Source organism: Telopea speciosissima, chromosome 1 (genome assembly GCF_018873765.1).
Source record: "Telopea speciosissima isolate NSW1024214 ecotype Mountain lineage chromosome 1, Tspe_v1, whole genome shotgun sequence".
In the NCBI taxonomy this organism is placed as follows: domain Eukaryota; kingdom Viridiplantae; phylum Streptophyta; class Magnoliopsida; order Proteales; family Proteaceae; genus Telopea; species Telopea speciosissima.
The window spans coordinates 45,505,059-45,577,147 of record NC_057916.1 but is presented as its reverse complement, the minus strand read 5'-3'; the positions used below and the strand labels follow the sequence as shown (position 1 = coordinate 45,577,147).

Sequence of the window (72,089 nt, the reverse complement as noted above, 5' to 3'; positions counted from 1 at the left end):
TCAGGGGTTGTGCCGGGTATGTGGCACACACAGTGTCGAACTAAAAATCGACTAGCTGAGAGTCTAGATCTTTGCTAGCCTCTACATTGGCAAGCATGCTTATCACCTCAGGATCGGCTAAGATGGTGACAACCTTATCGTTGACTATGAATTTGAGCTTCTGGTGGAGAGAGGATGGCACTGCCCCTGCTGCATGGAGCCATGGCCTTCCAAGGAGCATGTTGAAAGATGAAGGGATGTCAATGATTTGGAACTTGGTCGAGACCATGGTGATCTTGGTGTTTAAAATCCCAATGACATTCCTTCGGGTGTTGTAATAAGCTCTCACTCCTTGTGTTGAGGGCTATAGCTTTGATGGGTCAATCCCTATGTGCTCGATGGTTCGTAATGGGTAGACGTTCAAGGCTGAACTATTGTCCACTAGGACTTGAGGGATACGACTTCCGTTGCAATCGATGGTGATATAGAGTGACTTTGTATGGTTTGGTCCTTCAGGTGGAAGATACTTGTCTGAAAACATGACAGTTTTGACCACATAGAGGGCTCCTACTATATTGGCTAGCTAGGCTGGCTCTGTCTCAATTAGCACATGTACGCTAGCCAACGCTTTTAAGGCTACCTCTCTATAGGTTTGAGAACCGGTTAACAAACCCGAGATTGAGATGTTAACTTGAGTTTTCTTAAGTTGTTTCAGATCCTCATTTTTGGTTCTAAGGTAGCATGGTTCTGGTTCTAGTTCTGGCTCCTGGCCAACTCGACTGGGTTGTCAACATTGAGCCGGGCCGGTTTAAAATTCATTCCATTTCTTGTGTTTACATTATTACACTCATCATCAGATGAGGAAATAGAGCTTTGAATCAAACTGAGTTAGAAGGTGGTCATGGTTCTTGATCGGACTCATCCGATTCCCCATCACTTATGATGTTCATGTTGATTTTGGGTTTATCGGTAGTCACAATGAGTTCTTGAAGTTTGTCGCATAGTGCCCATACCATAGCTTTGATTGTTTGGGTTTCCTCGTCTAATTCTTTGAGGTGGTCAAAGGTCTCATCTTCATGGCAAGGAAAAGGCAAACTAGTTTGTCTTCTATAACTCATATCCAGTTCGTCAGGCAAGTGTTGACGGATATATTCATTGGACCCTTGAACTAGTTTATTGATGGCCTTAATTTGATCTCGGATACTATTCCAAAGGACAGTGTGCCTATCCCATAGTTTCCAATATCATTCATCAATTCTTCGATTTACATTGTGGAGTTCTTCCATTCGTTCTTTTTGGGCCGCAATAATGTTTCGACTTTCTTGAATCAATTCTTCATTTTGGTCTCGGCACTCTCTAAGGAATGTTTGCATGCCCTGCCGTTGATTGTCCATGTCCCTAGTGTATCCTTGAATAAATTGGACCAGATTCTTAAGCTCTCGAGCTATTCTTGGTAAGGACCTTATATCTTCGACTCGCTCATATTGCCAATATGCTCTTCGACTATGGTGTCCAAACAGGTGAGGGCTTCTTACAACATGGGCCCTAAGAGACGAGTTGACTTCCATTATCATGTGATAAGTCCTTTCTAAGATGTTGTACAGATTCTCATCTTACTCCTGATGATCATGACCAAGTGCTATGATCGCATGTCTCAATTGTTGGACGGTTGTGGCAAGCCTGTCCCTTTCTTGGGTATGATCGTGTGGCCAATGATCTTCATTGGGGCTGTTGGGTGGACTATGAGGTGGGCTATAGTATTTCTGGTTAGTAATCACATTGACCCAATAGCCCTATTGGCCCTTTTCGTTTAAACATCTTTCAGGAATTGACTCGACAGGAATTTCTTCACTCTTGATGGGAATGTTCTTCACTAAAATCTTGGGAATCCTCATCATTGTCAACCCCTATGTTTATCATGATGACATCGTCAAGTAGAGCTTCCTCCAGAACGAGAGCAGTCAGGGTCTGGACTAATTCTTCAGTCCATTCTGTGATGGGAGGATCAGGCTGGTTTTCAACCGATGTGATCAAGGCTTGTAGATTAATGGGCCGATCTTCCTCTTCAAGAATGTTAATGGACTTAGAATTTCTATCATGCTGTAGGAGGGGGTTGTTTTGAATATTGGGTTGATTCGACTGGACCGTGAATTTTCCCTCATCAAGTAGGTCTTGGACTGCATGATTCAGTCGGTATCACTCATCAATCGAATGCCCATTTTGTTGATGGTACTCATAGAAATGGTTGGGTTTGTACCACTTGGATAATGGGTTCGGCAAGTTAGTCGGCTGAATCTTGGTTAGGAGTCCCTTTTGGATCAACTTCTTGAAGACTAGGCTCAATGGCATGCTATATCCGTAAACTATCTTCTCTGCCGGTTCGCCCCGGACCTAGGGGCATTGTTCTCAATCAAAAGTGGAGCCTCTATGGTTGGTGCCACCAAATGTGCCTCTGTATTCTTGTTTGGAAAGGTCTTCTTACCAACCCCAGTTCATTGCCTGTTCAAAGTCACACCTTGTTTAGGGTTCCCTTGAATCAAATCAGGAGGGTTCAAGACATCTTCAACTTGCTGGCCTACCTTAAACAAGGCCTCAAAGGTGGTCAAGGGTTGAGTAAACAGATGAGTCTTATAAGACATTTGGAGGTTCTTGATGATCATCTTGACCTGCTACTTCTTTGTGGGCCGGTCCCACATTAATGCAGCCTTGGATCTGAACCTCATCAAGTATTGAGTGAACCCCTAGTTAGTCTCTTGCTTAGTAATTTCCAGATCTCGACGGGTCAACTCCATCTTAATATTGTATGAATATTAGTTCTTAAAGGCTCTCACCATGTCATCCCAAGTGTGGGTTTGAGAAGAATCTAAGGACATGAGCCATCTCAAGGCGGGCCCAGTCAAAGACATTTAGAATGCTTGGCCCATCTGCTGTTTAGAAAAGTTTGGATTCTCATCTGGCCGACATATACCCTAAGGTGGGCTCGTGGGTCACCAGTTCCATTAAATTTTTAGGATTTTCACTTGAAACCCTCGGGTAATCGTGCTTTAGGAAAGAAACAAAGTCCCTCGGAATCTATCATCTGGTCTTCCACCCCATTCACGTTCTTCATGGCATGTTCTAGCTTCTCAACCTTTTGCTTCAAGAGTCGAGTTTCCATAGAGTCAACAGAAGGTTGCAGTCCAGAAGTGATGACCTCATCTTCTAAGGCCAAATTGGGGTTTTGCAAGGGACCTCCACAAAGTCGAGTACGACTTTGGTCTGGACAAGATGGAACAGGGACACTTTCCAACAGCTTGGTCACTAGACCCACTAAAAGTTGCATCTGGGTCTTGAGTTCCTCAATATCAGCATGGACAGCATCGTCAGGCATTTTTGGTTCAAGGGGGCTTGAAATGCGACCTAGTCTTCTTCCGACCCTAGTCCAACTAGTTGTAGAACCGGTATCTTTTCGTCCTGGACTAATGGTTCCTAATGAAAGAAGGATCATGAATAGACCAAACGTAGGTTGGGAAAGAACTAGTCCTATGGAGAACCTCGTACTCCTAGTATGTCACCCCAAGGGAGGTATGGTATGCAACATGATGTAAAAACAAGTTCAAAACAAGCACGCTGATCGAGTCGTTCAACCAATCAAAAATAAACCTAACTAAACACTAATACAGTGGAAAGTACGGGTATCGAATCTACGGGGAACAGAGGCTAAGTTGCATGAAATTAAATCAAGTCTAAGATGAAACTAAAAATGCAAATTAATTAATTTAAAGCTAACACTAGCAATTGATTAAAGCGAATAGAAGATGGTGAGAAAATACTGCTTTTAGGTTGAATCAACTTTAATTCAGATTCATCCATCATTCTCTCTCATATTCGGCTCATGGCGACTACAAGCCCCATGACAACCATAGAAAACACGGTCCCTTCAAGGTATAAAGTATCTTGGCAAAATTGTCGTCCGATCGCTACAATGAATAGAAAGTTCAAAGAACTCGAGTACGCACAATCCACTCAGGTATATTATATCATCGATACAACCACATGAATCAATTCAATACTATTGCTTGGTAGGTTAAATTGAATCACAGAAACAAATTTTCCTAACTAGATGTAAACATGATTACACAAAAATCACAATGAGATGCCTAAGTCTTTTCCAAGCAATCAATAAAACAAGTGAATGACTAATTAAATCATCCTTAAAGTATCATCTTCCTAAAAACAGCAGCAAGTTTAGTTACTCATTTAACATAAATGAAATAAAGAAGTTAGGAATACAAGCCAAAGAATTAGAGGGAACAAGAGAGTAGAAGCAATGGTAGCAATGGCAATGGTAGATGCTCTTCCTCTCCTCTTCTTCTTCCTCTTCTAGTCTTCTTCTCCCCAAAACCGTCAACCCCCTTTTGCTCTCGGTCATTCAAAAATCCCAATTCAATTCTCCTCCCCCCATTTTTGAACTACATCCTGTATCCTTCTTTTAGGGGAGAGGTGATATATTTTGAATTAAAAATAAAACTAAAAATAACCCGAGGGAGTTGCGTTCCACTAGGAGAGTAAGAGAGAGGGAAAGACAACGTGTGAGATGGGGATGGGAGAGAGAGGCATGTGAGATGGGATGACTTAGAAAAAAGGGTAAAAAGACAAAAAGAGAGAGCGAGGTAAAAAGATATTTAATAGTTTGTTTTTGAATTAACAAACTAGAAAGAGAGAGAAAGGTTTACGTGAGAGAATATTTCTCTCTTTCTTTCTTTTATTTTGTTTTTCTTCACACTCTCCAACTTTGCCATAATCCATCTTTGGCCATAATCCCTCCTTCCTTGAACCGAATTGACTCGACCCAAGAATTAAATGTTAACCGTTTAATTTTTCTGATGCAATGAGTCCAATATCGATTTTTCTTGAGAAATTTTCTCTTTGTCAAATTACGATAATGCCCTGAGATGACTATTTGCACACATGCGAACCCTTGACCTAGCTAGTAAACATCCAAAATCGGCTAAAGGGATTGATTCTATCATTGATTCATGTTTTTCTCCTTCCAGGCCTGCAATCATAGAAATCACATAATAGTATCAAATCCTTCATAAATATTCAAATACAAACCGTAAATAAATAGTGTTTTCTATCTAAGATTACAGCCCAATCACACTCCTCAACTTAGCCTTTTGCTCGTCCTCGAGTGAAAGAGAATAAAGAAAATAACTGACTCAACTCTCTAGTTCATAAACAATCTATCTATAGATGATACATTCAAAGAGATAATGATAGTTTCCGATTGCACATCAACTCATAGGATGCTTGGCTCATGGAAACACAAGAGCTAAGCAATGAACGAGGACTTCTCCTAAGCCATCAAGTACTCACTTTCTACTTTTTCAACCCACTGGTTCACCATGAATTGTGACATCTAAACCTTTTACAAATACACATGCTAGCTCGTGTAACACCTCATAATCAATGTAGCTCACTTATTTTTCTCTCAAAACATTTTTTTTTCTTTCTTTCTTTCTTTTTTTTTTATTTTTATTTTTATTTTTAGTTTTATTTTTTATTACGTGATTCTCTGATTCATGCAATGTTCTGGCCTTTTAAGCTTTCTAGAAGGCTCATGTAACGAGCATTAAGCCAACCACTCCCAAGCCAGATGACTTTAGGGGATTGAATGTGAAACACTCCTCGGGCTTACTCACTCAAACCAAAAAAGCTACAAGTCCAAACTGGATTCAAGAATACTAGTAATAATAACCTAACTGGTCACTCCAACCATTTTACGCGAGACTCCAGGCTTGTGGCCTAGATGCCCCGGTTACTAAGTTGAAGCAACAGAACTAAACTCTCATAATTTTTGTATTTTTTTTTAGTTTTTATTTTTTATTTTAAAGAAAGAGGATGCAACACCATTAAGCAGTGGTCTGCCTAAACATTCAAATGTCACAAACCGGGTAGACCTATGTGTTTAGAAGCATTAAGCAAGCTCACAAATGACCGTCGGAGAAATAAAAGTTCAATACTTGACATTGCGTTGAATTAATTTTCTCACAACCTAGAGTCAAATGCACTACAAAGTAAAAGTATCCTTATAAAAATGAATGCATGAAAATTTTTCAAGAATGTAGATGAATCAGAGAGTCATATGCAGAAAAATTTCCAAAATCCTCCCTCCCCAACTTAGATGGCATTGTCCTCAATGACGACTAGAAATAACAGATAAAGAAAAATATGAGAAACAAAGGATGAGGAACGAAACCACCTGGGGTGTGGATGTACGGCAATGAGTGAAATCACTGAAAATAACAGCACAATGAGAATTTAACTCTACTACGGGAGATGGCTCTACAAAATAAATAAATAAATAAAAAAACACCAAACAACGTAAAAAGGAAAACAACAAATGCTGTAAATAAAGAAAACGTGGGCTGTCTCCCAAGAGCGCTAAGTTTTATGTCTTCAACCAGACGACAGTAAAGCTCAGGGTAGTCCATCAGAAGCATGATCATAATCCACATCCACTAGGTCTAAAGACTCAATTAATTGGCCATCAACAAGGCCATCAACATAGGGTTTCAGTCTTTGACCGTTAACCTTAAAAGTTTTCCCGTTCTGCAGATTCCTGATCTCAATAGCACCATGCGGGGCAACAGATACAACCACAAAAGGCCCATCCCATCGAGATCTCAATTTCTCTAGGAATAAACGCAAATTAGAATTAAAGAGCCAAACACATTGATTAGGCACAAAGGACTTCCGAACTATGTATGTATCATGAAACGCCTTAGTTCGGTCCTTATAGACGCGTGAGCTCTCATAGGCATCATTACGCAACTCCTCCAATTCAGATAGTTGGAGACGACGAGTGGAACCAGCCTGAGTCATATCAAAATTAAATGTCTTTATGGCCCAATATGCTCGGTGTTCCAACTCAATCGAAAGATGACAGGCCTTACTGAAAACTAACTGGTATGGATACATACCTATAGGAGTTTTATATGCAGTTTGGTAAGCCCACAAAGCATCAGGCAGCCTAGTAGACCAGTCCTTACGGTCTGGTCTAACCGTCTTCTCCAATATCCGTTTTATCTCTCAGTTCGATACCTCCACCTGACCAGATGTCTGGGGATGATAAGGGGTGGCCACTTTGTGGTTAATAGAGTACTTCTTCAGTAAAGCCCCTACCCTCCAATGTCGAAAATGAGAACCACCATCACTAATGATGGCCCTGGGAAATCCAAAACGGCTAAAAATGTACTCCTGAATAAAAGAGATAACCACCTTATGGTCATTGGTCTTCATAGCCTTGGCTTCTACCCATTTTGAAACATAGTCAACTGCCACAAGAATATACTCATTACCAAATGAGGCAGGAAAAGGGCCCATAAAATTGATACCCCAAATGTCAAAAATCTCAACCACTATGATAGGACTTAGGAGCATCTCATCACGTCGGGACAGATTGCCAACTTGTTGGCATCTCACACACGCCTTGCAGAAGGTGTGTGCATCCCAAAATAATGTGGGCCAGTAGAAACCAGATTGCAGTACCTTGGCTGCAGTTTCTTGTTGGAAAACACATTTCTCCATAAACTAATTTTGATGATAACAAACATTAAGATTAATACTAATATTCCAATCTTTAAGCAAACTTCATAGTCAGACGTTGGGAGCATCAAGCATCCAGGAAAGACTTGATCAACGGAGCTCACAACAGAAGAGTTAAGGAAAAGAAGAAATTTGAAGATTGAGGAACATCTTCTAAAGGAAGCCAAGACAAAGACTCTCCAAGAAGATTCAAGTGCATTAGAACACATTTCATTACATGTACATATCACATTACACACACATTGCATTCACATGCAAGAGACCCTAGGAGGAACTCATTCCCATGCCCTAGACTCAAGAAACATGGCCATTAAAGTGTTAGACAAAAACCTATGAAGTCCCCAAGCAAGCTGGACCAAAAATCCCCTTGACAGACAATCAAAAAATCTATCGGTCGACCGACACTTGTAGGTCGATCCATAGGTCGACCGACAATCGACCTACACAGCCCCAAACTTGGGCTTAACGGCTAGTTTTCAACGGCTAGTTTTTGATGGTCGACGACAACTTTTATAGGTCGAAGCGATCTAAAAATATGACAGTTTTATATCCATTGGAGAACAAACAAACTCCAACTTTTGGCTTTATAAAACACATCCAAACAAGGAACAAAATACATCTTTTGATAGAAAAAGTGCATTGTACATTTGAGAAGGTACAAAAGTGAGAATTTGTCATTGAGCTAAATTATTCAATTCAAGCTCTTCAAAGAGATATTACCAAGCTCTTAACTCTCCACTCTCTCCAACTCATGCCATCAAGGAGAGTCATCTAGGAGACTCAAGGTGCATCACTCTCATTCATATCATTGAGCACCATCACTCAAAGGGTAAAAGTGTCACTACTCTTTGATAGGTATTTATACCAAACTTCTATTGTATTTACTTGTTTATGCTTTTGATTTGATAAAGCATTGTTGTATTAATCTAGACTGTACTTAGATTAGTACAAGGACCCTCTCATCCTTAAGAGATTGAAAGGATACTCTTGTCCTGAAACTAAGATTGTAAGGATCCTCTTATCCTGTTAAAAAGAGTTGTAAAGGTGTCATTTCCCCACCTATTGTATTGAAAGGGAAATACTAGTGGAATTCTCTCAAGGTTGAGAGGAGTGGATGTAGGCTAAGTTAGCCAACCACTATAAATCTTGTGCCTCATTTACTTCTGCTTTGTGTATTTAATATAAGTGTGCAACCAATCGAAAAGGAGGCAAAATCCACTAGTGGTAACCTATTCACCCCCCTCTAGGTTACCCAACATTTCTTACCACTATAGTGTCCCCCACAGGCGAGAGTATGGTAAAACAATAATATACTCTGAAACTCACTCTCAGGGACACAACGACGAACGACCTGGTCTGAACAGTACCAGAACAGCTCTGGATCCTCCCAGTAGTAGTATCGCACAGTAGAGAGAAACTTATCTTAAGCTGCTTTATCCCAATCAGGAGGTAATTGGCCAACAACGAGATAGTTCACTATAGTTGCGTACCATGGAGTCAGTTTCGATGAAAAGGAAAACAACTGCTCATCAGGGAAAGTTTCCGAACCAACTCTGATGTGGGAGAGGAATCCAGAAGAATCTGGGATAAATGGTCTACTACAACATTTTCTGACCCCTTCTTATCCCTGATCTCCAAGTCAAACTCCTGAAGGAGAAGAATCCATCGGATCAACCTTGGCTTGGTGTCATGCTTTGAAAGAAGGTGCCTCAGGGCTGCATGATTCGAGAAGACTATCACCTTCGAGCCCAAAAGATAGGAGAGAAATTTATCCAGGGCAAAGACCACCGCTAGGAGCTCCTTCTCAGTAGTGGTGTAGTTCAACTGAGCATTAGACAAGGATCTACTAGTGTAGTAAATAACAGATGGCTTCCCATCCACCCTTTGACCAAGTACAGCACCCATGGCATAGTCAGAGGCGTCACACATGATCTCAAATGGTAGAGACCAGTCTGGTGACTGGATAATAGGTTCTTAAGACAATGCAGTCCAAAGGGTTTGAAAAGCAGTCAGACACTTTTCATCAAAGATAAATGGGGCATCCTTGGCGAGGAGATTGTATAAGGGCCTGGAGATGAGACTAAAGTCCTTGATGAAATGCTTGTAAAACCCGACATGGCCCAAAAAGGAACGGACCTGCTTAACAGTAGTGGGAGGGGGTAGTTTGGCAATCAGATCCACTTTGGCCTTGTCTACCTCAATGCCCTGAGAAGACACTATGTGACCAAGTACATTACCCTTACGAACCATAAAGTGGCTCTTCTCCCAACTCAGAGCAAGGTTATGCTCCACACATCGTTGAAGAACAAGAGATAGACGGTGGAGACATTCATCAAAAGATGACCCAAAGATGGAGAAGTCATCCATGAAAACCTCAAGAGAATGGCCGACCATGTCAGAAAATATGGCCATCATGCACCTTTGAAAGGTGGTTGGAGCATTACACAACCCGAACAGCATCCTCCTAAAGGCAAATGTACCAAATGGGCAGGTGAAGGTGGTTTTCTATTAGTCACCGGGAAAGATGAGGACTTGGTTATATCCCGAATAACCGTTAAGAAAATAGTAGTAGCTCTGCCCAACCAATTTTTCTAGAATCTGATCAATAAAGGGTAGCGGGAAGTGGTCTTTACGCATGACCTTATTCAACTTTCTGTAGTCGATACAAACACTCCAACCTGTAGTGGTACGAGTTGGGACAAGGTCACCTTGGTCGTTAGGGACAACCGTGATTCCGGATTTCTTGGGGACAACTTGAGTTGGACTGACCCACTGACTATCCGAAATAGGGTATATAATACCCGCGTCAAGCCACTTTACTACTTCATTTTGCACCACTTCCCTCATATTAGGGTTAAGGCGCCTCTGTGGATCTCGCACGGATTTGGCTCTGTCTTCACAATAGATACGGTGCATACAAACAGAAGGGTTAATACCCTTCAGATCAGCTAAAGACCAGCTAATTGCGGCTTTGTGAGCTGATAAAACCTCCAACCGGAGGGACTCTTGCCTTTCAGTAAGATCAGAGGATATAATAACCTGCAGAGTCTCTTCCTTGCCCAAGATATTTTAAGGTATGGGGCAGAGGCTTGAGTTCCAGTTGTGGAGGGGACTCCAGAGAAGAGGGCTTAGGGGATGTAGCCAAGGGTGGCAGAGACTCATATCTATAGGTCCAGGGAGGCTGTCCGGAAGAGGGTTTAAGATCTAACATGACGTTCACCTCTTCAATAGAGGCCTCTTCATCAAAGCCTTCTGCTCCATAGGACATCACAAGCTGCAGATGATCATTAGTAAGGATCTGGGAAGTGTACTGAGATACAACTTCATCAATCATATCCAGAGCAAAGAACTCGTCTTCTCTGTAGGGTCCTAGGGATGCATTGAAGATGTTTAGCCGAAGCTTCTAGTTTCCAAGCGATATGTCCATGGCGCCTGACCGACAGTTAATGCAAGCATTAGCGGTCACCAAGAATGGAAGCCCTAGTATGATAGGGGGAAGCTTAGCTGAGGTAGATTTCATGTCAAGGACTAGCAAGTCCACTGGGAAGTATAAATCATCTACCTTCACAAGAGCATCCTCAAGAAGTCCATGAGGTCTTTTCACAGAACGATCAGCTAACTGAAGTATGACTTCAGTGGACTTCAACTCTCCTAATCCAAACTTCTCAAAAACCGAACCAGGTAAGATATTCACACTAGCCCCCATATCCAACAATGCTTTGTCAATGGAGAGGTCTCCAATAACACAAGAGATGAGTGGTGCACCAGGATCCCTCAGCTTGGGGGGTAGGTCAGTGATAGCTGCACTTACCTGTTCTGTGAGGTGTATGGTTTTGGGAGTTTGATTCCTCAGCTTACGCTTCTGAGTGCATAGGTCTTTCAGAAACTTAGCGTAAGCTGGAACCTGCTTGATTGCATCCAATAATGGAAGGTTGATGTGGACTTGTTGAAACAATTCCAACATCTCCTTCATCTTCTCTCCTTGTTTCCCAAATGGGGGGAGAGGATGGAGTTTTGAGAGCATCGGGGAAAGGGACTCGGGGTGTATACTTATCCGATTGAGGTCCCTCCCCAACTGGTTGCTCATTCTCCTTCTCAGTATTTTCCTGGGAATGGACCAAAGAAGGTGTAATTGTTCTATTCCCATTAATGAGAGGCCTCAGTGCCTCTGATTCAACTTCTGCCTGGGCTGGGGTTGACTCTACTGGTGTGGTCTGTTGAGGGGTATTAGAGGGGAAGTCCTCATAGGTAGGTGGTGTGTCATGTATTTCCAGCCTCTTACCATTCCTCAACACTCTAACCGACTGGACTTGTTCCTTACCCCTCCCTATTTGAGCACTATTGGGGTTTCCAATAGGTTGGCTTGGTAGTTGGTCAGTCTCTCTCTTATTGAAGGCTTCAGCAAGTTGACCAATTTGGGTCTCCAGCTTGCTGATAAAGTGAGTGTGGGAGTGCAATAATTGGTCGTTGATTCCCACTTTCTGCTCAATACCTTTCAGCACCTTCATTACCTCACTCTCAAAGGATGGGGTATGTTGAGGTTAAGAGTAAGGTTGCTGTTGTCCACCCCTATAGGCATTAGGTTGGGCATTGAACGGTGGCCTAAAGGGTGGATTAGGAGGGGTTTTCCAAGAAAAATTGGGGTGATTTTGCCATCTCGGGTTATAGGTGTTGGAAAATGGGTCATTACCCAGGTTGGCAAAACCCTGAGTAGCTTGTACCTTTTCCTGAATAAATTCAAGATATTGTGCTGCTAAATAACAATCGGTCACATAGTGATTCGGGTCAGCACAGAGGGCATAAGCTTCAGCTTGCTCAGGTGGAGAAAATCGCCTTGAGATTGATGGGGGTTGGGCAGGTCCTCTGGACAGAAGGTAGTCCTTTTTTTTTTACAGCAAGTCAACCTGCGCCTTTATGCCAGCACTCTGGTTGATCTCATAGAGTCCACCTTTTTTTGGTTGCCCAAGCGTGGGGACGTCAGTCCTTGAGGCTGAAGCTCTGTGTTGGGAGTTTTCACTCAGGGTCTCAAAAAGATCCCATGGTTCATTCTCGCTCTTATGCATAAACGTTCCTCCACAAGAGGCATCCACCATCTAACGATACTGGTCACTAAGGCCATCATAGAAGCACTGTACCAATTGTCATTTTGGTATAGCATCTGTGGGGGCATTTCCGATGTAGTTCCTTTAGTCTTTCCGAATACTCATGAAATTCTTCACCACTATTCTGGGAGAAGGTGGTGACGGCCCTTCTAATGGTATTGGTTCGGCCTATTGGGAAAAACTTCTTCAGAAACTGTTGTTGCATTTCCGCCCATGTGGTTACTTGTGTAGAATCCAAGGAATGCAGCCAATGCTTGGCTTTATCCTTGAGGGAAAATGGAAATAGCAACAATTTTAGGGCGTCCTCTGAGAGGTTTTGGATTTTTACTGTAGAGAAATTTTTTTCATAATGAGCAGCCGCAATTGTAGGTAGCCTAATGCCAGTTTGGGGTTGGAATGCAGTTGGAGTGAAATGATCACTCAGTGGCCTGGCCTGTGGGTTTGCCTCGCACTACAAGAAATCAAAGTTTTTGCGACGGTAATTTTCCGTGGCAAAAGGATTGTTCCGTCCCAAAAAATGTATTTACGACGGTAACAATCCGTCGCACAACCGTCGGATGGACTGCCGTCGTAAGCTTTTACGACGGAAATTTGTTGTATGTCGGTTCAGCATGTATATACCACGACATACTTGTACTGTCGTATAAAGTTACCTATATACGACGGATCATATTCCGTAGGGTACAAAAAATTATATACCACACACTTTCCTTCCTATGGGATAACAAAACATTAGATATGACGGATTATGAAATCCGTGGTATAAGAGTCTTATATACGACGGATATAATTACTGTGGTACATAATAAATTATATGGGGCCTGCTACGTTTGCCGTAGTTTTAGAACTACCTTATATACGACGGACATTTATATTATATACCACGGAAATGTAACATCTTTTGGCATGGAAATTAAATTCCATCGTAAAAGGTGTGATAGTTTTTAAAAAAAAAATTTATTTACAATATATAAATATTCCTACAAATATACATCCAAATTTCAAAATGAAAGAAAAAACATCATTATTAATTTGAAGATCAAGAGGCATTCAACAAGAAACACATCTCCACTAGAGAATTCCTCTCGAACCTTGATTGGATCTCTAGCAAACCCCGAGTATTCTCTGCCAGCTCCTCTGCAGCAGGATGTACTGTGTTGTGGTTCTCAAAGCGAGGAAATAGATCCATGAAAGGCTTCATGAACCGTTGTCTGCCAAAGAGCTCACCTGCTGCAAGGCATATGCGGGTGGAATTGTTGAATCCCATAGCATGCAAGATGAGACCAACCTGCATAGAGAGAACTATTTAGAACAATGCCTTCATCAAGTTCACCGTGAAGCATTATTAAAACACCGGATTGGCATTTTCAATAGTTGCCTCAATGTTGAACTAAGCAAGAGACCAATTAGATGCTATAGGGGGATCCGAACTAGGCAGCAATTAGTTAAATATATGTGCATGAACATTCAAAATTCCAAAAATTGTGTTTCTAAAACAGTAGTACTATCAGCCTACTTCAATGTGAGAACAGCAACATATCAATGCATATCGTAATAGAACAAAAGTTGAAAGAGGGGAAGAAAGAAATGAAAGAGACAATAGGCACTAAAAAAAGAATCTTAAGTAAGAATGTAATTGAGATACACAAACTAAAATAAAAATAAGCTGAAACTAAAAATAATAAATAGCATGCGCAGGAAATAGGCCACTGCATATGGGGTTCACCAGCTGTGCTCTAGCAATAGGGATTTCATTCCTTTTTTTTTGTCTCCCTTTTCTTGGGGGTATGCTATATCACTTTCAACTTGGCCATGACGGGTTTTGGTTTGTCACATAAGAGCATAAAGACACGAGTAATAACAAATATCCCCACCTAACCATTACCTTATCTGACTACAGTACAATGCCATTCCTTCACAGGATTAATGATATGCAGCAAAGCATCTCATCAACACAAGGAACATAAACAAATAGCAACCTAATCTGTGTATGTTTTGTTTTTCAAAGTCTTATTCAAGTTTTTCCTTTTCTGTACTATGATTGGGTGTTTTGAGGCATATGCATGTGTTACTTTCATTGGCCTTTTCTGAACCTTGGTCATCCATATAATTTCTTTTTGTTGGTTGGATACAAACTTGGGAATTGGGATACGTATGACCAAGAGTCCAACTAACTGTTTTCTGGGTACTAGTCCAAACTAATATGAGAGTGGGAGAGAACATGAAGAAGTTATTTGCTACATTTGTCCCACCTGCACCAATCTATCCTAAGTTCAGATTAAATGAAATAATTTGCCCTTATCTCCTGGGGCTTTGCACCTAAATATTGTTTTTCTCCCTTATGTTTCTTTATTATTTCTATTATTCTAAGGGATTTTTTTATGTAAAGAACAGAGTCCAGGTGTCAATTCTTGCAATACACTAGGGAGATAATTTTTATAGTAAAAAGAATGAATAACTATGAGCGAACATTCTCACACTTTCTAGTCCAAGGGACTATCATCTTTTCATTTCTTCTCATAGCCATGCTTTTTGGTACTTATATGACTCAAGAATCAAGAATATTTTTATGCTGGGACACTTACTGGATACAATGCCATTTCTGCATGCACTACCACCATTCAGAACAAAACAGTGGAATGTGATTATTCTAGTGTTTATTGATGCTCTTTCAGTGTCTAGATTTCCTGCACTTACCCCATACATGACTAGTAGAAGGATGCTGCTCCACAAGGTGAGGTTATCATTGCAGGATCTAATTGGGTTAATTGGGCTCGACAATGGTCGATTCTGATCCAATATTTTCGCTGATTCTGATCCAATAATATTTCCCTGCAACAGAACTAAGATGTTGAAACCATCTCATATAGTTTTCTGTAAGACTCTTGAACTGAAGATCACCATTAACTATTATTAAGCAACCAAAAGGTGCTGGCAACCACAACCTCTGGCCACCCTACATAGTCACTCATGTAGCACTAGATATATGCACCAAGATTACTGAATGTGAGGCCCTCATCACTGTAATACAGTTACCTGACAAAACTCTTTATGCAAGATCAAGAGTTATACAGAGGGGTCATTGAAGCAAACGCTTTCTTAATTGCAGGGTTGTGGGTGAAGAAACCACCCTAGAAACCATGATCAAACACTTGTCTAATTGGAATTCTAGCTTAGGAGACTAAATCCAAATATTTGACGGACAGCAACCTGATTTTAACACTGATATCACGTTCATGTCATTAAAAAGCATTTTAGAGCATAAATGATACACTTACCAAAAATCCCACCATTTGGATGATTTGGTCCACAGAAAATTGCATTTGCTGCTGATCATCAATCAAACTGATTGCATCAACAAACATACACATGGTTAGATTTTCTTCTTATTATTATATCATATTTTTTTTTTAAAATGAGAGATAAAATAAAAAATGGTAAAACTGGAAACCTGATTGGTTTTGGCACAAGTCTAAGCAGAGCAAGAATCTCTCACATCATTTCAACCCCTTTAATTATGGGCAAATTAATGGAGATCCTTCAGCATCATCATCACCAAGAAATGAAGATTCACAATCATGATATGAAGACTCACCATCATCATCCTCATCGTACGAAGAAGAAGAAGAAGATTCGGAGAAAACCATCGGAATATCTTGTCCAGCATCATCGTGTGACCATCTGAAGAAATCTGCTACCTTCCTCCTGACAAAACTACAATATTCTTCTTTCCTCTTGAACTCCTCCTCAGCAGATGGAATGAGTCCTTCATTTTCCATGAAGTACAAAATAAAACTTCCAAACAAAAATCAATAAACCTCAAAAACATCACAAAAAAACACAACAGTAGAGAAGAAAAAAAGAAAAAAAAAAGGAAATAGAGTGTTTAAGCTAAGGTACCTGAAGCAGATCGAGACTGTTCCTTTCCTCGTCCATACGGATCAAGAGAGCAGGATTCACTGTAGATTGACCCTTGGACATTCTTTGCTCCACCCCTATGCTTCTAGAAGACAACAATATGTATAAGGAATAGAATTATTATTAAGGGCTACCATCAGCAGAAGAAAGCTTTTGCTTCAGCTCCAGAATCTCCCAACAATTAAGTTATCTGAAATGAGTTAGCACACCAAAGAAAATTTGACAAGACGAAAACAAGAGAAACAGACGTTGCATGGAGCTAAATGTTGGGCATTGGGCAATAAATAAGCAACACATCCATAAAGCTGAGATTAGGATCAACGCACGCATAATGGATATTTACAGATCTGTTTATCCATCGAGAGAGCAAAGTAGCAAAACAAAAACACTAAAGACAAAATGACAAATGACAAACGTCAAGGTAAATGAACAGTGTCTCCAAGTTTCACCAAAAAAAAAAAAAAGTGTCTCCAAGAGGTGACAGTTGAGGGAATCCAACATTTAGAGTAAAGACCAGCTTCTCAAAATGAACCATCCCAACCACGTAAGCAATGCTGCAATAACAACCTGCAATATTGTAGAGTAAATAAATGATGGATTTATCAATGACCAGCAGTTGTAGCAGACATATAAGGAAATTTTACTTGGCAAAAGGAATGGAATTCATAAAATAAAATTTAAAAAAAAAACACCTTAAAGCTAAAAGCATGAAAGGTTTATTTAGAGGGAGAGAGAGAGACAGAGAGAGGGATGGAATATACAGTAACCACAATACCATATAAAAAAAAACCTCCCAAGTGTAATGGATAATTTCTTTGTGTTAAGTTTAATTTACCTTAAGCAATAACAATAGATATCCACCTCATTTTTGTTGCCCTCGCATGAATCGCCTAAAAATCTCCATCTCAGCCTTCAATCCATTTATCTCTTCTTTTTGTTCAGCAATAATATCCTTCAATCCACTTATCTCTTCTTTTTGTTCAAACCCTGCCTCCTTTAATGTTCGTACCTCAGTCCGCAACTCTGCATTCTCTAGAGCAAATGACTTAGCGCGCTCTGCTGCCGTTCCATGTATCGCTTTCGGAGTTAATCCAACTCCGTACATGCGTACCCGACGAGTATCTTCACCTACATTACTCCTGAAGATTCCATCTTGCACGGTATGGTCCCCACGTTTTTCTTCAGGTTGGTTGTTAAGGTCGTGGTCCATCTTAGCCTGCATTTGACAATACAGACCTGAGTAAACAGTATTGAATTTACATTAGTAGTTTTTTTATTAGATTATTAAGCTTACAATCCTTTCTTCTGCAATGGGGTCTGAATAAGATCCATCTTTCTTTGTATGAGTCACCTTGAACAATTCCAAACGAGAGGGAGGTCCTTCATCTGGGTGCTCTTTACGCTAAACAAAAATAATAAATTAGTGATAGAGAGTATTAGTATATAAGATCTTAAACCGGGTTAACTATAAAAAAAACATTTATAATTAAAAATTATATTACCTTCCTCTCTCGAATTACAGCGAAAGGAGTCTTTCCTGTGGTATGCAATGATAACAGTTAGGCCCTATGATCGGTATTACGTTCCGATACAACCTACCATTGTTCAAATATACACAATTATATGAGCAATATAATGTGAATCTACTTACTATTCCATTATTTTATCCTATGGTTGGCTAAATTGTAGGTGCCATACCTGACTACTCTCTTGACTCCATGTCTCAAGGAGTACGTTCCATTGTTCTTGTGGAACACGTTTATCTATATGAGCTAGCCTCTCCTCATGTGTGGTATACTTCTTAAACACATTTGCCTTTAGACCATGCTTAAAGTCCCTCCATCTTTCATTCAGTTTAGTTTCGATCCATTTCCTACGATTCTCAGGGATGTTGAATTTTTCCTGCATACAACATAAGATAGAGTTACTTAAAACGTAAGTAACAAACACTTTAATGAAATAAAAAAATGGTATTTGTTTTTTATATTACATATATCTTATTCACTGCATCATCTTTTAGAGGTGGGGGAATTTTCCTCCAATCTGAATAAGATACAGGTAGCAAGTGTGCATCTCGAGCTTTAACTCCTATCCAAGTCATCAATTGTGCAGTTCTCTCATTGCAAGGTTGGCCATTATCATCTATTTGTATGCTAATTTTTTTTCCACTGGGCATTGACAAAACCTCCTTGCCCCGAGCTGGTCCTCTTCCAGACTTTCTAGGACCGTAACAATTGATATTAGGTAAATACACATATTGACTAAGTTTAATAGACAAAAATATAAGTAAAGATATTTGTGCTCTTACCTGTTCCTCTCGAGCTTGTGCCATCATAAAACTCATCATTACTCATTATTGACTAGTTGTTTAAAAATAAACAATTGATATTAGTGCAATCACAATACATAAATTTGTATTTGTAAAATAAAAAAGTAATAGTATAACATTGCATACATACTCATCATCAACCGAGACTGGTCATTCAATTAGACATATTGTCGTCATCGAACTTGCAATTTCATTGTTTAGTTCAATGGGGGTCCGAACTATCATCCCTTCTATATCTCGATCTAGTCCACACAAAATCGTGTCACCTTCATGATCCGAAAGTTGCATATTTTGCCTATGTTGTATTGTAGTCCGTGTGTATGCATGATTCGAACATCATTTGCCTCACCTTCCAAGTCATATGTATCCCTAATCTTAGTAGTCACGGCAACGTGCCAATCCGACCTCCGAGGATCTGACACATAAAACACCTGCTCCACTTGTGAAGCAATGACAAATGGCTCGTCATTCACATTTTGACCACTATATTTCAAGTGATTAAAATTTACAAGTGTAAACCCGAGCTCATCTTTCTCCACTCCTCTCTCAGGATGAGCCCAATCACACTTAAATAATGTTACTTTAAGATCCACTGAGTATTCTAATTCTATCACTTGTTTCAGAATACCATAATAAGTAACATGTCCCTCAATAGGATGCTTGTCCTTCTCGACTTGAAAAGCTATTAGTCAATGCGATTATTAGGACCCCACTATTCGAGTTTTTTATTAATCTCATGCACCTTACTATGAAATCTGATCCCATTAATAATGTATCCCATATAACTTCTTGCCTCAGAGTTAGGACCCCTAGCAAGACATTTGATGTGCTCGGGCACCTCAATCCCATTTTGCCGGAGTTTCAATATCTGATGATACAAAATGGGTCAGAATAAAGTTGCAAATTTTCATATAGTAGATTATTGAAATTTTTATATTTACGTACATGCTCATTAAACCATTTTGGAAAGTCCTTATCATGCAAATCCATAACCTTCTTGGGACGAGAGTTACGACCTAACTGCCTTTTGATTTCTTTCAGGTGGAGTCTATAATTGAGTGAGGCCAAAAAATTAAAATTCAATTACACTTTAATATATACATATATATCAAATACAATATTGAGGAAATGAGTGAAATGAAATTTTATCTCTATTTCGTACTTACTGTTGGTATTCATTTATTCCTTTGTAATGGACTAGCACACACCGATGTGCTTGATTCCTTTCTCTCATTTCGAGATGCAACAGTTCACATTTCCCTAGGGGCCGACCTATGCTTGAGAATATAGAATGTGGGTCTTCTACATCCAATGAAACATCATTTCTGGATGGCCGATTCAACCTCGTTTCAACACCTTCAAAGTATCTAGAACAAATTATTATACACTCTTCCGCAATATATCCTTCAGCTATCGAGCCCTCTAGCCGACTATTGTTGCGAACATAGTCTTTAAGTTGTTTGAGGAACCTACACAAATCCACATTTGTGACGAATATTTAGTCATAAATTTTATAGAACATGAATAAGGTGTATTATTATACAAACTAATAATTAAACACTAACCTTTCTATTGGATACATCCAACGGTAATGTACAGGACCAGCCAAGCTCGCCTCGCTGGCTAAATGAACTATCAAATGCACCATAACATCAAAAAATCCAGGTGGAAAATACCTTTCAAGGTTACACATTGAGACAGCAATACTTTGATTAAGCCTCTTGAAATCCTCCTCTGAACCAACTTTACTACATAAATCTCGAAAGAACTCACATATCTCAATCAATACTTTACCAACATTCTTGGGCAAAACACTACGAAAGGAAACTGGAAGAAGTTGTTGCATCATAATATGACAATCATGGCTCTTCATTCCTGATATTATCCTCTCCTTGACTTGCACATTACGTGAGATATTACTAGCATAGCCGTCTGGAACCTTCACACCACTTAATATTGTGCAAAACACCTCCTTGTCCTCATTGGACAATGTGTAGTATGCTGGAGGTAAAATGACTTTATCCCTACCTTCAATAATCTTTGGATGAAGATCAACACGGATTTTCATATCTTTTAAATCTAGACGTGCATTCACGTGATCCTTCATCTTATCTTTCATACCTAACAATGTCCCAATGATACTATCACAAACATTCTTCTCAATATGCATCACGTCTAAATTATGACGAACAACATTATTTTTCCAATATGGCAAATCAAAAAATATACTCTTCTTCTTCCAGTTAAATGGGAGCTCTGGCTTTTGTAACCCCCTTTTTCTCTTCCCCCCATCCTTGTCAATATTATCCTTCCCAAATGGGGGAAACTGAGCACCCCATAGCTGTTCCAACACATCAAAACCAGAAAGTGTCTTTGGTTGCACTCTATGTTCCTCATGACCATCAAAACTTCTTCTATCAGTACGAAATTTATGATCAGGAGGAAGAAATCGACGATGGCCCAAGTAACAGTGCTTTCTTCCATATTTTAGCCAACGTGAAATTGTATCCTTGTTGCAACATGGACAAGCCAAAGCACCTTTCGTACTCCAACCTGAGAGATTCCCATATGCCGGAAAATCATTAATGGTCCATAACAAGCATACACGTAGCTTAAATGTTTCCTTCTTATATGCATCATAAGTCTCAACGCCTGTATCCCACAATGTTTTTAACTCATCAATCAATGGCTGCAAATATATGTCTATATCATTCCCTGGTTGTTTTGGTCCAGGAATAAGCAATGTAAGAATCATGTTAGGAGCCTTCATACACATCCACGGTGGCAAGTTGTAAGGGATCACCACAACAGGCCATGTACTATGCTTTGAGCTATTCATCTTAAATGGATTGAATCCATCACTTGCAAGCCCAAGCCTAATATTACGAGGGTCCTCACTAAAATCCGGATAAAGCCTATCGAAGTCCTTCCATGCTTTAGAGTCAGCTGGGTGTCATAACTTCTGGTCATCTACACGCTCTTCATGATGCCATCTCATATCAGATGATAGTTTAGACGACATATATAACCTTTGAAACCTTGGAATCAAAGGGAAATGACGTAATATCTTGACTGGGATCTTCTTATCGTCTGATATATATCTTGATATGCCACATTTGTAACAAGACATGGCATTTGCTGTCTCATTCCGATACAACATGCAATCGTTGCGGCATGCATCAATCTTCTCGTAATTCAGGCCTAAGTCTTTAATAATCTTCTTGGTTTCATACAAAGACTTCGGTAACGAATTCGGCTCGGGAAATGCTTCTTTCAATAAGTCAAGCAACAATGAGAATGCTTTGTCACTCAACTTGCAGAGACATTTAATATGATAAAGCCGAAGAATGAAAGATAGTTTTGTAAACCTTTCGTTTCCTGGATACAATGGTAAATTTGCATCTTCCATCAACCGTTCATATTTCTTCATTGCTATACTTTCCCCCTCTATATGCACACCTGTGCCACCATCATCAATCCTTTCATCTGTATTTCTTCTGAACATCTCATTTAGCATGTTATGTGTAACATCATAGGTATCTGATGAGTCAAGTTCCACTGGAGTTTCACGGAGAGGGGTGTGTGAAGATGATGCTTCCCCATGGTTATTCCAAATTGTATAGTTCCTTAAAAATCCATCACAGACCAGATGTTCGGTCACTTCAGTCCGATTTCCCCAAAGTTGATTTAGGCACTTTACACATGGGCATAAGATCTGAGTCCCACATGCTGCATTAGAAAATGCATAGTCTAGGAATTTGTCAACCTCCTGCATGTATAGTGCAGACGTTCTAAAGGATGGATCCTTTGATCTTTCAATCCAACTCCTAGACATAGTTTCCAGACGTAACTGGTAAAACAAAAAAAAATGTTGATTAAGTCCAAAAGAGGGCTGCTTCCAAGTTCAATGCTATAAATTAAACCCTCTTAGTAATAGCATACAATCATCAAAAGCAACAGATTATAATCCCCCCAAACTCAGATTAAGTAGAACCCCCACAACCACAAAAGAATGATGCTAACAGTACTTTCTTGACAACGGTAAAACAGAGTATAGAGAGGAGAATGGAGCTGAAAAAGGGATCGATTGGGGGCCTTAGGATGCAGGAGATGTGTTCAAAAGATGGGAGAGAAGTGATGGCTGGATTGGTTAGGAGAAGGGGCTGCTGGAATTAGAAAGTAACACAAAATAGGCTCAAACCAGGGCACATGAGCAAGGGGGCAGCAGTAAAGGTGTCTCGGTTGATGAAGTAGAGTGTTCCAATGTCTAGATAGCTTGTAGGGCATGAAGAACAGCAGCAAAGAGTGACCTCCTGGGCTTCCCACCGCAAGGAGTCAGCCAGTTCATACACCAGCTCCTTCCTCCATGGATCAAACACCAAGGAATCAAAATTGTGGGTTGCTTGCCCTCCTGGGTTGTTTTTATAGACTTCATTAAAACAAAATAGTAAGGACTCAAAATTAGAAAGTTCCAAAAATTAGAAACTACCAACTTTGGCCTTTTACTTGGGTTACAAAACACAATCAGTTTCTAGACTGATGTGACCTACTACTTGTTGACAATGTACTAACTATTAAAATAGAAACTAACTACTTACAATGAAAATAGAAATTAACTACTAATAATCAAAATAGAAAGTAGATATTCCTAGTTAGACAACATCAGGTAGCTAAGAGGGAAAATGAAGAAGTTGAAGATGGAGGAAACCACGCTGAATTTCCAGATTTTTTCGACATTCTTTCCTCAGTTTCTTTTTCTCTCAAGAGGTTCCACTCTTTCTCTATATTGATTTCTCCAATCGAATCCTTACGATCTACCATCTCCCACGATGGAATCTGAACTTTATTGGAGCCCACCAATTTTGGGTGATTAAATTTTATGTCTTCTATGTTTCCAATACTGCGTACACTTTCATGTGCTTTCATGTGCTTTCTATTTTCAAGAATTTCCTATTCAACAATGATACACTACAAAATTAAGGGAATGGAAAACCAATCCTCTAGATACCTCATCTTTTAACTAAATGGTTAAAAGATGAGGTATGTAAAAGTACAGTTTATGTAAGGTAGTATGACAATTAGGTGAAAGTCCCCTTCTCCAAAAGAGAAACTGGAGCTATAAGGTAGTGTGACTTTTCTTTATTCATAGAATACATCATCAAATGCATGACTTGCCAAATGCAAATATTATTCCTCAAGTCAAAACCCCCTTGAAGGGTTAGAAATCTAGAACCCTTTAACATCAATATGGGTTCTTTGTTTGATCAAGAATTAGCTTTACAAAGAGAGGGTTTCAGGAATTATTGAACTCTAACATCCATTTGCAGAACTAGAGGCAATCAGAAATGGCAGCTTCGATTGCTTTGAATGTCTTAGATAGCTTGTGCCAAGTGATTGTGAAAGAAGCATATTTGTTTCTTGTAGTGGAAGATCAAGTCAAGACCCTTGGAGACCAGCTCAAACTTATGGGTTCTTTCCTCAGAGATGCAGAGAGAGCAGAGGGTCAAGAACATATTGCAACGGAGGAATTGGTTATCCAAATTAGGGATTTAACCTATGAAGCTGAGGACAACATTGAGAAATACTTGGTGGATGGATGGATGTGTAAATATACCCAGCAAGGAAAATTTATCCGAAGAGTCGAAACAGGATTGGAAACAAGACTTCACTTTCCTCTTCTTGTTGAGCCCACAACCAAATAGCAATAACAAATGAGGTGAGAAGCATGATAGAACCCCCTTAGATTCCCATTCAAATTTGACATTTCAACTTCGAAGTAACAAATTTCCAAGATCATTCTTCGAATATCAAAATTACAATTCAATATACTGTCTCCCAATAGAGGAAAGACTAAATGATGACACTGCTTAACCCCAAAAATAGTCATGAGCACTCCTAATTTAATTTGAAATGTTTAAGGCTGCATAGCTGATGAAGATACCAAAACACATCAGAATAGCTCATTCAGGTCGCAGGAAGATAATCAAGATAGATTGAGGTTCACCATTTCGGCCTTGTAGTGAATCAAATTTATGAATCCATCAGATAAACAACTTATGGAAATTTTAGTATTTTACTAGGAAAAAAAAAGTATCCTTAAGCTAATATATCTAACACTTATCAAGCTTGAATAAATTATAAACGTACGAACCTCACATAACCTGTTAACCATTCTCAAATATTACTATTAAGGAAAACAATCATGCCAGCACGATAGCACCTCACTGAAGAGTTCTAAGAAGCAAAAATAATTTTAGAATACCATTCTTAATCTTTTTTTTTTTGGTGAATAAAAAATTCATTACCAAAGGATGAAGAAAAGAAAGAAAAGGAGGCCCGAAGGGGGGAAAGAAAGACAAGAACAGCCAACAGTGTGATACAAAACTTTTGGGATTCTACCATGCAATTGGAATCTGTGGATGATGAAGAAGAGACACGGAGGTTTTCACTCTTATATAACTGCAGTGATACATCTATGATTTAGTATTGTTTCTTACTATCTTTTAGTGACTTTGCAGTGAGGGATCATTGAAATTGACCTCTAATGGAACAAAGACTGAGGTTTGCGTCTCTTAGTTCATTTGGTTTGCCTAATACCTTTGGCTTCAAGATTGAAGATAGAAAGGGCTGGATGCATAGATTCATCTGTGGTATGTTTTTGTTTTCATCCCCTCAACCAAAATTGTAACATTTGCTGATAAGGTGCTCAAGATGATGTGAAGGACACACCCTATGAACTTTGCCACATAGTGAAAGGAGTAGGCCATACCTTGTTCAATTGATCTTATAGTATAGCTACCATCTTTGGGCAACCAGCACAGTTTGATAATCCTGACTTCCTTATCATTCAATTTATTGCTCGTCAAAATTGATTTGGCAAATAGTCCTATAAATCAGTAGATTGAAATAATAGAATGGCTATGATTGTTGTTCCCAGCCTAGGAGATTACCCAGATGGACCAATGTAGTGTTTCAGGCTGATCCTAGATTCTTGAGTAGTGTAGCTACTTTCCATGTCTCCTTGATTGTATGGTGATACTACAGATTTGATTTCCTTTCCTGCTATTTCGGACACTCGAAGTTTGACAGATCTTTTAACTTCCGTCGTCCGAGGGTGGGTGGCGACATTGATTGGAACCATTTGCCCCAAATTCGGTATTTTGAAACCCATTGGTCATGTTTTATATTTTGTTATTGTAGTTACTCTGCGTGATGGTAGTCTTTCTTCTATTTAAATGTTTCTTTAACTACTTATTTGTAGTATGAAGACGAAGATCATGATAAAGTTGTGATTGCATCGGATGGTGATCTTGCAGCGGTTGTGGACCATGCAAGGCAGGTTGGTTTGAAGGTATGGTGGCTCCTATCCCCTTTTCTGTGTAGAAAAATGAATGTAGTCATATCTTGTAGGGTCATCTAGTGTTGAGGTTTTCTATATAAGCATGCTATTACAAAATTTATTTTGTATAAGCCTGGACACGATCCCACTGCTCTTTCTCTGTTCTAATACTTTGATCTAAGGGAACTCTCTAGCATTGACTTGCTCTAGTATCCACACCTCCAATGTCAAAATTGGTGTAGTTGAGTTGTCCTAGTGATGATGTCTAATGTTACTTGATTTGTTATAAATTTTTTTGTCACACACTCTGACACTGATTGACAATTTTAAAACAGAGTTTGAGGTTGCATCTAGATTATTCAGGGTCAGATGGTCAGAGGCGTGGTGGTTCGAAGGTTTGGATTATGCACACGAGAGATGCATGGGCTTCTGCATATACATTTGCGGCGGGGGCTGCGATTGTTGCTAGACTTGGTGTATTAGCATATTTGCAGAGATATAGCTCCTGAGTAATCTAAGATATTCGGTATTAAGAAGAATGTATTAAGAAGAATAGCCAGGAGCACACAAAGATGTTTGGAAAAGCGATAATGGTACGAAGGGATGCATGTTCTATATTCACAAGGCATGCATCTATGTTCGGGGCACCAACTATGACTTGACGGCGTTTCTCAAAATTCACCAGGGAGGGGAATAGAATAGAACAGAAAGAAGATAATGCCAAATTTGGATTGGCTGCGGGCAAATGTTCAGGGGCCTGGTGTTATAAAATCATCAAAGTGGGTCATTATCTGCTTCATCGATTGCTTAAGTTTACTTCTTCCTCTTTTTTTAAATTGAAGAATAATTTTACTGTTTTACACATGTATGGTAGACAATATTGAGTCGGCCATATTTCGATTTGCCAATTAATTGAATTGGAAGAAGAAAATTTGGCACTAATTGAGATTTTATGAGCCCTGCCATAATGTGAATTAATGCATTGAGTGGTCGAGATATGCCTATAAATTTGAAAGATCATGGATTTACCATTCTTCAAAAAGGGTTTGAATTCATGGTGATTGGTAGAAGAGAACAAAAAAAATTATTTATATAATTTCTCCTCTTGTTGTAACTATAACAGAGTGATTTTGTGTTGTCAACAATAATGAAATGTATGCCCCAAGCAATGGCAAAAGGGTTCAGTTAGGTAGAGATGTAGTTGGATAATGTCGAACTTTGAACTTGGTTGAAATAGGGAATACCAAAGAGGTGGCCTTGGGACTTATTTGATCTCCTTTTCGAGAGAAGAGAAAAGATACACCAAAAAGCATTATACACTATAAAACCAAGCCCAACAAACCCAGAAAAGAAAAGGAGCCATAGAAGTTCACAGAATCATCAGAACCAAAACAAACACACCCAAATCATTAGTGCATAGAGAAAGGAATCTAATATAGAAAAGCAATCCAAATTGATAGAAGCCAAAAGACCACCCCAAGGCAAGACGGGGCAAAGAATCACAGCAACACAATTCAATAGAACTCATCTAGCTGCTACATCCAACAAGACATCACCAAAGGAAAGGGGAAATAAAAGAGAATTGAAAGAACCAACTTAATAAAGTCTAGAACTGAAGCTACATCATACATACTATTTTGAAACTCGTAGTCGAGAGAAGTCGAGAAAAGGTGCGATTGGATAAATTAAGAAAAGGAGAAAATAAAACTCACCAGTCCACCACACCACTTTGCTGAATTTGGCCTCTTCACAAAAAAAATGTGACCCGCGATCAATAAATCTAAAATAGATATCACAAACATTCTCCAAATTAAAAGAATCGAGAGAGAGAGAGAGAGAGAGAGAGAGAGGGGAAAGGTAACTTGTATTAGGGTTTTAAGCATCTAGAAGATGACTCCCAATCAAAAAGATGAACAAGAGAAAACCGTGAGATAAAAAGGATAAGGGCGAGACAGGATGAGAGTGGAATTCGAAACCGAGAGAGTGAGGGCAAGAGAGATTAAAGAGTAGATATGAGAGGATCAGTGAGAGATTGAGGGCAAGAGAGATTAAAGAGTAGATATGAGAGAATCAGTGAGAGATTGAGGGCGAGAGGGATTAGTGAGAGATTGAGGCCGAGAGAGACGGAACACTGATTCGTATGTGGCGAGAGGGAGAGAGATTCATGAATAATTGATTTGTACGGGTGATATGCCAAAAAAAAAAAACAAAGCGGGAAAACTAATACGATGGATCGAGTAATTACCCGTGCCATTTATAAACTTAATACGATGGCCCAGTTATTCCGTTGTTTTAAGAAAAATGTACATGACTTTTTACCATGGAATTATTTTGCCGTCTTAAGCAATAAATTATTATTGTCGTGAATGCTACTTTTAACCATGGAATTTAATTTCAATGGTAATAATATAAATATTCACCACGGTACCACGAATTCCTTCACTACGAAATTTGTAACCACGGAAATATAAAAGTGTCAGGAAAGATGGGACATGTAACCATGGAATTATATTTCTGTTGTAAATAACACTTATTAGGACGGAAAAAAAATTCCATAGTAAAAATTCTGTCGTAAATGACCATTTTTCTTGTAGTGTCGTCACCCATCCTGATACGGTGTCTAATCCTCCTACAAGTATGTTCAATTTCGGGGTCAAAATCTAATAGGTCAGGTCGGGCTGAGCGCGTACTAAGCATACAACGACCAAGCTAAACTAGGCTGGGACTGAGCATACAAGTGTATCAACCTAGCTATCGGGGTCCAAACGTAGTAAGTGTAGGGTCGAATGTCCTAATGTGGGACCGATCAAAATAGGGCAACTAAGCTCGCAGGACCGCACATACAAGGGTAACCTATACTAAAAGAAAAAGAAAATTATAAAAGTGATAAAGAAAAATTACAGAATTAAATTAAAATGAAAATTACACATGTAAATTAAAACTAAAATTAAAACTATCCTAAAAAAAAAATTAAAAGTTTAAACTACCCTAAATAAAATGAAATCCTAAACTAGCGCAGATCCAAGCGTACCAAGGTCAATCCTAAAGTGGTATGGGACCGAAGCATACAAGGGTAACTAGGCCAGCGTGGGACCGAATCATACAAGGCTGAAATTAGCTACTAAAAGAAAAATAAAGAGAAAAGTTAGAGAATATCACAGAGGCTATCCGGACTACATCGGTGTCTTTTTGAAAGAACCATATCCAGCTGAACCGCATCCCCTCTTAAACAACCTCCAACGATTCAATACCTACAGCAAAAAATAAAACATGAGTTTGTCACTAATACTTAAAAAAAATTTAGAATGATTAGTAAATTAAGCTATGTTAACACAAAAAACATAAATCAAAATTAATGCTACTGTAGGCTGTTAAACTAAGAGATGCAAAAATCTAAAATACCTAAAACAAAAATCAGAAATAAAGATTAAAGCAAGCTATTGAAAGAACATTAAAAGACTCGATAAAACTCTAGCAATCGTGCTTTAGTTCCCCGGCAACGGCGCCAAAATTTGATCGAGTCGTTGAACCAATCAAAAATAAACCTAACTAAACACTAATACAGTGGAAAGTACGGGTATCGAATCTACGGGGAACAGAGGCTAAGTTGCATGAAATTAAATCAAGTCTAAGATGAAACTAAAAACACAAATTAATTAATTTAAAGCTAACACTAGCAACTGATTAAAGCGAATAGAAGATGGTGAGAAAATACTACTTTTAGGTTGAATCAACTTTAATTCAGATTCATCATTCAATCTCTGTCATATTCGGCTCATGGCGACTACACGCCCCATGACAACCACAGAAAATAGGGTCCCTTCTAGGCATAAAGTATCTTGGCGAAATTGTCGTCCGATCGCTATAATGAATCGAAAGTTCAAAGAACTCGGGTACGCACAATCCACTCAGGTATACCATATCATCGATACGACCACATGAATCAATTCAATACTATTGCTTGGTAGGTTAAATTGAATCACAGAAATAAATTACCCTAACTAGATGTAAACATGATTACACAAAAATCAAAATGAGATGCCTAAGTCTTTTCCAAGCAATCAATAAGAAAAGAAAATGACTAATTAAATCATCCTTAAAGTATCATCTTCCTAAAAACAGCAACAAGTTTAGTTACTCATTTAACATAAATGAAATAAAGAGAAGTTAGGGATACAAACCAAAGAATTAGAGGGAAGAAGAGAGTAGAAGCAATGGCAGCAATGGCGATGGTAGATGCTCTTCCTCTCCTTTTCTCCTTCCTCTTCCAATCTTCTTCTCCCCAAAACCTTCAACCCCCTTTTGCTCTTGGTTGTTCAAAAATCCCAATTCAATTCTCCTCCCCCCTTTTTTAAACTCCATCCGTATCCTTCTTTTAGGGGAGAGGTGATATATTTTGAATTAAAAATAAAACAGACAATAACCCGGAGTTGCGTTCCACTAGGAGAGTAAGAGAGAGGGAAAAATAAGAGATGGGGATGGGAGAGAGAGGCATGTGAGATAGGATGACTTAGAAAAAAAGGGTAAAAAGATAGAAAGAGAGAGAGAGGTAAAAAGATATTTAATAGTTTGTTTTTGAATTAACAAACTAGAAAGAGAGAGAGAGAGAGGTTTACGTGAGAGAATATTTCTCTCTTTCTTTCTTTTATTTTGTTTTTCTTCACACTCTCCAACTTTGCCATAATCCATCTTTGGCCATAATCCCTCCTTCCTTGAATCGAATTGACTCGACCCAAGAATTAAATGTTAACCATTTAATTTTTCTGATGCAATGAGTCCAATATCGATTTTTCTTGAGAAATTTTCTCTTTGTCAAATTACAATAATGCCCTGAGATGACTATTTGCACACATGCGAACCCTTGACCCAGCTGGTAAACATCCAAAATCGGCTAAAGGGACTGATTCCATCACTGATTCATGCTTTTCTCCTTCCAGGCCTGCAATCATGGAAATCACATAATAGTATCAAATCCTTTATAAATATTCAAATACAAACCGTAAATAAATAGTGATTTCTATCTAAGATTACAGCCCAATAACACGCCAATCCCAAACAAGGGTTAGTAAGTGTAGGTGCTAAGTTGATCGAGTTCTAAGTTGGTCCAAATGTCAAGAATCGCAATGTGACAAAGCGATCCCAAGACAAGATCAAGGTTGATTAGGCCGGTTAAGAATAGGTCCAATAAAGTGTCGGTTTGGTTCTCAAATAAATATTACAGTTAGTGTATTGTGATCTAACCGTTGGGCTCTAGATTCCTACATGATGCATACTGGTTAAAGGATAATAGGACTGAAAAAAGGATTCCCTTAGCAAGGTGCTCCTATATGCCTCTTTGATATACCAAACGATACGGTGCTAAGAGTTGTTTCACCAAGAGTAAGCCACGTGTCTATACACTAGGCCTAGGGTTACTCTCCGAGGTATAAATAATGAGGTTGTACTTTGCAGTAGTTGGATGACCGACGGTGTGTGATAGTGTATGCAAATATGATGCAAAGTTAGTGTATAGAAATTAGCATAAAAAAACATGTTAAAACAATACAACATATATGCCAAGCACATCAAAGTCTGACCTATTTTACATAAGTAAAAGTGTCCCCAGTGGAATAGCCACTATGATAACAAATGATCGCATGATGGGGGATCTCCACGTGTCCTCCACCTCATCCCTCTTTTTGGGAGAAAGAGAGAGGGTTGAATTGAATCTTGGAGTCGCCACCTAGAGGAGGGTCTAGGACCCAATATTGTAAATGTAATGACTCTCATGCAATGCCTTTTTGGGGATAAATGGTCCATTGGTCTGGGTACGAGGTAAGTTACGGTTCAGGGAAGGTATTTGGCACCCCAGTCCACTCGAACTTGTCGGTCTTCTATTGCTAGACATTATGGAATGAATAACATGCTTTAATAGTATGTAAATGCAAGTTAAAAATGTGAGAAAATAAAGTACAAGAGGAGTGAAGAGAACACATTCCCGAAGGTTCGACTGTAAGGTAAAGGTTAGTATACTAGAATGTATAATAAATGGCCCACAAACCTAAATAACCTAAACATGATTAACTCTAGGCTAAGCATGATGATGTGATAAATGCATGTAAATGTGGATGATAATTTAAATACATATGCATGGAGGAATCTGAGAATAAAACAGGAGAGAATGTGCCAAGAGTGAATGTGCCTGATGGAGTCTTAAACTACAAGGGATTGGGATCATGGAGATATATGTATGGGAGATGAGATACAACACATAAAAAATAAAAAAGAAGAAAAAAATAATACATGGTGTGATCACTGTCTAGGGAGATGGGATCACACTCCTCTTGGAGATGCAGAACACAATAAAAGTAATAAAACAGTGAAAATTGAATAAGATTAAAGACCAAAGGGCCTACTTAATGAAACAAGGACAAAATAAAAATGTGGTTATCCCTTATGTAACTCAGGAGATTCGTATGTTGGGCAAGTATCGTCGCTTCTTGTGGCTTCTCTTGTCTCTTGTACTTGAATGCTTCATCGTCAAGCCGAGATTACCAAATTGGTGTCTTTAAGTCTTGATCTTGGGGTCTTCAAGCAAGGGATGTATTGCTCAAGAGGTCAGGGGAGGTAATAAGCTAAGGCTAAGTGAGGACCAAAGGCTAAGGACTCAAGTCAAGAGAGTAGGGAGCTGAATTGGGGTAAGCAAGCACCAAGGAAGGATTGATTGTCTATGAACTGGGACTTGGCAAAGCTCATAGGAAGTGCATGTAACCCTCCTCAATGTGAGAGGAGATGTATTTATAGATGTAGAGGGTTGGGTGCACTCCCAAATTCGTGTAGGGTTGATGGAGTTAATCCGGATCGTCTGAATGGGGGGTCTTTGCATCGATGGTAGGTGTAAAGTTAAGGTAAGGGCCAATGGGTGAGTGACGTGTTTAGTTGCCTTTGGTGGTGTTTCTTAGGGCCTAAGAGAGCGAAGATTGAGATCCAAAGTGCCAAAAATAGGCTAGGACGCGAAAGGAATCGTAACCAAAGCTAAATATTGCAAGTTTGGGCTTCCTGAATTTGCTGTTATTCGACAATGAAAGTGCCTGATTCGACATCGAAATGGGTTATGGTCGACATCAAGTGGTTGTCTATGAATAAGGCTCAACACCAAGGGTTAAAATTTTGAGTGTCGAGTGTCATCTTCTGAATGTTGAGGTAAGATAGACAGTAGGAAGGTTTGGTGTCGACTCGGGGCCTTTGAGTGTCGAAATAAGTTCAGTGTCGATGGACATGGTTTGGGGTATTGGGGCTAGCCTTTCTAGGGATACTTGGAGGGCTTGGAGGCTCTGATTTGGGCTCCGACAAAAGAGAATGGGTGATCGGTATACGGATTCGAGCAGTGCACACTAACGCTATATCAACAAATACACCGGTTCTAGGCCTTAGAGAATGCTCATATTCGTTATGAAAAACCTCTGGGGGAATAGACAAAATGAGGTGTCTACAATGGGCCTTGTGGGGGGTGAGGGATCATGCTTCACATATTAAAATGCATAAAGCCGCTACTTAGGATTCGGGCCTAGGACCTAATGGGTCTAGCCGCATCCAGGGTAAGCGAAAAGAGTTATATGATTCTATATAGCCTAATCAGAGATTCTGGGTAAGTGGTTAGGTTACGAGCGTGGGAAGGTATTATAACCCCATCTCGCTTGGTTAAACTAGTTTTTCTACTAGATGCTAGATTCTGGAAATTCTCCCTTAGTAACACGTCCTATATCAACATGCAAGGTTAAATTATGAAGCATCAAACATAAGAAAGGAATGCATAAAAAAGTTATTTATTATATACAATAAAGTAAACTACTTTAATGGTCTACATTGTATTTAAAATAAAAGGAAAAGTAGAGATGTATACTTGCGAACAAAATTAATCAAAGTAAAGAAATGCAAAAGATACGAAATATGAGATGTCCCACGGCTTAAGTGGAAACGGAAGATCAGCTTGCCTCCCTCTTGTCAGACAGAGTAATGGCTATGTAAATGAGATTTTTACTACTAAGATTTTGGGCGGAGTAACGGTTGGAAATGGGACTTTCGCTACTAAGACTTCAGGCAAAATAACGGCTGAAAATGATACTTTTGCTACTAAGACTTTGGGCAGAGTAATACCTAGACAATTGTATATGAGCTAACTATGGATAGAAAATTATGGGAAAAGGGACTTCAGGTAGAGTAAAAGTTAATAACAACTGGAAATGGGACTTTCATCACTAAGACTTCAGGCAAAGTAACGGTTGTATATGGGCTAAGTATGGATAGAAAAGTGTGAAAAAATGGACTTCAGATGACTCGGTCCTTGGACAGAGTAACTGGAGTCTAATTCATGGATGGGAATGATCAAAGCTTCAAAGAAGGGCTAAAAGAGGTGGATGAAGGACCAAGGGAAGCAAAATAGGAGGAGAGGGCTCATGGAGGCAGTGGCTGGCTTGTCCCAAATGGGAGGTGGGGTCACCCCTATTTATAGGGGGACCCTGGTCATCCGCGGCACCATGGGTTTGTCAGAATGCTGACGCCTGCAGTGTGGTACCCACTTTTTGTGATGTTACGGGGTAAAACCGTGGCGCCGTAGTTAGGGTGTCGTGCCACCGTGGTTAAGAGACCGCAGCGCCGCAGACAACTCCTTCCACTTTGGCCCAGATTTTGGTATTTTTATGGCTTTGGGTTTTAGGTCTCATTTGACTCTTCATAAAAATTTTCTGTTGGGGGACTCTATCCTCCTACATCCGCCAGTAGGGGGGTTACCTGCCCCCTACAACCCCCAAGGCCTGTTAACTGGCTAGTGGGACCGTCATGGTCAGAAAAGGTGAGCAGTACCTCCTTCAACATTTGGTAAAAGGGTCTTTTAAATCATTTTTAGGGATGTAAGGGTGATATGACTTGAATGCAAGGGCAAGAGTCCTTCTTGAGAGAGATACCGATGTTTGTCCGTGTCTTGTTGTTGTGATCGCCGGAGTTGAAAATTCAGCATCTACAATGGGCATTAGGTTTATGGGAGATTGGTTTTAATGTACAAACTTGTTTATTTAAAATAAAGTGTTTAATTTATTTTTATTGACATGATCGTATATTGATCTCAATTTGTCCATAGATTTGTTTACCTAAAATTTTTCACCACTAGGGACGAGATTGGACACCTTGTCTTATATGGTGGTCATACTGTGTGTTCTTAGGAATATTGGTTCCAAGGCGTCAGTGTGAGTGTACATTGAACTGGATCACTCGAGAATTGCACATGTGGTGATACTGTCAGTTTAAAAGGAAAAATGAAATTCTCTTAAGTAGTTCATAATTAGTCCCTAGATCTGAGGGGTCCTTATCGATGCAATCACGCACTATGCGTTTTGATGTACCAATGGTTGATGTCTCTCTAACTATATATCGGTGTGTTGGATTCATAATGTTTGGTTGTAGTTGAAAAAGATGCCCAACAAGGAATCCGCTGCCCATTCTTTTGGGAGAATATCAAAGAGAGAAATAGTCTATAAAAGATTGGACGCAAACTCGGATCCGGTGGCATTCTCTTGTGGTTTGAAATATTTTTATAGTTTTGTACATTAAATTGTATCTATTTTCTAGTGTCTTTTGAAAATGTTTTTCCTTGTCCAATAAAGGTTATGGAATCTCTGACGTGGCATTTTGGTTTATTGGGGATTTGTCAGTATTTTACACATGCCCTATATTGAACCATGGGATATTGCTCAGTAGGGGACTGATGCGTGTATTTTCTATTTTCTTTGGGTATTGATTGTTACATCTATTTGGCAACATTTGTGTTGGTTAACCCTGTGTTTGGAATACAGTTCAATTAAGACACATGACACGCTAGATGGAATCCCAATGGAATCCTACCCCTTTCCTTTAAATCCAACTCATATGTAGATCATGAATTCTTTTTGTGATGGGATCCTCATACGAGATAAGATCTCATATTAGGATGGAGGGATTGTTGTGAAAAGAATTTGGTCCATACACGTATTCCAATTCCCACTAGAAAAAGCCCATGGGTAAATTGGTAATTACCCCATATCTTTGCACTGGGGTTTTACACTATATATAGGTATGTTGTGAAAAACCCTGACACAAGCTCTCATTACATTGTAGAGGTTTTCCATCTTCTCTAGTCTCCTTCTCTACCACTCTATCATCAGGGTTTTGGCAAAAACTCAATTGATTGTAGAGGAACATGCATTCAAGGTAATGCAAAGTTATACGTGTGTGTGAGATTCTTTACAAAAGGGCTAAGATCGCGTGGAAGTTTTGCGCTTGTGAAGTTTCAGTTAACGTCAAAACCCTAAGTTTTGTTATGAGATTTGAATGATTTCTCACATTGATTGCAACGATGCCAATTCGCTTCTGTCAAATCGTTCCTACGAGTCTAACACAAGTATCATATTCCTTTTGAGCTTCTGCACTTGTAATACAAAGATGTAACTAAACCCTCTTTGTTCTTATTAAATTTTATTGGTTCAGGATTGGCCACCGATCAACAACAGAAAGTTCTTTGACAGTGTTCACCCAATGCCCCGATCACATAAGAAAGAGTAGGAGTAGATATTGGAAAGAAAATATAAATGTTTGTGCGATCAATCACACAATTTCAGTAGGCCCTTGCTATTGTGGCCAATTAAAAGATCTAAATGTTCCTGAAGACTTTTTTCAACGATCACATCCTACGAGATTATCTGTGATTTTGTCTAATGTTGTCCTTTTTTCCTTCTCATAGTATTTGATATACAAGCTACAAATAGAAGTATTAAAGGAAAGATCTTCAACTACTCTAAAATCAAAGAATACAAATCTCCCTCCTCGTCTCCCTCTGTCAAAATATAAATCCAGAACAATGTTCAGTCGCAAATAACCCAAAAATCAAACCCCAGAAAATCACATCAGAAGAGAAGGAAAAATAAGAACCACACGCCCTAAACCCCAAGGACATATCCTGTACACAAGGATCAAATATCAAGGCCAGAACATAAAAGATTCAGTCTAGCTTTAAAGTTGTTCTGGCAATCTGATGTTTTGACAACCAAAAGTATGGAAGGATCTGTTCTGAACGAAGACTACAATACCGCACTTATTGCTGTTAAACCCATCCCACAGCGAGAAGTTGACAGTGCCATTCACTGATTTCTTAGCAGAAATGTCCTTGACATTACAGAGCTTCTCGACCTTGCGGACAACAAAGTCGTTAGACAGAACACGGCCTCTATTGTCCCCTGCAGGGCAGTCCGTCAACAGCCCATTCTCGTATAGGGCCACCAATACATCGGCGCCTTGGCTGTCCACCTTTGTTCTTAGAGCTCCTGTAAGACTGACTTGCAAGGTGTCCGACGAAGGCCTTTGGAACGTAGCCTGTTGCAAGTTGCAAGCAATCAGTACCCAAAATGGTTAAATTTTGAATTTTCTCTATCCAACTTAGAAATCAAACCACTTCTTCTGGGCTGGGCTTCGACGTGACCATAGACCGAGTCTAGGACAAATTTCAAGGCCCATTACTAAAGTGAACCAGGCCGGCAAGCTGGACCAATAATGTTTTTTTCATTTGTAGGGTATAAGTCCAACTTGGGCCGAGCTAAGCTACTTACTGTCAGATAGAAATCCTGACGCAAGAATTGCAAAAATTTGACCATCTGTGTCTCATGGAGCTCAATCCAGTGTTTGAACATTAGATTGGCCCAACTAAATATTAAAATAGATTAAAAAACTTGATTTAGCAGTTCCATCAGCTCTACTCTAGAGCTTTTGATGTTATGTAGCCAACCTATAGATGACTAGGGGACAAAGTCTATTTTTGGGTTCTGGTCAGGGATAGTGTGATATGGAATGGATCTTGGAAACTTGCCAGCACGACCATTTCCAGAGTAGAGCTTTTGATGTTATGTAGCCAATCTATAGATGACTAGGGGACAAAATCTATTTTTAGGTTCTGGTCAGGGATAGTGTGATATGGAATCATCTTGGAAACTTGCCAGCACGACCATTTCCATCAATGAGCCTTGCGGTTGCTTTTATTAACAGGGAAAGTTCGATCGAACACCAACAAATACCTAGCTTAGTTGGTGAACTGTGATATGTTTCATGCCCATGTTCATCAAGGGGTTTCAAGTTCGAATCTCCTGGCTGGCACCTTATCTTTTCCCGATTCGATCTCCTTTCTATACTTTTTCCCGATTCGATCCCCTTTCTATACAAAATATATATATATATATATATATAAAACTCCTAATTATTATTATTAAGGGTTAGGATTCCTTATTATTAAAGATAATGTATGGGTTAACCGGTTAAACCAGTTAAATGGAGAAAAAGGAATGGCTTGTTTTTCCAAGAAAACAAGAAATGAGTTTTTCTTCCATCGTTTGAAAGTGTAAAAACAGAAATTACGGAATTTCAGGGATAGTCTTTTTTTCGTTAATTAATTCGATTTCCATTGTGAGAATTATCAAAGACATTCTAAGTCAAAATTTCAAGATATGCGCCAATCAAGAAATCATAACCGAACAATAGCTGCTACAGTTGGGTCATGATTTCTAAGAACCAGATCTCAATCAAATGAAATGAAATTTTTAAGTTTGAAGAAGAAGAAGAAGAAGATGGAAAGAAAACTGACCTGAAATGAAGGAGAGGGGAAGCGAGGGGCAGAGGAGATGTGGGAGAGGAAAGCATCTTGATCAGTCCCCATGCATTGGGCTCTACCCTGAACCACCACCTGCGGCGTGAACATGGTGTCCAGATTCAAAGCCTCCACATAAACTTTCTGCCTCACCGTCGATTGATTGGAACCGTAAGGGTCCTTCCAACCCTTGAAGTCCCAGTAATCCACATGGAAAGCCAGAACAATTACGGGCACTTCCAGCTCGAAGTCACCCCTCCCGAGCCTCGACATCAACAGCTCCGCCTCGGGGGAGGTAGCGCAGCCCTGAGATGAGAAGAGCTCCACCAAGATGGGCCCCCCTCTCCTCAGCTCCTCTGAAGCCTCGTCGGCCGTTGCGTTCTCGTTTAAAGGCTTTTTCCTCGGCGGCGGCGATGCTGACGAACGGGAGGATCGCCTTCCGAAGCACGCGAAGAGACGGGGCGCCATCCGGTCTTGCCGGGAGTAATATCTAATTTACACTTCTGGGATCAGATCAGAGATTATTATTAGCTTCAGGGGAGACAGAGAGAGATTGGTACGGCAAAGATTTCAAGATTTCAGGGAAAAATAGAAAAGAAACCAAAAGGGTTAAAGGGAGGCTTTCTTTCTCTCTGAGAGTTGAAGTGGAGAGAGGGCTTCGAATGGAAGGGAGAGAAAGGGGGCGAAGACGAAGTGGACGGGAGAACGGCTTGGAAATTAGAATGTTTCTTTCTTGTCATCGTTAACCTTTCTATTTTTCCTAAATGTGTTGGCGACATGTCGGGCATTGGTCATGGAATCGGTGACCTGATGATGCATGTCGAGGTTCAGTAGGCTGTCAGTGGGGCCCACTACTCCCTCTTCTTTAATAAAATTAAATGAAAAATAGTGCTGCGAGGAAAACGCCAGGTTTAGGAAGGCCCGAATAACCGCCTCATTCCCTGGAATGAAAAATTCCACTCATGTTGGATCCCCGTCTGTTCTCACTGGTCTCATACACGTTAATTAATAAAGGGTATACTAGTGATGTAAATGGATTGGATTCGATTCGGATAGTGCTATATTCGCATTTGCATTCAATTAGTTTTTGGACGGATTTGGATAATACTAAACGGATATGGACCCAGATACGAATTAGATATTTTATCCTTTACATGTAAATATTGGTTTTCGGATATCTATATCCTATCCGTATCCGCATCCGTTTAGCTTTCGGACGGATTCGGATCGTGCTAAACGAATACGAACACAGATATGAAAACGGATTTCGGCTATTCATTTACACCCTTAGGGCATACCCAATACACGTTGGGCTCCTCTGTAGCACGACAGGGAGTGTAGCGCACATTCAACGGCCTATAGTGCTTGGGCACGTAGCCCAACATCCTGCCTGTGTGTTGGGCTGCATGCCCAAGCACTATGAGCTGTCGGATGGTGCGCTACAAATCCTGTCGCGCTACAGAGGACCCAAATCCTACCCAGTACACTCCTCTGTAGAGTGGGTGTGCGCTACAGATCTTATAGTGTGGCCTACTTCTTCACGTGGACAAATTCAAATCTGAGGAGCAAGAAAGATTTGGAGCTGGTAGGAAGATTGGATATGCGATGTACCGAAGATAATGTTAAATTTGAATCAAACCTAGCACCAAATAGAGAAACCTCTCTTCTTTGACATGAGGACAACTTCAAATCTGAGGAACAAGAAAGATTTGGAGCTGGTAAAAAGACTGGACGTGCGATGTATCGAAGATAATGTTAATTTTGAATCTGTTGCACTATGGCCTGCACAGAAGAATAGAATGAGCACAAGAGAGTTGGTTTGCTCTGACAGGCGACTCTCCGATGCTTAAGTCAGATCTCTCTTAGCAACAGTTAAGGATTCAGTAATCAAGATGATCGTGTGAGCGGTTATACCTAAGTGTATATAGTGTTCATGGTAAGTAGAGATGGTGGTGGAGAGTCTCAATCTATTAGCCTTCTATTCATGGTAGGAATCTCATCGTGGAGTCCTTTCAGGGGTGTGATCCTTAAATAATAGGAACCGTGGGCGCTACTCTTGCAGTTCCCTTATAGGAGTTGATCACTGTTGTGGATAAATTGTTCCCTTCTTACTTGGGAAACTATGCCATCTAGTAATTGGAGTCTTTATCGGAGCGGGTCAAGATGTGACCCTGTTGGCCTTTAACCATCATTGCCCGACGACATGCCATGATGCTATTGGGTGGTTAGATTTAGGTATATCATAAGCCCCCCACTCTGCCAGGGCCATGAGGGTTTGTCGGAATAGAAGATGTGTGCTTCACTTCATGGGCTTACCTCATTCTTGAGCAATCGACAATTCTACACGTCGAGCGGCTACTTTATGCTGCTAACCAACAATGGGTTCTATGTTCTCTCACTACCTTCAAAATTCTCAACCGAACGTTGACGCACTCAGGCCGAACGTCAAAGTGCTTGGCAGAACTGCAATATACTATACTCCCTATTGATTGACTACGCGTTTAATGTTCTCAACCGAGTGGTTTACTCACTGAGCGCTCTCAACTGAGCGACAACATCCTTCGTACTCTCAGCCGAGTATCAGTGCCTTGTTCGAACGACAACATCTCCCGGTGTATGCTCTCGACGAGCGATAACTCTCTTTTTAGATTTCTTGGAAGTAAGGGTTATTCATGCTTGTGGAACCTGGTAATTAGCCTATGTGTCATGATTGAGTGTGTTGTGGGCCTTGACTGTCAGTCTAGGTGTCATGAGGTTATGGTACTTGTCATTTCTGCACCATCAAAGCCTTCGATACAGATTCCCATGTGCTCAAGGGACTAATTGACGGATGCCACATAATTGGGTGCGATGCTCAAGGTGAGAGAAAATGAAAAGGTATCTTTTCAATTTTAAAAACTGTCCTTTCATGCGTGCGACTGTTCATTTTCTTAGGCGCAAATTTTTCGGGAGCATTTATTGCCATCCCTTTAAACTCTTTTCCCCACTTATAAACTCTTTCCTTCTTTACTTTTCCTTTCTTCTCCTTCCTTTTCTCTTCCAATCTTGGAACTCCTTATTCTCTCTGTAAGTGCGCTGTGTTCTACTTGGGTCCTACGTTTTTTGTGAGTTAAAGCTAGAGCGACGCCTTAGTCTTCTCTTCTCTCGTGCTTCATTCTCTGTCATTGACCAGTAAGTCCTCTTCTCCATCGCTTTTCAACTTTGTTTCCTACTACATGTGAGGACAATGACACGGCGGGGGATAGTCACGTGTCCTCCACTTCGCTACCTCTTTTGGGGAGAAGAGAGAGAGGTGTTGTTGAATGTTGGGAGTCACCACCTAGAGGAAGGTCTAGGACCCAAAATTTGTATCTAATGGCTCTCATGTTGTGCCATTCTGGGGACAAATGGTCCATTGGTCTGGGTACATGTAAAGTTATGGTATGGGGAAGGTATTAGGCACCCCAGTCCGCCCGAACTTGCCGGTCTCTCTATTGCTAGGCATAATTGGATTATAACATGCTTTTGGGTGGACTGGAAAATACAGGTAAAATGAATAAAATATGAATAAAGGGAATGAGACATACCTAGAAGCTTGGCTGCATAGTAGGGGTTAGTATACATGAAAGTAAAGTAAAAAATGAAAACCTAAATGACCAAGGCATGGTTGACATTAATCTAAAGAAGGAGAAGGATGAATATATGAGTACGAAGACGATAATTCAATGCATAAGCATGGAGAGACATGGGAATTGAAAGTAAAACATAAAAGTACATGTGTATGGTGTGTATGCATGAGGGAGTCTTAGACTACGGGGGATGAGGATCATGGAGATATGCATGCATGGAGATAAAATACAACAAAAAAGGGATAAGGACAACAAGGAGTATGTGTGATCATCATCTAGGGAGATGGGATCACTTTCCTCCGGAGATGCAAAATGAAATAAAAGCGAAAACTACGTGAATTAAACAAGTTGAAGATAAAGTAGAACCTACCTAGTAGAAGAAGATCAAAACAAAAGTGTGGAGGCTTCCCTTTGGTAACTCAGGAAATTTGTACGTTGAGCAAGTATCGGCGCTTGTAGTGGCTTCTCTTGTCTCTTGTAAGTGACACTTCATTGTCAAGCCGAGATCACCAGCTTTACGTCTTGGGGGCTTTGTTCTTGCAGTCTCAAGTTGGATTTTGGCACTCAAGAGGTGGGAGAGGCAATAGGCTAAGGCCAAGTGAGGGTCCAAAGCCTAGAAATCAATGCTCTTGAATAGGGGAGTTGAATTGAGGCATGCAAGCTCCAAACAAGGGGCAATTAAACTAGGGACCAAGTTACAAGTAATCCTCCTCAACGTGAGAGGGTGTGTATTTATAGATGTAGAGGGGTGTGTGCACTTCCAAATTTGTGTAAGGATGCTTGGGTTGATCCAGATCGTCAAAAGGAGATGTCTTTGCATCGACGATGGGTGTAAAGTCAAGGTAAGTGCCAATGGGTGGATAGCAAGTGGTTAGTGGCCTTAGGAAGTGTCTCTTGGGGCCTAACGAAGCCAAAATACGCATCCAAGGTACCAAAAATAGGCTTGGTCGTGAAAGAAATTAAAATCGAAGCTAAACATGGCAAGTTTTGGCTTCTCATATTTGCACAGTTTCAACATTAACATTGCTCGACTCAACATCAAAAGGGGGTGAGGTTGACATCGAGTGGCTATCTATAAACAACACTCAACATCGAGGGGTGCTGTTTGGATGTCAAAGTTTAAATTCTGAATGTCAAAGCAGGTTAGACAGTAGAGATGCTCTGTCCGACAATCAAAGGGCATATGTCGATGTCGATGGAATGTAGGTTCGTTGTTGACTCTGGGCCTTTGAGTGTCGACCCAGGTTTCAGTGTCGATAGGCATGGTTTAGGCTATTTGGACCAAGTTCTATGCTGGGCCAGGCTGGTTCCAAGGGGTCTGGGTTAGGGCTAGCCTTTTCAGGGTTTCTTAGGGGGCTTGGAGGCTCTAGTTTGGGCTCCAGCAAGGGGGGTTGACGATCGGTGAATGGATCTAGGCAATGCACACTGACGCTACATGCACATATACACCAGCTCTAGGCCTTAGAGGTTGCTCATCATCATTACGGGAAACCTCCAGGGGGGAAGGACAAAATGAGGTGTCGATACTACATTTGATTTTTGTAATCTTCATTTTCGTGTTTTTCCTTGGTTTATCTTTTAGGATATTATGGCTTCTTCTTCTTCTTCTTCCTCTTCTAATCAAAACCCACGTGTGAATCCACCAACTCAGGCGACTTTGATCGCCTTTGCCAACAGGTTAATGTGTCCTGGTGAGGGTTTAATTCCTCCTAAGAACCCTGAGGTCACTATCCTTGAGTTTAGGGATGTGCTGCCCCATCTTGGGACATGCAATGCTCGCTGTTGTGGCAGACTGACTGTGCCCGACATCACTAGGGGTATTGGTGTTGCGTTTACCATCAATCCTCACTGGGAGGCCTTGGAATCCCCTTGTTTCCTCGGGGCAGATGATTTGGTAGAGTTTAGAGATAGGTATCATATTCATGAGAGTGTTGTCCTTAGGCTTCCCAGGTCCGTGGAGTCCGCTTGTACCCTAGCAGAGGGAGATTTGTGCATGTAAGCAGATTTCTTGTTTGGGGGCCTGAGATTTCTGATCGGCATTGCTGTTCTACGTTTCTTAGGTGAAGTGTTTAATCATTTTCAAATATCACTTATCCCTAACTTGGTCTATTTTTTCCTTTCGCCTTTGCTATACCAATGAACCTGGTGTGGGCCTTTGCTTTCCTCCCTAACTCTTGACCTGGCTCCCGAATATTATGAGAATGGTGGGTTCGATCACCCGATTATTTTCTGGATCCGCTCAACATTCTTCTTGTTATTGCTTGTTGTCATTCCTAGTGGGCGGTCATTCTTCTCGCCGTGCATCTTCCCTTCGACGCTGGCCTTCCTCTCTTCGCCTAGGATGGTCCTCCCTTCGGTCGACTTCCTCCTTGCCTTTCACGAAGTGGTGTAGATGACCAATTTTGATCAGGTCTTCTATCTCCCTTTTTAACTAATGACAGTCCTCTGTATCGTGCCCTGTATCCTTATAGAACTGGCAATACTTTTTCTGGTTCTGGTCCTCGAGCTTAAAAAACATGGGCTTTGGCCACCGAACAAGACCTCGATTATGGATTTATATTAGGATGTTTGCTCGTGTGGTATTCAAAGGTGTATACTTCAGGCTTGGATCTCTTTCTTGATGACGCTTGGTTTTGGGCCTCTTGTCCTTCTCTTTTCAAACGTCTTTCTCATTAGATGACCTCTTCTTCTCCAGGGCTTTTGCTTCAACTACTTTTCTTGCTTTTAGGACATCTTTCATATTGGAAAATTGGTTGCAGCGGTCCATCAGTTCCTCCATATTACCAGGGGTTCTAGTGTTATAGACTTTACCAAGTCGTCATTTATGATCCCATTATACAAGGCATTGTATGCTATGGCGTTTTCCAAGTCCTTGACGTCCAGGGATTCTTGGACGAATTGTGTGAGGAAGTCACAGATCGATTCGTCGCTTCTCTGCTTCACCGCTAGCAAGTTAGCAGTTGTTTTATTTTGCTTAAAGCTACTCTGAAAGTGGGAAACAAAGGTTATGTATAATTCCATAAGGCTATTGATTGACCCAGGCTTTAGGCTTGAGAACTAAGTAGTGGTTGCTCCATTGAGGGAACTTGGGAATGCTCAGCAGATTACTTCCTCTGATCCTCCATTCAATGTCATAACTGCATTGACATAGTTGATGTGGTCGTGCGAGTTTATTTTCCCATCATACCTCTCAAAGCTTGGTGGCTTGAAAGCCGAGGGGAGATCAATGTTCATGATAACTGTCGAGTAGGGGTGACCACTCGGGACGGATTGTGACTTAGTATTGGATCGACGATTCAAACTCTTAAGCTTTTCGTCAATTTCTCTCAGTTTCTTCTCAAGGTCACTTTCCACTACTTGGTCTATTTCTGGTGGGTTGGGGGGTCGTCGAACCCGACCTCCAACATAGACTTGGGGACCCTCTGGCTTGACGACAAACCTGATTCGCATTTTCCACATGACTACCTATTCGGCGAAGTCCCTTTTGCGCCTGTGTTTCACTTCTCGCCAAGTAGTGAGTGTGACTAAACTCGGGTGAAATATCATTTTTCCTTTCAGTATGCTGGGTTCTTGCACCCCTAGAAGGGACTTGGGTTGGTCCCTAGATGTCGTGCGATCTCCCTCAAACCTAGGTGAGGAAATCTCCAGTTCTACCTACGGAGATAAGTATCGATCTGTGGCGTCGGGCATAGTATGATCCCGCTTGGCTTTCAACTCTTTCTTCTATGGGCGTAGGTGGTGGAGGTGGTATCTCCTGTGGGTTCTGGTCTGTTATTAAAGCTGGCTATTGCTGCACGAGTGCCACTTATGGGTTTGGTACGATGATCATTTATTACTGTTGTGGGAGTGCGATAGCTGCCATATGTTGTCTAATGAACTCTCTAACCAGTTCATTGGTCTGTAGGAACTAGATCTGCAAATCCCTAGTCTGAGCATTAGTGGCTGGTGCATTAGGGTCGAGAGACTGTGGTAGAGGTGGCGGTGGTAGCAGTTGCTCTGTGGGGAGCTCTCCTTCAACATGAGGGTTGGGAACCACCATTGTTGGCGGGTTGGCCTCTGGTAGTTGCTGGCGACAAGGCCATCCACGAGTGGGTCTGCCTCCATGACAGGGTGGTCGATCTTATCCTACACGTTCACATTCCTCACCTCTGCAAGAGGTTTCAAGTGGGGGAGAATTTCTTCGCACATTGTTGGTGGTGTGGTTTGATCTTGCCATTGGTAGAGAATTCGAGTGGGTTGAGATGTTAAATGATTGTTTCCACAGACGACACCAAACTATTGCGTCAAGAAATCACCATGGGTTGTCTCCTGGCACTGTCGCCTGCATAGAGGAATAGAATGAGCATAAGAGAGCTGGTGTCACACCCCTATTCCGTTAGGAATAGAGTACAATAAAAAGGGGTGACTAGGATGACACGCATCACCCTATAAAGCTACCAGGATCACTGACACAGTGTCCCAGCCGACAGTCCTAAACTAACATCAATATCACACTAATATCAGAGTGCAGAAGAAGGTAAAGATTACATTTCCAAATGTAAACAAATAAGCAGAAGCATTTAAGAGAATAGTTACATTATGTTCACTCACTAAGTGATACAGTAGATTAACACATCTTTGGACCGACCATAACATAACTATACAAAATATACGTATAACAATGAATGTTTACACATGGCCCAAGGTGCAAAAGTAAACAAAAAGGAGGGAACATCCCCAAGTATCAATATGGTCCATAAGAACAGTCATCGCAAGGACAACCCTTGCTGTGTTCCTCAAACACAGCCTCAGGCTCCTCGACACCAATATCATCATACTCAGAAGGCTGAGCATCAAGTCCAGCAAGGTACCCATCATCTGCATCAAAATCTAAAAAAAGGTGTACAGGGGGTTAGCTCCATTGAGCTAGTAAGGGGATGGGAATGCGCAAATACACAGTTCACAAATAGTCCATGATGTATGCAGAATTAATAGATTTTACACCTAACAATCAATCTAAGTCAGTGGTATATGCTACTGTGATAACTCGGATAAACACCGTGGGTCACTTAACTTATCGCCACAGTGAAACCTTCGTTATCACAAGGGAGCCTACGCCGATCGAAGCCTTAATACCACCCAATGGCAGACCCCGATAACAATTACTATCCTTGGCCTGGCCTCTCTCACACTCTACAGGCGGCAGGTGCTCTGGCTATCCAACACCTAAACCCTTGTTGGTAAGGGTTGTAGCATAAGGGTACAGAGATCCTAAGCCCAGTTATACTACATGCAAGATCCTATCATCCCGAGAGGTACTTCGGGTGCATCAACATCCCATATCATCTAGCACTCTGGTACTAGCACGACACGACGCATACAGACCAATATGACATGCAATTAAAGATCATATACATTTCTAGGGTTTTGGCACTGGTATTTCCCCAACAACCCGATACAAGATAAAGCCAACATCTCATCACAATCATATCAAACAAATAATATGCAATATGCAACATGCTTGGTAATGATGAACAAACATGTAATACATGTTTAGAAAATAAGAAAACCCAAACAAAGCCCAAAACCCACTCACCAATGGCCGGGTACCGTTCAAGTTATTTGTTATAGATTTCCTTGGTACACGCTCTCCCGTACTAGTTAAATAACCTAGGGATGCATGAAATATAGTTTTAGTCGAAGTAGGTGGGCCCCAAAGAGAGTCCCCAAGAATTACTATAAGTAACCCAAAACACAACAGGGACGGAGTCAGGGACGGAGGCAGCAGAGTGAGTCTATTCCTGGTTTCGTCCAGTCTATGGGGTCAAATCGCAAGGGACGGATTCATGGACGAAACCTACCCATGGATCCGTTCGTGCGTCCGTTCGATACCCTGAGACATTCTCGAAAGGAACAGAACTACGGACGGAGGCACAGGATGAGTCCGTCCCTAGTTCCATTCGAACCAGTCATCAGAATACAAGGGACGGATCTACGAAAGGAAGCACGATGCTGGGTCCGTTCGTTGATCCGTCCGAGTTCCTGTCTGAGTTTTTGAAGTTCTTACACTTCCACCCTCAACCCTTGAGATCTCATGACTTCAAGAACTGGGAAGGAATGTCCCAGACCTTCCTAAGGTCACTAACACATAGTACATTCATTGGTCTTATGGAATCCAAAGACTTAGAATCCATTTAGGGTTTCCCAAACCTAGGTTAAGGTTGTAGGTTCCTTAGAACAGCAACTTGAGTTGCAAGAGGACTCTTAAAGGTATTAAAGGAGGGTAGGACTCCATTTAGGAGGCTCATAAGGTTAGCCTTGGGTTCCAAATGGAACCCTAGGTTGGAACTGATCCAAGAGAGTTCATTAGCCTTAAAGAAGAGAGATGAGGAAGAGAGAGAGAGAGAGAGAGAAAGAGGTTTACCTTGGACTAGTTTGAAGCCAATCAATATCCCTCCAAGTGGCAACCCCTCTTCTCTTCCTTCTTTCCTTCCTCCTCCCCTTATTTTTCCTTCTTCCTTTCCCAAGCTCCCATGATTTTGGTTGGTGAAGACTTGAGTGAACCAATGAATGGCTAAGTAATGCATTTATATTACGTGGCCCACTTAGGGCTTGTTTGGCTTGGGTCACATAAGTCAAGATATCTAATTAAATGGGTTCCAAAGCTTGTGGGCCCAACAACATAGCACACACATAAAAAGTGGAAGTCAAGAGTGGGGTCCACCTTGCCTAGGGCATAATCATGAGATCCGGGGCACGGGGATGTGGGCCCCACAAAAGAAAATACTTAAAAGCATGAGACAGCACGGACGGAACATTGGACAGATTCAGTCCTGTGAGTCCGTCCATGACTCCATTACTACTGTAAGGCTGAAAACTCGCTAAAAGCCATCAGGCTTTGACCCATACCTCAAGGCCATTGAGGAGAGGACAAACAAGTAAACTTGAGGTTAGTAACTTACCCTTTGATAGTCACGGTGTGTCCCTTATGATTTTGAAGAGTTTTCCCATAGCAATGCTGAGTTCATCACTGAGCGAAGTGTCCAAATGGGGCGACACTGGGTGTGCCCTCCGGTACCCCTTGCTCTTAGGGCTGGTACTAGGAGGGTAGTCGATGAAGTCGCTATCGATGAATTTCCCCACTATCGGTTGAGGAACCTTTCTTCGACGGGCAAGCTTATGATGTGGTCAATGATCTTATGACTGGGCTTGACCACCAAGGAGAACAGCTCACCAGCATATGTGGCAGCACCATCTACATGTCACAAGGATAACAATAAAAATGTTAGGGTCTCGGGTGTGGGTTTAACATCCCCCCACCTTACAACAAATTTCATCCTTGAAATTTACAGTATGAATTCACCTAGAGGGGGTGAATAGGTGAACGAAGTGGAAAGTATAAACTTTTGTGAAAATAAAAATGTTATCACTATAAGACAAATAAATTGGAAAATAACACTGAGATTAATAGTGGTTCGATCAAAACTTGCCTACATCCACTCGTCTCACCTTAGAGAGAATTCCACTAAAAATAATCTTGAGAATGAGCAAGAGAACTCGTACAAATCTAGATTAAGAGCAAGAGGACTCACACAACCAATTACTTTTGATTTCGAGCAAGAGGACTCAAACTACTCTTGATTCTGAGTAAGAGGACTCAAACTACCATTTAAATAAAGGGTACTAAAGAAGGAGTTACCTCAACCTTAGTAGTATATGCTACCTTTCAACTTGAAGCTTAATGCTACGTGAAGTCAAGGAGCTTGTGAGAGGATATGATGGATCAAAGTCCAGTGCACATCGGAAGCCTACTGAGTTGTTTTTCCTGAGAATTCAGCTGATCCGGTATTCCGTTTTATGATCCGGTATGCCAGATCAACCAATTTTTGCTGAATTATGTTTAGTCCTTTGTTGGACTAAATTGGGGAATTCCAAGTGAGTTTGGTCACTTGAATTGGGGTTAATTTTAGCCTCCTAAAGTCATTCTATATGAATGTATGTGTGTGTGTATGTGTGTATGCATTACATCAATTGTGACCTTAATTATAACTTAGTACAATTCTAAGTCTTCAATCTTCTTCAAGTCTTGAACTTCACTTATTTACATGAATGTCTTCAATGTGAGTTCCTCTAACTTGTCTTGATCTTTGTCTTCAAAATTTGTCTTGAAAGATTGGACAACGGTTCAATTTACTTTGAGCATCAATCTCTAGAATTGAGTGCTCCCCCTCACTTGGTGCCATGCTCTTATCTATGCATCTTAAACAAGAGTTAGTCTAATTTGATTTATTTGTTATCATCAAAACATTGGTATCATCTTTGATAGATGATGGAGTTATGAGGAATTTTTCTCAACATGTCGTACCTTGTAAGTAACCCAGGTAAGGGTACTTCGCCCGCATCTCCACTTCTGCTTCCCAAGATGCTTCTTCCTCCGGGTGATTGCACCACTTCACCTTCACATAATGGATAGGTCGGTTGCGAAGGTGAACAATCTTACTATCCAGAATCCTCTCAAGCTACTCCTTGTACGACATATCAGCTGCGACCTCTGGCTCTTAAGATAGAACATGGCTCGGGTCGTGAACGTACTTTCGTAACATGGAAACATGGAAGACGTCATGCACACCATCCAAGGATGAAGGAAGTGTCAGCCAATAACCCACTGGCCCGATCTTTACAAGGATCTCATATGGTCCAATAAATCTCAGACTCAACTTGCCCTTGTTGCTAAACCGCATCACCCCTTTAGTAGGTGACACCTTAAGAAACACCTTGTCGTCGATAGTAAATTCTAGATCCTTTCGATGTTGATCTGCATAACCTTTTTGTCTAGATTGGGCTGCCTTGATTCGCTCATGAATTAGATCCACCTTCTCACTCGTTGCCTGGATCAACTAGGGACCAAGGATACGACGTTCACCCACCTCATCCCAGTATAGAGGTGTTTATCACTTCTTACCACACTGAGCTTCGAACGGTGCCATTCCAATGGTAGCTTGGTAACTGTTGTTATAAGTAAATTCAATGAGTGAGATATACTCATCCCATCTGCCTTGCATATCAATGGCACAGGCTTAGAGCATATCTTCCAATGTCTGGATGGTCCTCTCTGACTGTCCGTCCATCTGAGGATGGAAAGCAGTACTAAAACTCAGTAATGTACCCATTGCCTTCTGAAATCCACCCCAGAACTTAGATGCAAACTTGGGATCACAGTCAAAGATGATACTAACAGGAACTCCATGCAGGCGAACCACATTATTGATATACAAGCGAGCTAACCTGCCCATCGAGTAAGTGATCTTCATTGGGATGAAGTGAGCTATCTTCGTCAGTCTGTTAACAACCATCCATATGGCATCGACACCTCTAGGTGTACAAGGCAACCCAGTGACGAAGTCCATAGTAACATACTCCCACTTCCACTCTGAAATAGGTAACGACAACAAAAGGCCATGAGGTCACTGTCTATCCGCCTTCACCTGTTGACAAGTGAGACACCTAGCCACGAACTCAGCTACATCCCTCTTCATTCCACTCCACTAGTAGTGACCCTTCAAGTCTCTATACATTTTTGTGCTACCTGAATGGATTGAATAAGGAGAGTCATGAGCTTCAGATAACACTTCCTTCCTTAGTTGAGTATCACTAGGAATGCATGGCCGATCTCTAAACCAGAGAACACTGCTCTCAGTCAATGTGAAATCTAGATCTCACTGCGCGTTCTCCTTGATAGCTTCAATGATCTTTTGAAATACTTCGTCAGAAACCTAGGCTGACCGGATCCTTTCCACCAAGGTTGATTGTACTGATAAGGCTGCCATAGATAAGGTAACACCCTCTACTAGTAACTCTAAGTCCATACTCCTAGCTTCCTCAATAATTTCTTTGTTGATTGCCAGTGATGCTAATGACAAGGTCTAAGATTTCTGGCTCAACGCATCTGCTACTACATTTGCTTTGTCGGGGTGATAATGGATGGTGCAATCATAATCTTTCATCAATTCCAACCATCGCCGTTGCCTCATATTGAGCTCCTTCTTTGTAAAGAAGTACTTGAAACTCTTATGATCATTGTAAACCTCGCTCTTCTCACTGTACAAGTAATGTCTCCAGATTTTCAGAGCGAAAACCACAGCTAAAAGCTCCAGATCATGGGTCGGGTATTTCTTCTCATAATCCTTCAACTATCGAGAAGCATAGGCCACGACCTTTCCATCTTGCATCAAGACAACCAAAAGCCCATTTTGGATGTGTAACTGTAGACTATCATCCCTCCAGTACTGTCACACCCCAAAATCGACAAGGGATAAAATACAATATCAGGGTATGATTGGGGTGACACGCGTCATCCCACCTCACCGCCAGGATCTCGATGCAGTGGCCAACTCACAGTCATAAACCAATATTACAATACAATAATATCGAGTCACGAAAGACAAAGGTATATTACATTTCCAACGATCATAAAATAAGCGGAAGCGTTCTGATGAATTACCTCATGTTCATACGGCTAAGTGATACGTAAATAGTTTGGATGGACATCCCGAATGACCATAGCATAACTATCCCAAAACAAATATAACAATAAATATTTATATAAGGCACGTGGCCCAAAAAAAAACAAAAGAAGGGAATAAGTCCCAAGTATCAATACAGCCCGTAGGCACAATCATCATGGGCAACCATCGCCATGATCCTCAGCCACAATCTCTGGCTCCACAGTAATCATCTGCATCAAAATCTAAAAAGAATGTGTACACGGGGTTAGCTCCACCGAGCTAGTGAGAGAGAAAAGGGGATGCACAATCACACAATCACAAATAGTCCATGGTGCATGCTATTATTAATTTATTTACCACCTAACACACAATGCTAAGTCAATGGGTATATGCTACTGCAATAACTGGGGAAGACATTGTGGATCCTTCCATTCTCACCACAATGCAACCTCAATTATTACTATGGAGCCCGCGCCGGTCGTAGTCATCACCACCCGGGGCGGACCCGATAACCATTACTACCCCCTGCCTGGCCTCTCTAACTCTCCACAGGCAGCAGGTGCTCGCTACCCAACACCTAAACCCTGTTGGTAAGGGTCGTAGCATAGGGAACTGAGCCATTTACCACCTAACACACAATGCTAAGTCAATGGGTATATGCTACGCAATAACTCGGGAAGACATTGTGGATCCTTCCATTCTCACCACAATGCAACCTCAATTATTACTATGGAGCCCGCGCCGTCGTAGTCATCACCACCCGAGGCGGACCCGATAACCATTACTACCCCTGGCCTGGCCTCTCTAACTCTCCACAGGCGCGGGTGCTCGGCTACCCAACACCTAAACCCCTGTTGGTAAGGGTCGTAGCATAGGGAGCAGCCTAACCACGGATATACTACATGAATCCTATCGTGTTGAGAGGTACATCCGGGTGTGTCAACGTCCCATTCCATCTAACACCCGGTACCAAGACAACACGGCGCATACGAACAAGAATGAGATGCAATATACAATTCCACGTAATTCGGGGGTTCGGTGCCAGTACTTCGCACCGTAACCCAACACAAATCCATATCATCCAAATCATCATCATCGAATAAGAATAAATGCAAATATGCAATCATGCTTGAATGATAATGTCACAATATAATACATAAATGCATGAATAAGCAATAGTAAACAAGCTCAAACAGTCACCCAAACCCACTCACCAATTACTTCAAGTGGAATTTGTATAAGCGCAATGATTCCGCTTAAAATCACCCCATTGCACATATGTTGGCACCTATGGAAGTGAATAAGAGTGTGAGAGAGTGTAGGGGAGGCCTCATAGAGAAACCCCACCATTTACATAAGTTATAAGCCTTAAAACTGCATCGGAGGTAACGTCGGACTCGCAGGCTTGCCTCCGACCTTGCCTCCGACCTTCCTGCGAGCTCGGGACACATCGGAGGCAAACATCGGACTCACGATCTTGCCTCCGATGCAACCCAAGTGTGATTTCAAGGTCTTTAAAAGCCCAGGGTTGTCCCATTTGGTTCTCTAAGCCTCAACGGACAAGGGAGGGGTGTCTTGGAGTCTATTTGGGTCTTAGAAACACCCAACATTCAAAGATTTAAGGGGTTTAAAGGATCAAAAGCTCAAAAATCCAGATTTGGGGTTTTCTTTGGTGGTTGAAGCTTTAGAATCAAATAGATTCAGCAAGAGGTCAAAATAGAGGTCTTTATAGGATTGTAATGAAAATAGGAAAGCATCCTACAAGGGGAAACTACACATGACTCGAGCTAACCCTTTGGGTTTCAAAAAGAAATCCCCATCTTGGGGCTGCAACCAACGAACCACCCAAGCTCAAACGAGCAAGGGGGAAGAGAGAAAAATGGGGGAAAAGGGCACTTGGCTTACCTGGTTTGAGGTACACACGATGTACCCTCTTTAAAGCTCCAAACCCAGCAGCCGTTTCCTTCTTCTTCTTCCCTTCCTTCTCCTTCTTCTCCTCCTTGCCGCTCCTCTCTTCAAAGCTCTCCTCTCCTTTCACGATTAGGTTAGGAAAGAGAAAGAAAAAGAAAGACTAAGGAATAGTCTTACCCCTCTCTCTATAGAAAATCACTTTTAATGGCCTGTTTGGATAAGGCCTCATAAGTGTAGGCTAGGGTCTGTTTGGATAGGGTCAAACAACCATCCACCCTTACACAAGCTCTAAAAATCCTAACTTGGGCCCCAAGGCCCACATAAGGTCAAGTTAATAAAAAGGGGTAAGGGTAGGGTCAAACATGGCGAGACACCAATAGTACCTTAGCCACGGGTCTCACCCACAAGGGTCCTTGTCGCCAGACATTGGATGCGGTCGGAGGCAACCGTAACCTTGCCTCCGATGCGAGTAGGAAGGTGGTTCCCACCATAAGAGGTCGGGCCTTTGGACCACACTTCGAGGGCTTTGAGAGGGCGTAAGCACACAATAAAATTTGGTCAACTACTTACCCACGACACGTCAAGGGCAACCTCCATGGTCCCGACTAGTTTCCACAGGCAACCTCGTACTATGGTCAATATAGCTGGTTTGACCACCGTGAGAACAACTCACCGGCATACGTGGTAGTGATAACTACACGTCACGGGGAAGAATTAATAATTAATTATACTCCCGGGGTGCGGGTATAACAAGTACCATTTGGAATAGTGAGTATCGAAGCTCTTGGAAGCTCCTACTTTAGCTCCTGGAAGCTCTTTTCATAGCTATCAGACCACTCGAACTTCACTCCCTTTCGGGTCAGTCGTGTTATAGGAGCGAAAATCCTTGAGAGGTTCCCATTGAATCTTCTATAATAGCCAGCTAGATCCAAGAAATTGTGAATGTCTACTACATTCTTGGGTATCTTCGAGTCAACTACTGATTTTACCTTGCCAGGGTCAACTTCAATACCCTTGGCGGAAATAAGATGTCCTAGAAATGCCACTTGTTGTAGCCAAAACTCACACTTACTGAATTTGGCGTACAGTAATTTCTCTCTCAAGCACTGTAATACCAGACGGAGATGATATGCTTGCTCTTCTTCACTGTTGGGATAGATCAAGATGTCATCTATGAAGATGATAGCACACTTATCTAGAACATCATGGAACACCTGGTTCATCAACTCCATGAAGGTGGTCGGGGCATTGGTCAGCCCGAAAGACATGACCAAGAACTCATAATGATCATAGCGAGATCTAAATGCTATCTTTCTAATGTCACTATCTTTGATCTTCAACTGATGGTACCCCGATCGAAGATCAATCTTTGAGAAAACCTTGGCACCCTATAATTGGTCGAGTAAGTGATCGATCCTGGGCAAAGGATACCGATTCTTGATTGTCAGTTTGTTGAGCTCACAGTAATAAATGCACATCCACATGCTACCGTCCTTCTTCTTCACAAACAACACAGCCGCTCCCCAAGGAGACACACTAGGTCTAATGAAGCCTTTCTTCAACAAGTCATTTAGTTGCTCCTGTAAGTCCTTCAACTCAGATGAGGCCATTCTATAGGGGGCCTTGGACACTGGAGTTGCACCAGGTACCAGGTCAATCATGAACTCCGTCTCACGGTCTGGCGGCAACTGTGTTAGATCTTCTTGGAAGACATCTGAAAAGTCTCTTACCACACTTATCTCTTCCAAAGGCTTGACTTTCATCTCCGTATTTTCCACAGATGCCTGGTAACATTGACATCCCTCATCCAAAAGTTTCTGAACTTGGAGAGCATAGATAATTGCTTTCTTGGTTTTCTCCCACCTAATACCTTTGAACATAAAAACTTTGCCTCCTTCTTGTTTGAACAGAATCTTCCTCTCTGAACAAATTAGATTGGCTCCATGAGTAGACAACTAATCCATACCTAGAATTACGTCAAAGTCCTTTATGTCATGGACTATTAAATGTGCCACTAGCCTATGATCACATACACGTATAGGACAAGGATCATAATTTATGTCGAGTTCGACCTTGCTGCTCGTTGGTGTACTAACCACTAGGTTTTCAGCCTTCTTCTTTGGTTTGATAGGCAACTTCTTTGCAAAAGAAGGGGATACGAAGGAGTGTGATGCATCCGAGTCAAACAAAGTATAAGCAGATAGGGAGCAAACATAAATCATACCTTCCAGACAACAAACAACCAATCATAGAAATAAAATCTATATGAATGCACATCTGAAGAGTCGAGTGCACTACCTGTGATAACGCCGGGATCAACCTAGGTTTCTTCATTGGTGACAGAGTACACCCGCCCTTGAGTTCTACTGGCTGGGGCAGGAAGAAGAAAGTGAACAACTGCCTTAGCTTGAGGTGCCATTAGAGACACAGTAGGCCATGAATTTCCTTGGCGAGGCTTTGGGCAATCCCTTCTCATGTGCCTGACTTCTTTGTAGTTATAGCGTGTGAGGGTCTAAGTCCCATAGTGAGGGTTTGATGGGGGCTTGGGCGCATTGGGCTTACGAGACTAAATCGGGGATGCAGCAGTGTAAGATCCCCTTCTCTGAAACTTGCCAGATCCTCTGGAATCATAAGAGGTCATGGGCCTCTTGCTAGTTCTCTCTTGGATAGCCCTATAGTTCTCTCTTTGCTCATCCTCAATGATCTTGGCCGCCTGCACTACATCAACATAGGTACGGTAGTTGTGCAGCACTACAAATGTGCTAATGCTAGACCTCAGCCCTTTCTCAAACTTCTTTGCCTTGACACCGTCAGGCTTTTGGTGAGTAGGTGCAAAGTAGAACAAATCCTTGAATTGCTGCTGATAGTCGAGGACTGCCTTAGAGCCTTGGTGCAAATTCATGAACTCTACCTCCTTTCTATCCCAAAAATTTTGAGGAAAGAAGTTTTGTAGAAAGACCTCTTTGAACTGAGCCCATGTAGCATTAGGGTGTGTGGCCCAGAAGTTTTCCTTAGTGGAAAGCCACCAAGAATCGGCATTGCCTCAGAATTGATAGAACGCACACCTGATCTTCTCAGTATTGGTGCACTAAAGCACATCGAAAATCCTCTCAAGGTTCAGAATCCAATGGGCCGGTAGTAAAGTGTCATTGGCCTGCTTCTCGAACACAGGAGGATGGTGTTTCTGAAACTTCTCCGAAAGTTTGGAGGGATCCACATAAGCTGGTGCCACCACTGGAACTTGTGGAGCCTCAGGAGTAGTAGGAAGAGGTACCGGCACCGCTTGTGCCAAAGGTGTCCCGACAATAGCAGGTATCGAAGGGGTACCGGGTACAGTGGCAAATGCAGGAGCTTGAGGGGGAGGAGCTGCATGTGCCAGAGGGGGCACTTGTTGCCTATCTCTAGACATCTCTCAGAGTTGATTAGTCATGTTCTGCATGAAGGAGCGCTGCTCTTATTGCGCCTCTCGATGCTCTCGTTGCATGGCCTGCAACATATTTCTCATCAACTCAACCACATCTGCACTACTATTGATTGGCAGGGTTGCTAGTAAGGCCGTGTTAGAAGCATCATTGGCATCGTCCTTAGGAGGAGAATGGTTTCAGTTTCGCGTATTAACCATGACAAACACCTGTTCATGTTTAAGATGCTTCGCATGGTTAGTACACCAAAGACAAAAGGAACAACAAGGTAAGACACCTCAAAGGGCACAAGTATGAAGGAGAGTGCACAAGATAGGTAGCAACACATTAAAGAGAAACACAGGCCCTAGGGGTAGTGTAGGTCCAAAAAATTAGGCCAAAAGCCCTTTAAAACATAGACGGAATCAGTCCTGTGAGTCCATTTGTAACTCCGTTCCAGAACAGAAAGGGACGGACTGATAGACTAACGGACGGATTTAGCATCATGAGTCCGTTCATTGTTTCGTCCTTAGGTTTTTAAATTGGAATAAAACACAAAATCGAACGGAACTACGGACGGATTTAGTACTGAGGTTCTGTCCCCAGTTTCATCCTCAGAGAGTGTTAAAAACAAAGTCCCAAAATGTACGAAATATTGGACGGATCCTTGGTTGTGGTTCCATTCAATGTTCTGTGCCATTCAAAACACAAAAATTATATTTTTATACTGGATGGATTTATGGACGGAAGCACGATAGTGGATCCGTTTGTTGTTCTGTTCGCTGAGTTTTCTTAAAATAACCCAGCCGCGAGTTTCAAACTTGTTTGGCTTTTAGAGAGGATGAAGCTACAAAGCAGGGGAGCCCCAAGCATCGTCCGTTTGAGGTTCCTTTGCCACCTCCTTGTGATTTTGAAGCCCAACCACACAAGACTTGAACCTCCATCACTCCAAGGTATTGGTTCTTCCTCCTCTCTTTGATTTTCAAGATTTTCCTCTTCTAGGTTTTCATTATATTCTTCCCTCTTTTAGTTTTGCTGTACTATGTGGTGAGAATGGGGTGTTTTAGTTGTGTTTTCTCAATCTTATAGAAACCATTCGAGTATGAAGGGCTCCCATCCAAAACATCCCCATCGATTTATGCTAGGGTTGGGTGAATCCATACCCTAACCAAAAATTACTTTACTGTTTTGGGGTAAACAATTTTATAACTTGGATGTGTTCGTAATTACTTTTCTTTTTATCACCACATATGCATGCTAATTAGGTATTTCTACACCTATTTGATTCACTAGGCTAATTTCTTAGCAGTGGTTGGGAGTAAACCCCCAAAATTCCACTGTTTTTAGGAAAATTTACAAAGTATAGTCCGTTCTTTGTTTCCTGCCCTAACTATTACTTAAACTTGTTTGTGTTGCTTCTAACTTAGAGTTTGGAAGAATTTCTCCATACTTGTATTGATTTGTTTCAAACTCCATTTTAGTTGAATGTTGGAACTTCATAACATACTGTAGACACCTGATTTTTGTCACTCCCTGGCGATGACGATACACGAAGGACTGGCGGTTTCTATCTCAGACACGTCAAAAATAAAAAAGGGAGAGAATGTGTGGACTTGGCCCATGGAAAAGCCCATTGATGCTAAGTCCATAAAGGGATGCCACATGGCATCTAAAGGGAATTAAAAAGAAAGAGGTGGGTAAAATGGGAAAGCTATTAAAAAAAAAAGAGATATCTAAAACCTAAAAATAAAGAGAGGGGTAAAATGGAAAACTTTTAAAAAGAAGAAAGAAAGACTAAACCTAAATGAGGGAAGGGGTAAAGTAGGAAGTGAAAAAAAAAAATAAAAACTAGACCTAGATTGGGAAAGGGTTAAAACTATAAAACCCTAAACCCTAAACTAAGATAGGGCTTTAAAAGAGAAAAAAGAAGGGAACTTTAAGAGGAGGCGGCAACCATCATTAGGGGGGAATTCCAAAAAGAGAAAGGGGACAAAAAGAGAGAAAAAAGGAAAACACAGAGGAAAGAAGGGAGAAACAGAGAGTGAAAACGGAGAGAGTGAGAGGGAAAACAGAAAGATACATAAAAAGGGGAAAAACAGAGAGCAAGGGGACGGAGAGAAAAAAAGGAAACAGTGAGAAAAAGGGCTGGTCGTCATTCTGGGAAGAAAACCAGAAGAGTGAAAAACAGAAAAAACACAGAGAAAAGAGAGAGGGAAAAAGGAGAAAACACAGGAAAATAAGGGGGAAAAATGCACAGAAATAAAAGAGAAAAAAGCAGAAAGTGGAAGCACTAAGGAAAAGGGAGAGCAAAAAATGGAGTAACAAGTGAGGGAGATGGTTTGAGAAGGGGGTTGCAGGGAACCTCGTCGAGCCAAGGGGAACAGCCACATCTCCTTCTTCTTTATTTTTTTTACTTCATTCTTTCTTTATCTACCTGTATCTGCAATAGCCGAACCCACTTCCTCTCACTGCAACCAAGCTTCGCGGGTGGCTTAGAGCCGGCAGCCATACTTCGGTAGCTCTCTCAGTATGGGATAAAGCGATTGAGATTCTGGGCCAAACCTAATCAGAAATCTTGGCATCTCTTCCCACATTGGCGAACCAAACGGTGAAGTACATGAACCAGACTATCCATGGAGCAGAGCAAGGTGCAGTCCCTTTTGTTTGATTTTTTTATTATCACTATTTCATTTCATTCGGTTCCTGTATTGGATTGTAATAATCCCTTCCCCATTTTGATTCCCAACTTGTAATAAGTCCCTACCCCCTGGTTCCAAAGTTCACTACCGATTGCATCGTGGAGCCACACGAAGACCCTCAGGTGTATTTTTATCCTCATTTTATTTACTCTATTTTATTCTGATTCCTATGTGCAATCTGTCCCCATTTCACTGCTTCAATTCCTTTATTTTTGCTCGTTCTTGAATCCCTGAAATGTCGTTATTTGCTGTGCTGCCATGCCCCCTCCCTTGTTGACCTCTTGGTAAGTTTTTAAGTTTCAGCCATGGCCATATTCGTTCTTGCTTTACTTTCTTGGATGCATTTGGTGTCTGCTTTATTTTCGTTGAGGCGAGAATGTTGTTATTGTCGTGTAATATTTTTTAAACTGTGTGTGAGTTGAGGTTTTTTCTGGGGATTTCTTTGTTGCAATATCCGTGTAAGTTTAGGGTTTTCGTGAGTTTAACAAGGAAACTTCCATTTGGACTTTTTATCTTGCCTTTCGGTTTATGTTTGAGTGTTGCCGCAGAATATGACGATCAGATTTTGCAGCTGGAATTCTTATTCATGTGGTGGTACCGAGTGTGTTAGTTTGGCAATTCTTTGCCGCTATAATGTTGTGGCCTAGTTGGTTGGACATAAATGATTGTGCTACTTCAAATTATTTTTCTGATATGACTATCGCAATAGCAACTAGTGTTGTGGATCTCCTATTCGAATTTCTAGTTATTGGGAAGATGGGACTTCTTTTCTGTTAATGATTGGAGTTTAATGGATTCGGATGTTGGGGTTCTGTATAGCGATGGTTTGCTTGGACTTTGACTTATATTGGGCCCGGGTTTGGGTTGGACCTCCAACATTGATAAATCAATTAATTAAGAAATGGGTTTGAGCTTGAGGTTTCAGGACATGGATTTGATTTGGTACAGATTTTGGGTGTGGGCCACGTTTCAAATTTAGGCCCATATTGATTTGGAGCCATTTGGCTTTAGTTTTGGTTTGGGCATCGGCCAAGATTAGGCCATGAGTGGAGAGGCTATAACCCACACTCGGGTTTGAGTGCATGTTACCTTCTAAAGTGGGATCTCGTTGTTGTATCACTCGATGCCTTTTGATCGGCCTTAGAATTAGGACGTGTGCGAAGGAGTGAGAATGTCCATCCGGTGGCCAGGAGTTGAAACACGAAACATATTGGGACCCCGTGGGACGTAGATGTGTAGGACGGGATTTGGGCTAGCCCGTCATCTAGTCCGTAGGTGTTTAGTAATCCTTTTGTTTCTTACTTGACATGAGTAGGATAATTAGATTTGCATGTTTTAATTATGTGAATTCCATGTATGCCATGTCTAGCCAAGTTAGAATAATGTAGCTATTTATTGCATGTGCTGATGTGATTATATTGTATATATTCGCCATTTTTAATTAGCTTAATTGTTTGTTATATCGATTTAATCATTTTAAATACCCTAGGGTAGAATGATATAGGAACTTGGTGTAGGGTTGCCTAGTCTATATATAGATACCTAGTCCTAGGTGCTCAGTTTTAGGATGACTTAGATCTAGAATAATTAGTTTTAGAGTTGCAAGCAAGATTTATTCAATCAAATGGTCAAAAGATGGATGACCGGCTCTGGGCCGGGTGGACTGGGTGCCTAACACCTTCCTAGTCCATAACTTGACACTTATCCAATGATCTGGGTGGACCACAGCCTTTATCCATTGAGTCATTAGTCTTTCCCCCAGTGGGAACATTTATAGGTCCTAGACCCTTTCTAGGTGGCGGCTTCAATATTACCCATTCGCCCTCTGAGGAGGGATCAGGGTTCTTGCTTTAGGGTCCACAGGCGAGATCCGGTTCGCATCGAGAAAGAACCACCCCTTGTCGGGGGATTTGGATTGATTCGGAGTCCACGGCTCTTACACATACATTTGTGTTTAGTGTTCTCTTCTTTTTTTTTTGTATATTGTTTCAACTAACATAATCATTGTTATATTTTGCATTTGAATTAATCAGTGCGTTCCTTGTCTTCTATTGTTTGTGTGTAGATAAGCAACTTCAATGGCTCCTTGGAATAGAAGAAATAGGGCTCCTGAAGTGGCACCGGCACCATTCGATGCCAACTTGTTTGTGTCCACCGAGGCAGAGGGGTTATTCAATGAGCATTTCCATACCAGGAAAATCCTCGTGGGGAGGGATGTTGTTGCCGAGGAGCTAGTTGCATTCAAAGTGGGGCAAAGGTTTGACAGGTTGGGGTGGTTTAGCATTCTAACACTCCCTAAGTTCTGCTACCCCAAGCTGATCAGGCACTTCTACTCCAACATGGTTGTCATTCATGAGGATGTGGTGAAGCGCCGGATCACATCCTTTGTGAAAGGATTGCCCATCTCATTTGACGAAGAGGAATTGGGAGTAATCCTCGAGGTTGCTTTCGAAGGGGACAGAGTTTATCACCCGCCTGGAAGGGATCGGAACTCTTGTCTCCCAAAAGAGGATTACAAGCATGTGTATGCAACACTTACCAATGATAAGTTCCAGCACCGGGTGAACTTGACTGAATTTGGTAGTTCACAACGGATCTTAACTTTCCTGGCCAAGGCCAACCTAGTTACAGTCAAAGGTCATAGTACTGAGCCTTCTCTCATGGCTGCTTCTCTAGGATATGCCTTGTATAAAGGTTTACAAGTGTGCCTACCCTACGCCATCATTAGGCATATGGAACAAGCAATGTCCAAGACTCGGCGCAAGAACACCTTACCCTATGGGAGGCCACTCACCTGAGTCTTTCTACACTTTGGGGTGGATCTCGACAGTGAAAATGCGTCGGAAAGCTTTGAAGGGTCTCTCTGGCATAATGCTCTCGCTACAATGCACATCAGGTATGACATCTTTAGTGATGGTGAACCCATCAACCCGGAAGATGGAGAAGGAGACCAGGAGGGTGAGGAGGATGAAAAGGATGAGGGACTAGTTTAGCATACTATAGGAGCCTCTAGTTTAGGGAATACAGATATGAGTGTTGTCCCTCCAACATGGCTAGGCTCAATATAGACATGGTGCAGGGGTTTGCAGGCATACAAGGGCAGTTTGCCGCCTATAACTGCCGATTCAAGAGGATGGAAAAAGACATCTATGACATCAATACCTACCTGTACTATGAAGGCAATGATGAGGAGAATGAGGACAGTGTTGATTTGGTTGATTTTTCTAGTACTATTTTATTTTATCATTTTTTTGCCTTTAAATTTTAGTCTATGTAAGAACTTATGTTTCAGCTAAAATTTTGAAGTTTCTTTTGGGTTGTCTGAGAATGAATGATGGATTCACCTCCAAAGGAGGTCAAGAATGTACGCACAACTAAACTTATGCAATCGAATATATATAGTACTTTTCTTTTCCTTGATTGTCCCTATTATTTGCTACTGATCTCGGTGTTTCACCCTAACTAGTCTTCCTCCTAGGTTTTGCAAACATTCCAATTATTCATCTTGGAAGTTTTTAAATAAGAACCTAGTTGTATAGAGTAAATCAGAAGTCTTCGCTAGATTGTGGTAGGTGCAGAGCATCACGCTCTGATACCATGCTATCACGCCCCCATTCCGGTATGAATAAAGTACAATAAAAAGGGGCCCACTCACCAATGGTCGGGTACCTTTCAAGTTGTTTGTTATAGATTTCCTTGATACATGCTCTCCCGTACTAGTTAAGTAACGTAGGGATGCATGAAATATAGTGTTAGTCGAAGTAGGTGGGCCCCAAAGAGAGTCCCCAAGAATTACTGTAAGTAACCCAAAACATAGCAGGGACGGATTCAGGGACAGAGGCAGCAGAATGAGTCCGTTCCTGGTTTTGTCTAGGCTATGGGGTCAAATTGCAAGGGACGGATTCAAGGACGAAACCTACCCATGGATCCGTTCGTGCGTCCGTCCAATACCCTGAGACATTCACAAAAGGAACGAAACTAAGCACAGAGGCACAGGATGAGTTCGTCCCTGGTTCTGTTCGAATCAGTCATCAGAATACAAGGGATAGTTCTACGGACGGAAGCACGATGCTGGATCCATTAAATGATCCATCCGAGTTCCTGTCCGAGTATTTGAAGTTCTTACACTTCCACCCTCAACCCTTGAGATCTCATGGCTTCAAGAGCTGGAAAGGGGTATCTTAGAGGTCTTATGGAATCCAAAGACTTAGAGTTGCGAAGGTTCATAATGCAGGATATGAGATGGGTCGACTATATACCCCTTCAACATAGACATGTGAAATACATTGTGGATGTTAGACAATTCTGGTGGTGAAATAACTCTATAAGCAACAGTCCTAACTCTTTCTAGTATCTCAAATGGTCTCACATATCTAGGGCTCAATTTCCCTTTCTTGCCAAGCCTCATAACTCTCTTCATTGATGCTACTTGCAGAAACACCTTATCATCTTCTTCAAATTCTAAAGGCCTTCTTCTCACATCTGCATAGCTTTTCTGTTGGCTCTTTGCAATCCCCACTCTCTTCTGAATCAATTCTACTTTCTCTAAAGTTTGTTGAAATAGTTCAGGTCCCAACATTTGCCTTTCACTTAAATTACTCCAACAAATCGATGACCTGCATTTCCTCTCGTACAAGGCTTTATATGGTGCCATCCCAATTGTGGACTTATCACTATGATTATAGGCAAATTCAGCCAATGATAAGTGTTCACCCTAACTTCCTTTGAAATCACTTATTCATGCTTGTAACATGTCCTCTAGAATCTATATTGTTCTCTCTAATTGACCATCTGTTTAGGGATGAAAAGCAGTGCAAAAATTTAGCCGAGTACCCAAAGCTCTTTGCAAACTCCTCAAAAAGATAAGTAAACCTTGGATCTCTATCAGATACAATGGATACAAGAGCTCCATGGAGTTTCACAATCTCATCAACATGCAATTTCGCTAGCTTATCCAATGAGTAGTTGATCCGAATAGGTAAGAAATTGGCTGATTTAGTTAGCCTATCAATGATAACTCAAATTGCATCATGATTCTACAGAGTCTTTGGTAATGACATCATGAAATCCATTGTAACATGCTCCCACTTTCACTCAGGCATTCAGAGAGTCTGAGGAAGACTTGAGGGTTGTTTGTGCTTAATCTTTGCCTGTTGACAAGTTAGGCATGTCTGTATATACTCCGTAATTTCTCTTTTTATGTTGTTCCACCAAAATGTTTCCTTTGAGTCTTGATACATCTTGGGCCCTCCAGGATGAATGGTATACCGGCTACATTGTGCTTCCTTCAATAGTACTTCTTTCAATTCTTCAATATACAGTACACACAATCTAGTTCAAAATCTTAGTAAACTATCAGTTGCATTAGAGAAATCTGCTCGTTTCCCTTCTTGTACTTCTTTCATCACTTTCTCCAAGAATGGCCCTTCAACCTGCCTTTCCTTAATTTGATCAATAATGGAAGGTTGAACTATCAAACTCACCAACAAAGTTGTGGCATTTCCAGCCACCATCTCAAAACCCAGCTTGAGCTCTAATCCCTCTTAATTGGAGTCCAACTAGGTATCGACGTTTTTAGTATCATGTAATTAAGTTTTCCCCTATGTTTTCTCTCTTTGATTTGGTGTTTGGGCAAAACCAATTGAGTTTAAACTTAGGATCAAGCTCTGTTACTAGTCAGATGATCCAACCGATCGATGCAACCTATCGATCAGATAGAGCATCCGGTACTCCCCTGTAGAACTTTGTTTTGTTGTTAGGGTTTAGGTCTTTTGAGATTTAACCTTATAGTCCTATAAACTTAACGTACACTATTTTTCTTAGATAGTTATGAGGCTTGGCAAGAAGGGAAACTGGATGCAGAGGTTACTACTGATGAGCCTTGTAAGCTAAAGAGTAAAAGTTTTACGTAAGGTATACGGAAGGATTTGGATTGTTGAAATTTTGGATGGTACAAATTTTAAGTTTGATATTCTGGGGCCCTTATCACACTAAACTTTGGGCTAAATCAAACCTGAATTTTTTGTGAACCTTGTGCATAAGTGAATCGAGACAGTTCAGCCCAAACTGAGAGGCTAAGCTGATGTTGGTGTCAGAATCCCCACCTATCTGAAGCTTTCCAAACGCCAAATTTTGGGGGGCAAAATTTCTTATAAGGTGTGGGGAATGTTACACTCGAACCCAAAATTCGGGGTTAATTTTAACTTTCATAGTGGGTGTCACTCCATTGACTTTTGGCACCAGTGTTGAGTGTGACGTGACAGTCCAGAGGTCAATTCGAAGTAATGACAACTCCTCATGTACATGCCGTGGTGTGAAGAAGACCGTAGGAAATATCTGAAGCCCCTTTTGGGTGTGTGATGGTATGGAACCAGCCAAGACCTTGAACCAAAAGAAGCTCCAACTTTGCAACCGTCTGTCTACCTAGGCGAAGGTGCATTGGAACAATCATTTCGAAAAGGAAGCATCTCGGGAGTTTGAGGCCGAACTACGGGCAATGTTCCCACTGTTCTTCAACCCATCTGATAAGCTAATTTTGAGGATGAAATTCTTATAAGGTGTGGGGAGTGTTGCACCCATGCCCCAATCTGTACTTATTATAGTTGTGTGCATGTTATAGCGTAGCTTGAAAAGCCTTGTAGAGTCTCGGAGGAAGACTTTGACTAAGTAAGCTTTAGACATCGACTCCGTACCTAGTTGTATGCTCATCTTGCATGATTAGTTCTTGATCATTATCTTAGCTTTTATGTACATTAATTATACTCTCGCATGCCCTCTTTCATGTACAAGCACCCCGGAGGAAAACCACATGCCATCCGGAGTCAATTAAATTTTTGTTTGCTATCAGTGCACTACAACCATCTTTGAACCCAATTTCTAGGACCTCCCTTTCTGATTTAGTCAAATATTTCTTCAGGAAAAATGTGGCGCTATAAGTCTAATTTACAACACAATTTGAATCGCGTTATTTTGTTATGTATTGTTCAAATTATGGCCAAAATAGTGGGTGGAGATCTGCTGTATTTTGCCCCTGCGGACGATGTGTATCATCATCCGCAGTTGCATTATCCGCATAAGCTAAAAATAGCCTGATTTTACACTTTTGACTTGGACGTGAACCTAGGGCTTAACCTTAGCCTAACCTAAGGTTATTTATGACCTAATAGACCTAACTAAACCCTAAGATGGGAACCCTAGGACCTATTTGGACTCTAATGGGTTTTAAACCCATTTTGGACCGTAAAACGCCCCCAACCAAACACACCCTAACTTACTTAGCTAAACTAAGCCAAACCCTATTCCTCTCCTCATTTCCATCTTTTCTAACACTTGAGAGAGGAGAGAAAACATGGGAGACTAAGGAAGGAGGAAGAAGGAAGGAGAAGAAGAAGGAAGAGAAGGAGGAGCCCCTCTTATGTGCAAATCACCTCCCAACCAGCTGGGATCCAAGCTTAGAGCTAGGAGCTCATGGAGGAGAGGATTTGTAGCCCAATTCCAGCCTAAAAGCTTTCCCCCTTGCTATCCTAAGCTAACCCCATTGTGTAAGTAAGCTAACCTATGTGATTTCTAAGTAATTTCTTTTAAGAATTGATTGAAATCCTATCTAAACCTCAACCAAACCTTAGGGCTTCTTGCCCTACTATATTTAGACCTTTTATTGGGTGGTAATGACACCCATTAATGACCCCAATTAATGGATTATCAGTTCTATGACTAAAATACCATTAAACCCTCTTGAAGATACCAAAATACAAACAGGCAGAAGCTTTACAAACTAAGGCGAAAAGATACGAGACTATGTCGTTCGAGCAGATGATGCCCTTCTGAAGAGCATTGTTCTCCTTAAATAAAGAAATCTAGATTTAAAATTTTATTTTGAAATCCGAATAGTAAAGGTAGGCGCGGAGCGCCAGCACTGTTCATGAATAGTATCTTATCGGGTACTGTTCATGGTGCTTTAATTATTGGTGAAAAGTAAATTGTTGGGAACTATTCGGGTGGCAAATAATGTGTGCTAACGTAGATGGTGACGTAAGCAAAATCAATCGGATCCATTGTTAGTTTCATCCAAATCCATTTGAAAGTTTGAAGCCATGATAGGAGGTGCAGTTGCTTCATTAGCTACAGCCTGAGCTTCAAGTTCTGCGAGAGCTTGTTCAACCTCAAAAAGAAGATCAGTCGGAACGTCTAATAGAGTGAGTCGCTGAAGGTTTAAGACTAATTCTTGAGTAGCATTAAAAATTTCTTCAGGGATTTCATAATCCATAGGAAATTGGGTTACAAAAATACTTCTTCCGTCAGCCACAATGTACCGAAAAGCAGGTAGACCATACTAAAGAGTAATATTAAGGGCCTCTTTTTGTATAGCCATTAAAGACTACTTATAGTGTTGGTCTACATGGATGAAGAGATTTGCAATGGTAGCGGCTTCATCTTCATCAGAAATAACCGAAGGTTTCTGAAATGAGTAATAGGAAGCTGGTCGAAGGTGCCAGACTTGATACAGCTAGAAGAAATGTTCTCTTTGTCTCCATCCCAATGTACTGGTAATGGTGAACTCGAGTCCTCCACAGAATCGCCAGTTGGCAGTGGCGTGTGCCACCATGATACGGATAATCATAGGTAGCTGATCAAGGACCTGAGTACAGTCGCTTTGGAATACTAACTGTCCGATAAGTCCCCATTCAGCAACAACAATACTTCAGAGTTCATGTCCGAGGTAGAAGATAAGTCTATGTTGTTGATTATGTGTTTGAAATATGCTTTTATTATATTCGATAAAATTTTTATAGACAAAGTATTGTTCTTCATCACATTGACGTTGTATCAATGGGAAGATTTCTTGCGGAAGGGTATCCCCTGCTTTTTCATATAAACATATTTTTCTAATTTTATGAAAAAGGGGGTTCTTTTGATCATTATCTACAAAATAAAAAATTTTTAGAAAGCTGTGTACATTCTCAGAAGAAATAGTATCATCCAAATCAATTTGTTTGATTGAATTAAGAACAATAGATTGAAATTCTAGGTGATTTTTGTAAAAAGCGCCTGGAGATTTGGAAAACTGTGTTAGTGTTGTCCGAAAGGGTTTCTTTTGATCGGACAAATGTGCTTTCCATAATTTGTTGATTAGTTCATACCATTTTGTAGGTACACCATCATGTCTATGGAAATCAGTCATTTGGGTAACAGACTAAGAAAAAGGTAGAATAGTAGTCATTGTTGGCAGTTGTTGTACTGCTTGTGAATAGCTGACTGGGGTCATATTCCACAAAAAATAAGGGTCTTGCCTATCCTGGTCATTACTATTTCTTGGGTAGAAATAGGGACTAAAAGGTTGAAAATCGGATGGAGTGAATTCTGCTTAGGTGGCAGGAATTCGTACATAATCAGTTCTTTGGGTAGGACAATATGATCCAAAAGCATTCCTTGGGGTAGGAGATGCAGCTGCTGACTGGGGTTCTCAGATGAGAATTCCACTAGGTCGATGAATAAAGGGAAGTTTTCCTTTTGTGAATTTCTTCTGCTTATTCCAAAGAGGTGCTTTACCTTTGTCTGGGGGATGAGGATTCATCGCTGCTAAGATAATCAGCCAAAAGACTGTCAGTGCCTTTAATATGAACAATTTCAAAGGTATATTGATTAATGGTGTTGTACTCATTAATACGTCGAGAATTCTCTTCTTGTTTTTTAGATTTAAGAAAATCTCTTACAGCCTGGTTGTCAGTGCGAATAAGAAATTTTTTAGGAATAAGGTAAATTTTGAATCATTGCAAAGCATTTACGATTGCAAGAATTTCTTTTTCATAAATTAGATAATTAATTTGAGCTGGAATAAATTTACCAAAATTATATCCACAGATTTGCTCATCTGCAGGATTTTTGAGTGGGCGTGCTTTTAAGACACAACCCCAATGTTCGTTGCTAGCATCGGTTTCTAAAATTAGTAGATCGCCAGTAAGGGGAAAGTAAATAGAAGGGCGAGATTGTTGTATCTCATCCTTGATGGATTGAACAAGTTGAGAATTTCGGCTGTCTAAGAAAACTCAACTTCTTTTTTTAATTTTAATAAAAGTTTCTTTCTTTTGTAGAAAGATCTTTTATATAAGTTCGGCCATAATTAAGAATTCCTAGGAACTGTTGCAAATGTTTTTTATCAATCAGTTTGGTAGGAAAATCTTTAATTTTGACTAAAATATGATCTTGGAGTTGGAGTCCTTGATCAAATAAGATTAAACCGAGAAATTCGATTTTGGTTTGTTCTAATTTGATTTTCTTGGGTGACACTATTATTCCATGTTGTTGGAATAAGTCAGCAATTATCTTAAGATGTGTTTGATGTTCTTCTCGTGATTTAGAAAAGACGAGAATGTCATCAATGTATGCAACACAAAAAGGAAAATCACCAAAAATGGAATCTATCCATCTTTGAAAGATTTGTGGAGCAGTGCATAATCCAAAAAGCATAACGGTCCATTGATAATGTTTATTATAAGGAACACTGAAGGTAGTTAGCGGTTTAGATTTCGCAGTTAACTTAAGTTGCCAGAAACCTGATTTACAATTAAACTTACTGTAAATAGTGGCTTCTTTAGCTCTATGTATCAAGACATCTTTGTGTGGAATGAAGTATCCATCAAAGATAATATTCTGGTTTAATCTTTTGTAGTTAATAACCATTCGAGCCTTTTCGCGCTTAATTTCGGCATGGTTGCATACCATAAATGTCGGGCAAGTGTGAGGATTAGTTGAAGGTTCAATTAATCCTAAATTAAGCAGTTTGGGAATCTGTTTGTCAAATTCCTCAATATCCGTCTTAAAATAAAGAATAGTTTTACACGAATGATTTTATTTGGATGATCCAGCTTTATAAAGCAAAATCTGATGCTTTTATCCCATAGTAACAAAGGGTTGTCACTAAAATTGCTTTTGAGCTGATTGTAGAGCCAATGGGTTGGTTCTATTATGGTAATTGTGATAGATATCTGTGTAAGTCCCTTATTACAAAGATAAGAATGGGATGAAAGCAATTTAAATCTACAGTGCCCGTAGGATGTTGTATCCGAAAGACACGAGGTAAGATGGTGAT

The 72,089-nt window shown here is 40.9% G+C and overlaps 4 protein-coding genes across 4 annotated transcripts; 1 reads left to right on the top strand and 3 right to left on the bottom strand.

The window, feature by feature from the left end:
- Positions 1-21,871: 21,871 nt before the first annotated feature.
- On the bottom strand, positions 21,872-22,753 carry LOC122650315. The gene has a single exon (XM_043843713.1). It carries the CDS (start codon positions 22,751-22,753, stop codon positions 21,872-21,874), a length of 882 nt encoding a protein of 293 aa, XP_043699648.1.
- Positions 22,754-24,263: 1,510 nt separating this feature from the next.
- Positions 24,264-24,620, top strand: LOC122650306 (probable disease resistance protein RF9). The gene has a single exon (XM_043843701.1). It carries the CDS (start codon positions 24,264-24,266, stop codon positions 24,618-24,620), a length of 357 nt encoding a protein of 118 aa, XP_043699636.1.
- A 12,491-nt stretch (positions 24,621-37,111) lies between these two features.
- Positions 37,112-39,520, bottom strand: LOC122658936. The gene is made up of 2 exons (XM_043854102.1): positions 38,895-39,520; positions 37,112-37,636 (listed from the first exon to the last, which is right to left on the bottom strand). Exons 1-2 carry the CDS (start codon positions 39,363-39,365, stop codon positions 37,277-37,279), a joined length of 831 nt encoding a protein of 276 aa, XP_043710037.1. The 5' UTR covers positions 39,366-39,520; the 3' UTR covers positions 37,112-37,276.
- Positions 39,521-55,694: 16,174 nt separating this feature from the next.
- LOC122650299 lies at positions 55,695-57,802 on the bottom strand. The gene is made up of 5 exons (XM_043843688.1): positions 57,514-57,802; positions 56,934-57,124; positions 56,771-56,821; positions 56,438-56,684; positions 55,695-56,095 (listed from the first exon to the last, which is right to left on the bottom strand). Exons 1-5 carry the CDS (start codon positions 57,800-57,802, stop codon positions 55,695-55,697), a joined length of 1,179 nt encoding a protein of 392 aa, XP_043699623.1.
- Between the last annotated feature and the right edge of the window lie 14,287 nt (positions 57,803-72,089).

Excerpts from the sequence above, each read along its gene's own strand:
- LOC122650315 (XM_043843713.1), bottom strand. The coding sequence starts at position 22,753 with ATGTCTAGGAGTTGGATTGAAAGATCAAAGGATCCATCCTTTAGAACG.
- LOC122650306 (XM_043843701.1), top strand. The coding sequence starts at position 24,264 with ATGGCAGCTTCGATTGCTTTGAATGTCTTAGATAGCTTGTGCCAAGTG.
- LOC122658936 (XM_043854102.1), bottom strand. The coding sequence starts at position 39,365 with ATGGCGCCCCGTCTCTTCGCGTGCTTCGGAAGGCGATCCTCCCGTTCG. Across the intron at positions 37,637-38,894 it reads TCCCCTCTCCTTCATTTCAG|GCTACGTTCCAAAGGCCTTC; the intron begins GTCAGTTTTCTT and ends AACTTGCAACAG.
- LOC122650299 (XM_043843688.1), bottom strand. The coding sequence starts at position 57,802 with ATGAATTTGCACCAAGGCTCTAAGGCAGTCCTCGACTATCAGCAGCAA. Across the intron at positions 57,125-57,513 it reads TTATGATTCCAGAGGATCTG|GTATGATTTATGTTTGCTCC; the intron begins GCAAGTTTCAGA and ends GTTGTCTGGAAG. Across the intron at positions 56,822-56,933 it reads ATGATCCTTGTCCTATACGT|AGAGGAAGATTCTGTTCAAA; the intron begins GTATGTGATCAT and ends TAATTTGTTCAG.